The sequence below is a fragment of the Tachyglossus aculeatus genome, chromosome 22 (genome assembly GCF_015852505.1).
Source record: "Tachyglossus aculeatus isolate mTacAcu1 chromosome 22, mTacAcu1.pri, whole genome shotgun sequence".
Taxonomy (NCBI): Eukaryota; Metazoa; Chordata; class Mammalia; order Monotremata; family Tachyglossidae; genus Tachyglossus; species Tachyglossus aculeatus.
In genome coordinates, this window is record NC_052087.1 from 12,298,762 (window position 1) to 12,370,850 (window position 72,089).

General features: G+C 40.7%; 1 protein-coding gene across 1 annotated transcript; it reads right to left on the bottom strand.

Annotated features, from left to right (window-relative positions):
- Positions 1-3,102: 3,102 nt before the first annotated feature.
- BBOX1 (gamma-butyrobetaine hydroxylase 1) lies at positions 3,103-53,475 on the bottom strand. Its single transcript, XM_038764536.1, has 7 exons — positions 53,243-53,475; positions 52,557-52,671; positions 33,945-34,143; positions 18,857-18,962; positions 11,923-12,119; positions 7,088-7,254; positions 3,103-3,453 (listed from the first exon to the last, which is right to left on the bottom strand). Exons 1-7 carry the CDS (start codon positions 53,462-53,464, stop codon positions 3,293-3,295), a joined length of 1,167 nt encoding a protein of 388 aa, XP_038620464.1. The 5' UTR covers positions 53,465-53,475; the 3' UTR covers positions 3,103-3,292.
- Between the last annotated feature and the right edge of the window lie 18,614 nt (positions 53,476-72,089).

Here is a 72,089-nt window from a genome sequence, read left to right on the forward strand (position 1 = left end):
AGAAAACGAAAAGACACATTGCATGCTGATGATTATTAGAGTATTTATTGAGTCCCACTGGTCCCAAAAGCCTGAGTTAAGTCAGCAAAATCTTTACCCTGGAGATACATAAAGTCTAGCAGTGATAGCAATAAAAAGGAGGCACACAGGAAGATGGAGAACTGAACAAATGCTAAGTCTAAAAAAGCATTAAAGGGGTAGATGTATTCTGTTGGAGGAGCAAAGAAAAAAAGGATTCTTGAAGGGATTCTAGACTGTAAGCTCTTGGAGGGCAGGGATCATGTCTACCAACTCTGCATTCTGCTAATAATAATAATAATGGCATTTGTTAAGCACTTACTATGTGCAAAGCACTGTTCTAAGCTCTGGGGAGGATACGAGGTGATCAGGTTGTCCCACGTGGGGCTCATAGTCTTCATCCCCATTTTACGGATGAGGTAACCGAGGCACAGAGAAGCGAAGTGACTTGCCCAAAGTCACACAGCTGACGGGTTAGTGCTTAATACAGTGTTCTGCACACAATAAGTGCTCAATAATAATGATGGTATTTGTTAAGCACTTACTTTGTGCCGAGCACTGTTCAATACATACCATAGTTGGATTGGCAAGGGGAAGTCTGGGGGAAAGAGGAAGTTTCCTCTCCTAGTTAGTGGAGAAAGGAGTTGTGGAGAATGTGGAATTGAAAAGCTGCTTAAATAAAGGAAGGAAAATGCTTCAGTGCCTGGGGCGTCGAGTGGACTATGGCATAATGAATGTCCAGAGAGAGTGTCTGGTGACAAGAGTGGGATGACTGGGAAAGGGAACTGTCTTGGAGGAAGTGCAAAGGGAAGTGAGGGCTGGGGAGAAGGAGGACCAGAGGAAAGTGAGGGTGTTTATATAGTCTGTTGAAGTGCCTGATTCATTGATCATTTTAAAGCCTTAAAGGAAGGGGGAGTTTAGTCAAATCAATATGTGTAATAATACATGCTGGTACAACATTGATGATTGCTGTCTGCACTCTTCACTACTCTAGTGATGATGATGGCATTTGTTAAGCACTTACTATGTGCAAAACACTGTCAACCTCAATCTCTTACCCATGATCTCCCTCAGGCCTGGAGCTCTCTCCCCCTTCATACCCAACAAACCACCACTCTCCCCCGCTCCAGAGTCTTGTTAAAATCACTTCTCCATGAGGCCTTCCACAACTAAGCCTTCACTTCCCCTACTCCTTCTTTCTGTCATTGCCTTTTCATTTGGATCTGAACCATTTAAGCACGATATTCATTCATTCAATCATATTTATTGAGCACTTACTGTGTGCAGAGCACTGTACTAAACGCTTGGGAAAGTACAGTACAACAATAAGCAGACACATTCCCTGCCCACAGTGAGCTTACAGCCTAAAGGATGGGCACCTATCCTCAGCCCCACTGCTCTAATGTACATATCCATAATTTATTTTAATGTCTGTCTCCTCCTCAGATTCATTCATTCATTCATTCATTCAGTCATATTTATTGAGCGCTTACTGTGTGCAGAGCACTGTACTAAGCGCTTGGGAAGTACAAGTTGGCAACATATAGAGACGGTCCCTATCCAACAGTGGGCTCACAGTCTAGAAGGGGGAGACAGAGAACAAAACAAAACATATTAGCAAAATAAAATAAATAGAATACTAGAATAGAATAGAATAGAATATTATTATAATAATATAATATTATCAGATTATAAGCTCCTTGTGGACAGGGAATAATGCTTACTATGTAGTCAAGCACTTAGTACACTGCTCTGTACACAGCTAGGGCTCAATAAATTCCGCTGATCGTTTGATTGCCTGAAGTGTGAGCTTGGTAGAGGGTAGTCCTGATATGGAGAGGAGGTCATTATAGTCCAGACAAGAGATAACCAAACTGTAACTGTAAAAAAGGAAAGGAAGGAGTGGACTGCTCTGTTTATATAAGAACTCAAAAATATCATGGATTGATTAATTTGACTTGGAAATACTGCAAAGTGAAAAACATGGCAATCAGTGCTTACTGTGTGAAAAACATTGTAGTAAGAGCATGGGAGAGTAGAGTACAACATTGTTGGTAGACACATTCCCTGGCATCCCGGTAACTGATTGAGTGCATGGAAATAGACTGGATGCTCTGTTTCACAGAGACTGTAAACTCTGAAACCTTTTTCATTAGGTTTGTAATTTAGGATGATTTCATTTTAACCTTTAAAAAGCTGTGAATTCATAGTCGGCACCCTGAAAACATCATCACAGTGGTATATTTAATTACACCAAATTTGTAAAGTTCCGCCTGTGGCTCTCTTGAGCTGCTTGACTATTTTAAACAGGAATCCTCTGGCTCTTTCTGAACTGGTAAGCAAGCACACATGGAGAAGTTCCTTATTTTCACCCCGAAGCTCTGTCTTTGGCATGAATTCCTCCTTCTAACTAGTGTGGGCAGATGATGGAAGAAGGGAACCATCTGATTGAATTTTTCTGTGGTTTGTAGAGTTTGTTTAGGTTACTAGACTTGGTGTTAAACACAGCAGAGCCGAAAACATTCTCAAAGTGGAAATCAGAAGAGCGGGCAAAGAGCCAGGCCCCTTGGCCAATTCAAGGCCAGAGACTCATCCAACTTACATCAGGCTAGAATGAAGCCTACTATGATTTTGTTGGAAAGTCTTTACTGCGGACTGTGGTATCCAAGGGACCTAATCATCTCTAGAACCGTATTAGCAGCATGACTCCATAATGTCATGTTATATCTAGCACTTCAGAAATTCTTACGATGGACAGAGTTCCCCCGTCCTTCATCCCATTAACGAAAGAGTGGCTTTAATGAATTTTCAACTCTGGGCACACAGAAAGATGGTTTTGTGCAGACTTAGGCTGTAACTATCTTAAGGAATATAATAATCTTGAGTTGGCTTTAAACCACCTGCTTTCAGACTATGATGGTGATAGTATTCTATGAAATCTGTGCTCTGTGTGGAGGAAAAAGTGACAAACTCCTGGGAGTCTAGTTGAAGTGAAATTTTATTTGTAGAGAGGAAAAAGTATTAAGCCATTACTTGTATTTAAGTAACTGACACCATATCTATAATGACAAAGGAAAAGCTACATTGAATGACAGGTCATATTTTAATCACAAAACTCTAATTTGAAAATGAGGTTATCAAGACTTGGATTTTATACTGATTGTGGTATTTGGACAGTACATATATAGGCCTATCTCAAAGTATTGCTGGTCATATCCCAAAGAACTGGCTGTCTTTATTAGTGTTACTGTGATTTAAATTCTGGAGTGAAAATTCAATTTCCGTACTGGATCGTTTGCTTTAAAATACGGAGTCTTGACATTACCACATCCCAGTCAGCATAGGCACCTTCAAGATGGCGTGATATTTCTGTCCCTGCTTCATAGCTGCGTCGACCGTGCAGTAAGCGCCAGTTATCAAATGTTATCACATCACCTGAAAATACATGGTTGTTGAAAGATAATGAATTCTGGATAGAAGTATCGCATGTGCCTTGGAAAGACAACATCCTATTTCTCACTTCCTGGCTGCTCTTGGAAGCCAAATGGATTGGCTAGTTCTGATGGCAGTCAGAGTGCCTGGCTAGTTCTGATGGCAGTCAGAGTGCTAGAGAAACTCCCTCGGGAGGCCTCAAAGCGGGTGAAAAATCTCCTGAAGAAGCTGTCTCAGACTGTGAGATATTTCTTGGAAGCACCTTCAGAAGAGTGAGCCAAGGCCGGCTTCCAGGCTAGGAGACGTCATGAGAACACTGGGAAGCATTTTTAATGTTTCAAGAATCCTGGGCCCACAGGGAGACACAAGGTAACAAAGGACGAACTGACAGCATCACTCTCTGCTGAATATTTCCATTCCCTGTTCTTTTCGATGACCCTTCTCTTTTAGCAACTATTACACAATTTTTTTTGAATTTGGATGTTTCCAATATGGCTTCCCCACAGAGCATAGGAAACTTGAGGGAGGGTCCAGTATTCATACACTACTGGTGACTTCTCTATCAATTAGTATAATATTCAGCACTGCTGAGTGCTCCTGGTAATGACAGGTGCCCCAAAGTGGAAGTGTTTAATAAGAGAATGGTGAACAAAAGAAGGACTCGAGGCATGACTGAAGATAGTGCTTTTTCTTTGGGAGATAAAAGATGAGTTACTGGGCAAAAGTCATTCCCAGGACAACAGTAGGAGGCTAAGTCACTTACTGATTCTAAAATATTCATTCATTCATTCAATCGTATTTATTGAGCACTTACTGTGTGCAGAGCACTGTACTAAGCACTTGGGAAGTACAAGTCGGCAACATATAGAGACAGTCCCTACCCAACAAGGGGCTCACAGTCCAGAAGGGGGGACAGACAACAAAACAGAACATGTAGACAGGGGTCAGAATTGTCAGAACAAATAGAATTAAAGCTATATGCACATCATTAATGAAATAGAATAGTAAATATGTACAAGTAAAATCAATAGAGTAATAAATCTGTACAAATATATGCAAGTGCTGTGGGGAGGGGAAGGAGGTAGGGCAGGGGGGAAGGGGAGGAGGAGAGGAAAAAGGGGGCTCAGTCTGGGAAAGCCTACTGGAGGAGGTGAGCTCTCAGTACGGTCTTGAAGGAAGGAAGAGAGCTAGCTTGGCGGATTTGTGGAGGGAGGGCATTCCAGGCCAGGGGAAGGGCGTGGGCCGGGGGTCGACAGCGGGACAGACGAGAATGAGGTACAGTGAGGAGGTTAGCGGCTGCAGAGGAGTGGAGGGTGCGGGCTGGGCTGGAGAAGGAGAGAAGGGAGGTGAGGTAGGAGGGGGCGAGGGGATGGAGAGCCTTGAAGCCGAGAGTGAGGAGTTTTTGCTTAATTCGTAGGTTGACAGGCAGCCACTGGAGATTTTTGAGGAGGGGAGTAACTTAGTTCACAATACCGAACAAACTATGTTCTTAGCCTCACAGTGTAAGGGGGAGAGAGAACTTGTATTTAATCCCTATTTTACAGATGATGAAACGGTGGCACCGAGAAGTTAAAAGACTTTCCCAAGTTCTCACAACGGGCAAGAAATAGAGTCGTGATTACAATCCAGATCTCCTGACTTCCAGTCCTCCCTTTTTTCCAGGACACCACCCAGCTTCTCAGTTTTCAAATGTGTTCCCAATTTAGGTTTCTTCAGTATCATAAAAGGTGATAAATGGCATTATTAATTCAATTTCCTGTCAAATTTCATCGCAACAGATCAAATCTGAAAGGAGACTAGACAATTGGATTAGTGATATCCAACCACAGGCTGTTTTAAAATGAGTGAGCATAACTGCTAATATCCTACAGATGGTGCTGCCTTTTCACAAATGTCCACAGGAATGCACCATGATTTTTGAAGCCCTTTCTAGGGCAAAAAGACTTAAGATTATAAGCTCCTCTGCAAGGATCAGGTCTACCCACTCAGTTCTGTTGAATTTTCCCAAAAGTTTAATACAGAGTGCTGCATGCAGTGAGTGCTCAATAAATACCATTAACTGATTAACTGATTTACGAGTCAGGGAATTGGGTGGTTTCTATACTTGCCAGCTGGAGGGCTAAGAAGTCGTTCTACTCCTGGATTTTGTGACCTACGGGACCCCTCAGACCACCACTTTTCTTGCAGCTATCAATCAATCATATTTAATCAATCATATTTATTGAGAGCTTACTATGTGCAGAGCACTGTACTAAATGTTTGGGAAAGTATACTATGACAGAGTTGGTAGATGCGACCTCTGCCCACAATGAACTTACAGTCTACATAGGCCACCAGGATGCCAAAGTCAATCACCAGGTCTTTTGGGTAAGGAAGCACCAGGCAGGCAGGGGGTTTAGCCCAGTGTGCCGATCAGTGTCATTTGAAACAATTAGAAACAAGCCCTCCTGCTTTTGGTACTGCAAATATGGGAAGGATCTAGGGGATGTAAAAATGTTCTTTTTATTATTTACTTGTTGGAATAACAACTGGTTATCCTGTGAACAGGATTTAAGGAAGCATTCATTTGCTAGCCACAGTAGTTTCAAATGAAAATATCTATGATTGCTTATGCTAGAGGATTAAGCTCTTTGTGGGCAGGGAATGTGTCTATTATATTGTTATAGTGTATTCTCCCAAGCACTTAGTACAGTGCTCTGCATACAGTAAGCACTCAATGATAATAATTGTCTTACTGAACTCGTACTGTATGCAAAGCACTCTATTAAAGTGCTTGGGAGAGTACAATATAACATCAGACATTCCTTGCCCACAATGAGCTCACAGTCTAGAGACAAGCTCACATAAATATGATTGATTAATTCAAGCAAGAAGGGAAATAATGTGGCTTGATGGAAAGAGTGTGGGCCTGGGAATCAGAGGGCCTGGATTCTAATCCTGGCTCTGCCAATTGTCAGTAGTGGGAACTTGGACAAATCACTTACTTTCTCTGTGCCTCGGTTACCTCATCTGTAAAATGTATTCTCCTACTTAGACTGTGAACCCCATGGGGGACAGAGACTGTATCCAACCAGATTACTTAGTACTTACCCCATTGTTTAGTACAGTGCTTGACAAATAGCATTAAAACAAAACCAATAAAGAAGTCAAAACCAAAATGGGGCTAGGTGAAGAAAACACCAAGCACAACAGCCCAGCAAGGGGTAATTTATGTGTGTGGCCCATTGTGGTGGTAACTGTCAGTCCTTCACTGGGACTTTTTAGATACATTTATATCCCTAGGAAAACTACAGTGTCAATGGTATCATACTTCCCAAGCGCTTAGTACAGTGCTCTGCACACAGTAAGCGCTCAATAAATACGATTGATGATCTTACAATATGAAGGGCCAATTTTAATACAACATGTATGTCTTTGCTTATAGCTGAACATGTGCAAGAAAATTCATTATGAGTTACCATTTATCCTATGGGTCTGTCAGGATTCAGCATGTGATGAAAAAAATGGAATGGAAGGAATTATAATTCCTTAGTAATAGGTCACTGAAAATATATTTAGCCGCTAACATTTCTAGCATTTAATGAAAGCAGAATAAAAATGGATCCTTTAAGCAACTGGGAGCAACTTGCTCACTGACCTGGGTTCATCTTGAAGGTGAATTTGGATTCTTGACTGCTCATAAGGTCAACGAACTCTTTCAAGGCGGCATAAAATGGCTGCACATTTTCCACAGGTATGTCAAACACTGAGTCTCTAGTGGCATTATTGAAGTTAATACGAACCACTTGGCCTCCATCACTGAGCCTGTGAGGAAAAAAAAGAATGGAAATAAAACATTATGATGTGATTACAACTACCCATGGGTTACCTACTTGTTTTTCTATGAAGATTCCTCATTTTAATTTGAACTCCTTCCTTCTCTATTGAAATATGATTGACTAAGCCCTCTTTTTCCTTTTCTTCAGCTCCCTTCTGCATTGCCCTAACTTGCTCCATTATCCATCGCACCTCCTAGCCCCATAGCACTTATGTACATGTCCATAGTTTGTTTATATTAATGTCTGTCTCTCCCTCTAAGCTGTAAGCCCATTGTGGGCAGAGACTGTCTGTTATATTGTTATACTGTACTCTCCCAAGTTCTAGTACAGTGCTCTGCATAGAGTAAGTGCTCAATAAATATGATTGACTGACTGACTGGCTGACTGGTTCTAAGAATCCTAAATGCGCCATACCAAGAATGAGTTCATTTCAGTTTTAGTACTAAGGGTTAGGGTCCCCTAAATCTTTCCTGTAACAAGTTGCCCAAACCAAACGTCCTCTGGCAGCTTCTGCTTTAATACTGAATGGACAACTTGATGAAGTTTTCTAGTATCGGTTCGATCAGATACTATCTGATCTATCTGTACTCCTAATCTTCCCTCCCAAACCTTGCCCTCTCCCTGACTTTCCCATCACTGTTGACGGCACTATCATCCTTCCCGTCTCACAAGCCTGCAACTTTGGTGTCATCCTCGACTCTGCTCTCTCGTTCACCCCTCACATCCAAGCCATCACCAAAAACTGCCACTCTCACCTCCGCAACATCGCCACGATCCGCCCTTTCCTCTCCATCCAAACCACTACCCTACTGGTTCAATCTCTCATCCTATCCCGACTGGATTACTACATCAGCCTCCTCTCTGATCTCCCATCCTCCTGTCTCTCCCCACTTCAGTCTATACTTCACGCTGCTGCCCAGATCATCTTTGTGCAGAAACGCTCTGGGCATGTTACTCCCCTCCTCAAAAATCTCCAGTGGCTACCTGTCAACCTATGCATCAGGCAAAAACTCCTCACTCTCGGCTTCAAGGCTGTCCATCACCTCGCCCCCTCCTACCTCACCTCCCTTCTTTCCTTCTCCAGCCCAGCCCGCACCCTCCACTCCTCTGCCGCCGCTCACCTCCTCACTGTGCCTCATTCTCTCCTGTCCCGCTGTCGACCCCCGGCCCAAGTCCTCCCCCTGGCCTGGAATGCCCTCCCTCCGCACATCCGCCAAGCTAGCTCCCTTCCTCCCTTCCAAGCCCTTCTGAGAGCTCACCTCCTCCAGGAGGCCTTCCCACACTAAGCCCCCTCCTTCCTCTCCCCCCTTCTCATCTCCCCCGCCCTACCTCCTTCCCCTGCCCACAGCACCTGTATATATGTTTGTACAGATTTATTACTCTATTTTACTTGTACATATTTAATATTCTATTGATTTTATTTTGTTAATATGTTTTGTTTTGTTGTCTGTCTCCCCCTTCTAGACTGTGAGCCCGCTGTTAGGTAGGGACCGTCTCTCTATGTTGCCAACTTGTACTTCCCAAGCGCTTAGTACAGTTCTCTGCACACAGTAAGCGCTCAATAAATACGATTGAATGAGTGAATGAATAATCAATCAATCAGTAGAATTTATTGAACTCTTACTGTGTACAGAACATTGCACTAAGCACTTGGGCAAATACAATAGTGTTGATAGATATGATCCCTGCTCCCAAGGATCTTAAATTAGCGTAGATTTTTCATTGGTCTGGAATTTAGCTAGAAGGGAAAACATTAGGTTTCTATGAATGATTACATTCTGATTAGGTGGTGAAAAGGTTGAATCTGACTTTCCAAAGGAGAGGTGAGTGGGCTGAGCTAAAATAGTGAGAACCTCAGTGGCTGTAGTTTTTTGTATAACTCTAAACCTGGTCAGTCATCCAAATTGGAAATGGATAGAGTCATGCTGGGCGGATCCTTTGCCACAAATGACCTCTAATTCTCCCAATGGCCTAAAAATAATTGGCATCCTACTATTGGATAGCAACCAATGTAATCAAAGCTATTTGTACCATGGTAGAAGCATGTTCTTTAGCCAAAAGTCAAAAGAGAGATCACAGTAGGCAAGCAGGAAATGCTCTTAATGATAATAATAGTTTTCATTCATTCATTCCATCACATTTGCTAGGTGCTTACTGTGTGAAGAGCACTGTACTAAGCTCTTGGGAAAGTACAATTCAATGATGAAGAGTGACAATCCCTGCCCACAGTGACCTCACAGTCTAGGGGGGGAATACAGGCATCAATATAAATAAACAGACATCAATACAAATAAACAAAATTATGGATATATACACAAGTGCTGTGGGGCTGGGAGAAGAAGAAAGACCAAAGCAGCATGGCTCAGTGGAAAGAGCATGGGCTTTGGAGTCAGAAGTCATGGGTTCAAATCCTGGCTCCAGCAATTGTCAGCTGTGTGACTTTAGGCAAGTCACTTAACATCTCTGTGCCTCAGTTACCTCATCTGTAAAATGGGAATTAAGACTGTGAGCCCCCGGTGGGACAACCCTATCACCTTGTAACCTCCCCAGTGCTTAGAACAGTGCTTTGCATACAGTAAGCACTTAATAAAGGCCATTATAATTATTACCAAAGGGATCAAGTCAGGGAGACGCAGAAAGTTGTTGAGCACTTACTATGTGCCCAGCACTGTACTGCACTGAGAGACACAAAATAATCAGGTTGGACGATGTCTCTGTCCCACATGGGGCTCCCAATCTAAGCAGGAGGGAGAATTGAATCTCCATTTCACAGATGAGGAAACTGAGGCTCAGAAAAGTTAAGGCATTTGCCCAGGGTCACACAGCAGGCAAGTGACTGATCATAGATTAAAATCCAGGTCCTCTGACTGCCAGGCAGGTACTCTTTCCATTAGACCATACTGTTTCTCTTCCTCCAACTGCTCCTGAAGGGCACAAAACTCACACTATTCGGGCTGGGAAAGGGAGAGCTGAGAGCAGCAATTCCTGTCCTGATTACTTCTACAAAATCGGTGAAATGTTCTTGCGTGTTAATCTGGGAGCATGTTTGCATATATGTGCATGAAGAGGCTTGTGATCTCCAAAACTACTCTATTGCTTGGCCCCAAACACTGATCTAAACAGGGATGGGGAGCCTATTAGAGTAGAGCAAGGTGTGATCCTGATCAGACACCAGATCAGGAGCTTGTGTGTGGAAAACGCCTTCAGTATATCCAAATGCACTGTTTTGAAACTGAACTTCTGATGAATTGCTTTTGTAGTACACTAACTTAAGTTCCCATATTTAGAAGTTGACTTTGTGTTAATGCACATTTGTCAGTTCTTGTCAAAATTCCTTTTTGTTGTGATTCTCTGTTTGAACCAGAGCAGTGCCCGCTTCACACACAGCGGTGGGAAGATGATGGCTGCATGGTGAAGGAGAAGGCAGGAGAAGGGAGCAAGTGTGGATCATTTGGTTCCTCTTCTGTAATCAATCACTCAGTCCTATTTATTGAGCACTTACTGTCTGCGAAGACTGTACTAAGTGCTTGGGAGTGTACAGTTGAGAAGCAGCGTTGCTCAGTGGAAACAGCCCGGGCTTTGGAGTCAGTGGTCAAATCCTGGCTCTGCCAATTGTCAGCTGTGTGACTTTGGGCAAGTCACTTCACTTCTCTGTGCCTCAGTTACCTCATCTGTAAAATGGGGATTGACTGTGAGCCCCCCGAGGGACAACCTAATCACCTTGAATCCCCTCCAGCACTTAGAACAGTGCTTTGCACATAGTAAGCGCTTTTTAACAAATGCCATTATTATTATTATTATTTACAGTATAACAAGAAACAGACTCATTCTCTGACCACACTTCTGAGGATGTGATGAAATGACCTCAGAAGTTCTGGATGCAACACGAGGGCTCAATTTTAGAGAATTGGTGAAATGGCCAGAAACCAACAGGATCAAGTTCACTAGGGTTAAGTGCAGGGTGGTGTACTGGAATACTGAATATTCTGCATGCATCAAAGAAAGAAAATGATTGGCAGTCAACCAGCACAGCAGAAAAAGGTCGGTGGGCCTCACTGAATGCTAGACTGTGAATCAACCGGGTGATCCATTTAAGAAAAAAGCAAAAATAAAGAAAGTTGCAGAATTAGGTGGGTAATGGGTAAGGCAGGTCACCCTCAGCATGGATGATGGAAGGTGTTCATTAAGTTATCTGGAATGGGCGTTGCCCCACTGATGCCAGTGCCCACTGCTTACCAATTCTCTAGTCTCTTATGCTCTTATACTGATGCTGCTGCTACTTCTTGGCTTGGATGCAACTCCTAAAACCTGGTGGCCATCTTGGCCTCTTCGCCCTCCCCTTTTGCCCGGGTTAGTGGCAACAGCGAGGGAGAACTGCATCCATGGTTCACCCTCCAATCTGCATTTTGATGGTGGCAGGTTCCTCATGGCCCTCAGTCTCCCTAGAAGTCTGGAACAGTTGTCCTGACTTCCTTGCTGATTGTCATAGTAACCACTTTGGTTGCCAAGGCCTACCACTGAAACTTGCGCGATGAATTCTCCCCTTCTCAGGAGGCCATTACTGTGTAAACTATAATTCCATCATGGATGAGTGTGTCCTTTGAAAAACAGAAATAAAGCAGTTTTGTTCTAAAATTATTTAAAGACTACTTACTCAATGATTCTGTGCTTGGATTGCACTAAAAAGTCACAGTAATCAATCCCAATGTCTGCAAAATCCACCAGGGTTGAAGAGAGGATTTGAAATGCCTTAGGATTCTGTTCCTTCAGTTTTCTGCACACGTTAAAGCCATCAACAACTTCACTTTCACCACCAGTGGCTGTTTGCTTTATGCAATGAAGAAACTGAACCTGAAACAAAATTAAGGATAATCAGCTAGAATCTTCCTATTCCTGATTTTTTCCATCTTAAAAGCAAATTCAAGAAATATATTTTTTATTGTTTAGTTCTCAAACAATAGTCTGGAGCTGCATTTTTTTTTTTGAGAACAGTTGAAAGGTTAGCTTCCACCTCTTTCTCAATTTGGAAAACAAATTTGCTTTTGTTTAATTGGTTTCCATTACCACCTCTTTGCAGTCACTAAGAATTTATTACAATACTAGAGAAAATGATTTAGTAAATTTATATTAGTCAACCTTGAAAAAAATACGAATCCATCTCTCTAGCTCTGAACAATATTTATCGTTTCTTGAAAGATAACAAAAAGCATAATAATAATAATAATAATAATGGTATTTGTTAAGTGCTTACTATGTGCAAAGCACTGTTCTAAGCGCTAGGGAGGTTACAAGGCAATCAGGTTGTCCCACTGGGGGCTCACATTTTTAATCCCCATTTTAGGGATGAGTTAACTGAGGCACAGAGAAGTTAAGTGACTTGCCCAAAGTCACACAGCTGACAATTCGCAATTCAGAGTTTGAAGCGGCAGATACTAGTAAAATAGAATGAAAAATAAGGAAAGAGCATAGGTATAAAGCCGTTAAAAAGATAATGGATGGATATATTTTAAAAACAGGCAGGAACAGTTCATACTTTACTATGCAGCCCAGATAATTTTTCTACAAAAACGTTCAGGACATGTCACCCCACTCCTCTAAAAACTCCAGTGGTTGCCCATCCACCTCCATATCAAACAAAAATTCCTCACCATTGGCTTTAAAGCACTCCATCACCATACCCCACCCTACCTCACCTGTCTTCTCTCCTACAACCCAGCCTGTACACTTTGCTTCTCTAGTGTTAACCTTTAGACTGTGAGCCCACTGTTGGGTAGGGACTGTCTCTATATGTTGCCAACTTGTACTTCCCAAGCGCTTAGTACAGTGCTCTGCACACAGTAAGCGCTCAATAAATATGATTGATTGATTGATTCTCACGGTGCCTCCATCTTGCCTGTTTGCTGCCAACCCCTAACCCATGTCCTGCCTCTGGCCTGGAATGCCCCTCTCTTCTCAAATCGGACAGACAAATTACTCTCCAACCTTCAAAGCCTTCTTGAAGGCACATCTCCTCCAAAAAGCCTTCCCGGACTAAGCCCCACTTTTCCTCATCTTCTTCATCTTGCCCTTCTGTGTCGCCCTAACTTGCTCCCTTTGTTCCTCCCCCTCCCAGCCCCACAGCACTTATGTACATATCTGTCATTTTATTTATATTTTATTTATTTGCATTGATGTCTGTCTCCCCCTCCCCCATGCCCACCCCCAGATTGTAAACTGGTGAAGGACAGGGAATGTTACTGTTTATTATTGCATTGTACTTTCCCAAGTGCTTAGTACTGTGCTTTGCACACAATAAGTGCCCAGTAAACGTGATTGAGTGAATAAATGAATGAAAAGTGTGCTGGGGTAAGGGAGAGAATGCAACAGGATAAGATGTGAAAAAATAACTCTAGTTAGGTGATTACTTTCTAAATGCTAAGACAAAACCTTTGCTGCTTTTCATGCAGGGAGTATCACAGATGATGGTTAGTCAAAAACTCTGGGTACTCTGGTCTGGTTTGCCCTGGGGAACCACTCTGGTGGAAGCCTTGAAATTTTATTCAGAAGACTAGCAAGTACTGCATAATTAGGAATAAAATCTGATTAGATGTCTAGGAGGTTCACCAGCTGGTTGAATCCCAGCTGTGGACTGTAAAGTCGTTGTAGGCAGGGATCAAGTTTACCAAATAATGATAATAATAATAATAATATTTGTTAAGCACTTACTATGTGCCAAGCACTGTCCTAAGCACTGGGGGGGATACAAGGTAATCAGGTTGTCCCATGTGGGGCTCACAGTCTTAATCCCCATTTTGCAGGTGAGGTAAATGAGACATAAGAAGTTAAGTGACTTGCCCAAAGTCACACAGCTGACAAGTGGTGGGGCCAGGATTAGAACCCATGACCTCTGACTCCCAAGCCCATGCTCTTTCCACTGAGCTATGCTGTTTCATCTGATATATGGTACTCTCCCAAATGGATAAGTGCCTAATGAATATAATTGATTATTAATTTTGTAGGGGCACATCCTCTGGAAATCATATCCTCTTCCATCCCTTGCATTGTTGTTATAGGGACAACTGTTGGCTAATCAAATAGGCAAAACAAACGACCACTTGCCAATCCTGGCTGCCCAAGATGGTTTTTCTCGGATTTCTGGGAAGAATTTTTATGGAAATCTCTAGAAGAACCTGTCATTTTGGCATTTTGCTAAAATCTGCTCTTTCCTCTCCATCCAAACTGCTACCACATTGATCCTGTCCTACCTTGACTACACCAGCCTCCTTGCCTCCTGTCTCTCCCCACTCCAGCCCATATTTCACTCGGCTGCCCAGATCATTTTTCTAAAAACACACTCAATCCATGTTTCTCCACCCCTCCAGTACCTCCAGTAGTTGTTCATCCACCTATGCCTCATGCAGAAACTCCTAACCATTGACGTTAAAGCACTGACTCACCTTACCCCCTCCTATTTTACCTTGATAATTTCTTTTTACAAATCAGGATACTCACTTTGCTCCTCTAATGCCAACCTACTCACTGTACCACCATCTTGTCTATCTCACCATGGATCCCTCAGCCACATCCTGCCTCTAGTCTGGAACTCCCTCCCCCTTCATATCCAAAAGATGATCACTCTTTCCACTTTCAAAGTCTTAATAAAATCATAACTCCTCCAAGAGGCCTTCCCCAATTAAGCCCTCATGTCCCCTCTCCCTCTCTCTTTTGCATCACCCTTTCAATTGCATTTGTACCCTTTAAGCGCTTGATAGTCATCCCGCCCTCCTCTCCACGGTACTTATGTATGTAGCTGTAATTTCTTTTATTATCTGTCTCCCTGTTTGGACTGTAACTTCCATGTGGGCAGGGAACTCATCTACCAAATCTGTTTTATTCTATTCTTGCAAGTCTTCCGCACCCAGTAAATGCTCAGTAGATATGATTGACTGATTCGCATGAGTGCAGGAGAGAAACTTTTGCTCCTTAGCTTTATTTTTCTTAATTTTGCTGAGCATGAGCAGAGTCTAATAGCTAATTTACAAGTGAAAACATTCAAATTTATCTTTGTGGATGTAAATATACATGTTTATATAAATGTGAAAACCTGGTTATATAATGTAACATAACTTACATATTTGTGTGTAAAACATTTTGCAGGTTATAAATACAGGCAGTAGGCACACATAGGCACTTTTCAAACTAATTTTTTCACCTCTTTGGTTTTGTACTCTGGGCTATCACCCCACTTAATTATAACCCTCTTGCCCTAGAAGCATTCAATTCCCATTCACTGTAAACTCCTCTGATGGGAGAAGATATTTTTTCCAAAGGATCAAATAGTCAGGATTGCTATTGTACCAGGAGGTATTATAAATGCCAATTAGTAGTACTTTCTGGTTGGTAAAGGGCCAGATAACTCAACTTTTACTGAATAATGATTATACAGGACCAGGATCAAGAGAGGCAAATTACTGTGTTGCTCTATTCCTTGGAGAAATGGCAATGTCATCCAGTCAATATCTTTCACTTTCACCATCAAGCTTTTTAGAAAAAAATATTTAGAAAATTTAATGACTACTTTTCTAAAGGGAAGAGCCAACAGTCACCTTCTTTGTTTCGGATATCAGATCCATGCATTTATATTTATAAAGCCTGGTCAATTTTACACTTATATTCCTCATCCGAAAGGTAAATATATGCAGGATATACAAGAGACCAAATTTTATTTCCTGCAGGAGGTTCAGAACTGAAAAGCCTTTTTCTGTTACTTCATGACAGCATGTGATTTTTGGCACAAAGAAGACAGTGAGCTAACCAACATCTGTTTCACATTAATGGAGTATTTCTCTATTCCTTCCTTGCAATGGCTATTTTGACCAAAATGCCATTGCAACAGGTAACTCATTTATCTGGATGACTGGATCCTTGTTTCACAAGTTATCAGACTAGCCTGTTAAATTCATTTGAACAATCAGACTTTCTTGAGGACTGAAATTTAAATTCCAAAAAAAAAAAGATATTTTTAAATGGAAAAATAAATTGAACTACAAGTGCCTGTTAGATATTTCAAATACATTATATTACTAAAAATCTTCTGATTTTGCCATCTGTGCTGCAATTAGAAATGATTTAGACTGATTGAGGATATATTTCATTTTTTTTACATGGTACACCGTGCGTGATGTTTGTAGAGAAAAATACATCACAAAATACCTCAGTTATACACTTTGGTTAGAGGTTTTTTTTATTAGTTTTACTTATAATTTTATTAGTTTTACTTGACTGTCAGTAAGCAGTGAAAGTTGAATGGCTGGGCTATGAATTCCTAGAAGATATCCCATGACAGATATCTCTCCTCCAGAAAAAGTCCAATAAATGCTTAACCTCCACAGAACATTAATTCAGTTTTAGAACCTTATCCTTTTGACCTTCTCCATTTACCCTGCTCCTTTGAAAAATTAAGGATTAAACTGATGACATTTAATCCATGACTGGCTCCAAACACAGCCAATGGTTAAAACAAAGTACATTGCTTGTGTCTGCAAGAGATGAATCTGCTCCAGGGTTAATAAAGGATACCCCAAGTCTCCCTGGTAACTAATTAAGCAGTGAATAAATGAAAGATTTGCTACTAGTCTTCTTGTCACAATGCAAGTAGAGAAGGGCTCAATGATAGGTTAAAGTCATGCAGGCAGGACAGGTTTGGAGTTAGGAGAAGCAGCGTGGCTCAGTGGAAAGAGCACGGGCTTGGGCAAGTCACTTAACATCTCTGGGCCTTAGTTACCTCATCTGTAAAATGGGGATTAAGATCGTGAGCTCCACGTGGGACAACCCGATCACCTTGTATCCCCCCCAGTGCTTAGAACAGTGCTTTGCACATAGTAAGTGCTTAACAAATGCCATCATTATTATTATTATATGCATTTTGTGTCATCTATTTTTAAAATATTTATTAAGCACTTACTGTATGCCTTGTACTGGGGTAGATATGAGATAATCAGATTGGATCCAGTCCCATTCCCCACTCTAGACTGTAAGCTTGTTATGGGTAGGGAACGTTTCTGCTAATTCTGTTGTAGCATACTCTCCCAAGTGCTTAGTACAGAGCTCTGCGCATAGTAAGTGCTCTGATTGAATACCATTGATTGATTGATTGATAGGGCTCACAGTCTTAGTTCCCATTTTGCAAGAGATAATTGAGGCGCAGAAAAGCTCGTTGACTTGCCTAACGTTTCTGCTAATTCTGTTGTAGCATACTCTCCCAAGTGCTTAGTACAGAGCTCTGCACATAGTAAGTGCTCAATAAATACCATTGATTGATTGATTGATAGCGTTCACAGTCTTAGTTCCCATTTTGCAAGAGATAATTGAGGCACAGAAAAGCTCGTTGACTTGCCTAAGGTCACACAGCAGACAAGTGGTGAAGCCAGGATTAGAATCCAGGTCCTTTGGTTCCCAGGGTCCCAAGCCTCTCATTCTCCCACTTTACTTGACCCTGACCACATTCAAGCAGCTGCAGGGATGGAGAACACTCTGTCAGTGAGGGAGGAGGAATTCTGGTGTATTGGTAGCAAGGGCAGGTTGAACATGGGATTAGTGAAACATGACCGTTCTGATGTTCAGTTTGCACAGATCAGTCTAATGTTTGGGAATCTCAGAGTGGCTGGCTTATTCCCTGCAGATTTGGGCTAGTGTGGAATTTTCTTAAGGAAACCTTTACAAATAGGTGTTCTTGCCCCATGCAGCCATGCTCCAAATGCATTTCTGGCTACATTCTCTGGACCAAGTGTACCATTTGGTTGGCACAATTTAGGTAAAGGAACTGTGGACATGTAAAAAATAGCACTTAATGCTGTATGATGCCTGTATTGAGTCTACCTGAGCAAAATAAGGTTGAAAATTCTAACAAATCCAGTCTGTCGGGATGATTCAGGGATGTGAGGGGAACCCTCTTTTTTTTTTTTTTAAATCAAAACAAGGTTTTTGGAATTTGGGAGGTTGGGGTGGTTAACCACATAGTACACTAGATTTTCAATTTACCTAAAAAGATGATAATGCTAGAAGAATAAGTGCAGATACTTTTATGTAGGTAGACTGGGCATAGTATTTGCTTAGCAGTTCTTCGTGGAGATTTTGCACATCTTCACAGTTGCCATCACTGCACCGGAAAAACACTAGAGCTGCTTGATGAGTTCATCACCACACAAAAAGAGATTCCCTCACATTCCTCTGGCTGACAGAGAAGTCTTCTGTGTGGAAATACCCCGAGATTTAATGTAACGTGCTGCAGTACTGCTGTATGCCTGCCTGCTGCTGGGATGGACCATGGCTGGGCTGTGTGGAAAGCAGGAACGGTAATTTTTGGGAGAAAAAATAAAGTGGAAAAAGTCTGCTTTTTCTCACGTAAATAGTGTCTATTTAGCTTACTGAATATGCCATTTTATCCTGACAGTGAACAAACAGTCTTTGAGCTTTGCAGATTGAAATATTATTAGAAAAATGAGACCCACTCATTAAAGGGAAAAATCAGCAGTCTGGCTGTTTCCTCACAAGGCTGGAAGAAGAAATTTTCCTGCTTCTGCAAGGGAAAGCAAGCAGGTTCATCTTACCCCAGGTGGATGATGCAGAGCTGGGTAGTCAGTGTGAAAGCTCAGCTTTCCAGTTGTGTAAGCCACATTGTTAGCATCTATTTTGTCCTGTACTTGCCAAGTATGCCTGTACAATGAGAGAAATATATGTTTAAAGAGACTGCTGCTCTGCAAGACAGGCGGCATGTGAAATCTATAACTTGATACATGATTCCTATTAAAAACATTACAAATTTGAAATAATAATCACACTTACAAGGGGTCAGGGAACAGCGTCTCACCACTTCTGAAGCTCCACAGCTTAAGCAGACTTGAATGTGGATTAGAAGGGATACCCTGGAAGCTAAACTCCTGGTTTTTCTTATCCCTTAGTAATAATAATTATAATAATGTAGTAATGGTAATATCTTGTGGAAAGAATACAGGCCTTGAAGTCAGATTGCCTGGGTTTTAAGCCTGGCTTTGCCACTTGCCTGCTGTTGGTGACTTTGGGCAAGTCGCTTAACTTGACTGTGGCTCAAATTCCTCAGCTGTAAAATGGGGATTCAATATTTGCTCTTTCTCCTACTGAGACTGTGAGCCCTCTATGGGACAGGGATGACACATAGTAAGTATTTAATATATGTCACCACTATTATCACTATTCATAATTGCATTTATTAAATGCCAACTGTGTACAAAGCACTGTACTCTGAGGGAAAAAATGCTGCACAGGTGAGAATTAAACATGTCCTTGGCCTTTCAAGGGCTCAAAAACCTAAGAACAAAGTGGCTTGGCAACAGACACAATAGGAAAGATGAAATAATATGATGCAAAAACAACACAAAAGATAAAGTCCAACAAGTCTGGTGGTAAAGGAGACCGGGGGGGTTTTCAGGGTGCAACCATCCAAGTCATATCTAGAGACCAGTTACAACCAAAGCCTTTCCAAAATAGATCCATCAGTCAATCAGTGTTTATTGAATACTTACTATGAATACTTACTATACTTACACGAGAAGCAGCGTGGCTCAGTGGAAAGAGCACGGGCTTTGGAGTCAGAGGTCATGGGTTCAAATCCCGGCTCCGCCCACTGTCGGCTGTGTGACTTTGGTCAAGTCACTTAGCTTCTCTGTGCCTCAGTTACCTCATCTGTAAAATGGGGATTAAAACTGTGAGCCCCCTGTGGGACAACCTGATCACCTTGTAACCTCCCCAGCGCTTAGAACAGTGCTTTGCACATAGCAAGCGCTTAACAAATACCATTATTATTGTTACTATTATGTGCAGGGCACTGTACTAAGCACTTGGGAAAGTATAATGGAATTGTAGACATGATCCTTGCCCTCGAGGAGCTCACAATCTTAAATTTGCGGAGGCTGAAAGCTGTTGATGCTTAAATATTTTGTGGTCCCATATGCCCAAGGCGTGTTGGGACCAGGTCTCTTGGGTGGCATGGTGGGAAGATGGCAGGAGTTGTTATATTGTACTCTCCCAAGCACTTATGGTACAGTGCTCTTCACACAGTAAGTATTCAATAAACACTGATTGACTGATGGATTAATGTTGGAAAGGCTTTGGTTGTAACTGGTCTCTAGATGTGACTTGGACTAGATTTGACTCCATAAATATGATTAAATGAATGAATAAATGAATCCCAGTAGTTTTGCTCATCAGCCCGGTGGGATGAGAAGTTATGAGATAATGGCTATAAATTCTAGTGCTCAGCTTTAAGCACTTAATGTGTTTTTTGAGATTATTTAAAAAAAATATTTTTGAAATTCCTGTTATAGCTCCTTCCACTCCACCTCCCAAACTCTGGTTTTGTGAGATTTTTCTGATGGCAGTTATTACTTCATTCATTCATTCATTCATTCAATCATATTTATTGAGTGCTTACTGTGTGCAAAGCACTGTACTAAGTGCTTGGGAGAGTACAATTCAACATGCAACCCTGCACACTTGCATTCATGAACACTTTCATCTTTCAAAAAAAATCAACCCAGGCCAATCTTCACATGTCAGGAGAAAGAATATTTATTAGAAGGAAATATTTTATGGATAGAGCAGGGGATTGGGAGTCATAAGGACCTGGGTTATAATCCTGGCTCTGCCATCTGTCTGCTCTGTGAGCTTGGGCAAGTCACTAACTTTTCTGTGCCTCAGTTACTTCATCTGTAAAATGGGTAAAATTAGGATTGTGAGCCCCAAGTGGGGCAAGGACTGTGTCCAACCTGATTAGCTTGTATATTCCCCTGTGCTTAGTACAGTGCCTGACACATAGTAAGTGCTTAACAGATACTACAATTATTATTATTATTATTTGGAAGTGATCAAAACATGTTAAAATATTTCCCTCTAATAGTATTCTTTCTTGGGAAATGAAAAAACCTTAAAAGAAAAAGGAAACATTTGCTAACACTTAAAATGGAGAAAACTGTCATTCAGATAAATCTAAACTCGATGTTATTAAAGGGAGAACCAGGTACTACAAAAATAATTGTTAACATATGGAATGAAGTGGTGACTTGCTCATGTATAACCACTAATACGATGTTAAAGGGATTTAATGACAAAATTTTAAATTATGGAAAAACTTGGCAAAGCAGGGTTCACCTCTTCTGGTAATATTTATTTCTTTTGAATTGAGAATGTTTCATTATTTTGTTCTGTTCTCATTTGCATTTAAGTTAGAAGAACTAGTATGTATCTTTCACTGAAAGTCATACCAGCTGGAAGTAGCAGTGAATTGAAAAGTTATTGAGTGAAATGACAAACCATATAGATAACATTTCAAACATGTACTGAACAATTCATTATATTGCAGCAACTGAGGCCAACCAAGAAATACGGTATTCAGAATTGAGTTGATATTGCTGTATGCCCACCATACCAATGCATAACATGGATCCTGATTATTCTGAACATATGCAATCCAAGAATAATTTAAATGATTTAGGGAGGAAAAGAGCTGACAATAGAATTAAGGAACAGAATTGTGAAGGAATTTGGAGGTCAGCTAATCTCCTTCCAGGCACCTACCCATTCAGTCAATCAATCGTATTTATTGAGTCCTCTCTCTGTACAGAGCACTGTACTGAGTGCTAGGAAAAGTACAAGATAATAGAGTTGGTTAGACATGTTCTCAGCCCGCAAGGAAGATTTTTTTTATTAATTGCCGTAGTAGCAAATATTCATGAAAATATGTGACGATGTTTTCACAATTAATATTCATTCAATTGTATTTATTGAGAGCTTAATATGAGGAGGGAATCCTACTTGGCCCTTGGAAAAAATACTTTTTAACTCCAAAATCCTTGACAAGTTTCTTATTCCTGCCTTCATGCCAATCAATTAATCAATGATATTTGTCAAGCGTTTACTGTGTGTTGAGCACTGTACTAAGTATTTGGGGAAATAGAATCGGTAAACACTATCCCTGTCCTCAAGTTTACAAGTAACAATGTGCTCAAGTTCATTCATACTCGGTGTAATTTGTGGTTGAGTGCTTCCTCCGTGGGAGATATTTATTGGATATGTCTGACCTGATAACTTGTATTTACCTCAATGCTTAGTACAGTGCTTTTCACAGTGCTTAACAAACACCACTATTATTATGATGATGATGATGCTTGATTCTCTGCTCATATCTTTCCTCTCTTCATTGTTTATGTCAAAACACAATAGTGCCACAACATCAAGAAGAAATGTTTTATTTTGTTTTCAGAGAATAATTTTCAACTTGGGCACATAATCCAGCCAAAGTTAATACATATGTCTAAGTGTAGTCAATTAACCCAAGGGAAAGCAGATGTCATTTTTCTGAGTATGAGCAGATTCTAAAACATGGCCATTTCAGCCACTATACTGCAAGCCAGGTCATCTCTGTCATTAGTGTGGATTGTGGGTTTGTTCAAGTATCTGTTCAAGCTAAGTGTCCTAAGAAGTTTCATTTTCCTAAATAATTTAACCATTAGTATCACCAATCGCCTTGCTTCTGGGAAAATACAAAACAAGAATGATCCTTTTTAGAGTTACTGTAGCTGTCTCACCTGCACATGCCTTTTAAGTTACTGAATCTGCTATTTTGCCATGACAGGGACAGACTACAAATAGTCTTAGTGATACAAATTTGAAATGTTCTGAGAAAAATAAAAAATCACCTTATTTACTGGAAGAATGTATTTTCTGGCCTTTTCCATAGCATGCCAGCTTTTCTTTTTCCATTATATAGGAAAATAAGCAGGCTCACCTTACCCCAAGGGATATCTTGCAGGGTAAGAAGCACATATTTTATGCAGAGCTATAGCAAATACCTAAACGTAAGCAGCATGCCCTACTGGAAAAGGCCCAGGCTGGTGAATTAGAGGACTTGGTTCTAATCCCAGCTCTGCCAGTTGCCTGCTGTACGACCTTGGCTAAATCATTTAACTTCTTGGTGTCTCAGTTTCCTCATCTGCAAATTGGGGAGTAAATATCTGTTTTTCCCTCTGTCCAACCTGGTTAACTTTTATGTACCCCAGTGCTTAGAATAGTGCTTGACACATAGTAAATGCTCAACATAAATAATAGTAATAATACTATTGTTGGGGCATGTTCTCATATTTGCAACTTCCTTGTTGCTGATTATACATAAGCAATTGTTAAGCAATGCTTTTAAGTGCTTTAGTATTTTGCTGCAGAATAAGGAGAGCATGCATCCCACACTTAGAAAAAAAATGCTTTTCATATTATGAAATCCCGTGTTATGCCTCATCTTACCACTGAATTTTAAAGAAGCATGCTGGAAATTAGATTTATCTGCCACCAGGTGATCCTGAATGACTTTCATTGTGTCCTTTAAGTTAGGAGGAAAACGGTCCAATGCTAATGGGCCCTTCTCTTGAAATTGTTCCCCGTAAGCAAGTTAGCTGCCATGAAACTGTTACGGGACTGCATCTGAAGCTGAATATCACATGTAATCATTTAAAAAGAGGGAAAAAAACAGTCAGGAAATGGGAGCAAGCATTTTTGCTTTTTACCCCAAAAATGTATTGCTGGGGATAACGCAGATGTCAGTTCAGCCTATTCAGTGAGCTCTATAGGTGAAGGGAAAGTGGCTAGACACCGGCAGTGCTCAGCAACAGACTTGTTGGAATACCTCATAAATTTCGCAAAATGATTGCTGGAGGAGCAAGAGTCTCACAGATGACTTTTCCTTTCATTCATGAGATGACTTCATACTCAAGTGGCTTGGCTGGCCACAATGTTAATTACTGAGAAAGCTAATACTGAAAAAGGAACTCCAGGGAATAACTACTGGCCAATAACCCAAACTGGAAACTCACAATTGCCTGAAAAGAACAGCTTTAACTTTCCTCAAAAAAACCCCCAAAACATGTGTACATCTTGTTAGCAATACTGCCGACTCTAAAGTTCCTTTTTTTATTTTATGTTTTCATAAATAGCATATCAAGTAGTTTGGAAAAATCTCAAAATTAATTGATATAAAATGCAGAAAGAGATTTAATATAGGCGGACCCAATAAGTAGCAAAGATCGTTTTTCTTTTCTTCTAAAGCAGAAAGGTCTGTTTGCAGAAACAGAGCTGACATTTTTTATCCAAAATGAGCAGCATGTTCTTTCAATCCATTTACTGGAGGAAGTCTGAAGGAGAGAGATAAACACGTCTCTTTTCCTTCTGAGATTTTATCCCTGCAACTCAGAATGTTTTCCTTTAGCGCATGTCAAGCCAGTCAGTAGCTGTTTCAAAGTCAACAGTGTTTTCTGGTTGATCAAGAGGGAGTGCTGGCTCTTGGTGGTTTGTGTGCGTGTGCTTCTCCTGGGCCAGATGCCAAGGAATAATAATATTTGCTCAGACATATAACCCCAAATCCATAATACGACCTAATGTGTGAAATGCCACTGGGCTGGCTTACAAGCACCAACAAAACAATGAGTATTGGAAAGGCTGAAGAACTACCTCCCAGTGGCTAACTGTACTTTTTGTTCATTTTTAACCAGTCTGGTGTGTTTTATCTGTAAAAGATTCCAACAGGCATAATTTAAGGATAAACTTAATTTATCAATTTATGGGTCTTAAATGCAAAAAAATACATTGCCAGGAGTGTCATTTGCAATTTTCTAGAAGCTTGAAACCAGAGTTATGGGGTTGATGAATATGAACTCATGCCTTTGCTTAAATGTGAGCTGAGCTTTCCATTCTACTGCACACACCAGAAAATGGGCAAGGAAAGGTTAAATGTGATTTCTCCTACACATAAAATCTGTGATAGAGTATGATAAAAGTCCTAAACTCAACTCTCTAGGAGATTTCATGTTCCACAAAGGTGGGATAAATATCTCTTCTAGGGACTCTGTCCAGAGAGGGCAAATTATCTTCTTCAACTGATAAAAAGTATTTATCACTACAACTGGTGATCTTGCAAGTTTGACAATTGTTTGTACACATTCCAAGCATATCTTCATATGCCAGACTTTTACAACTGAAGCACACAAAGTCTTCTTTCAACCTTTCCCCTTTCTAGCTTCACAGATTAAGATTTCTGATCAACGCATTTTCCCCATTATCAACATGTTGTGCTTATTGGTTTTACTAACCCTACATATACTAACACAATTTTTATGTGGCCCCACACAGAACATTATTACAAGAAAGTGAATTTTAACTTCTGTGCTCTAACCTGGAAAGAATGCAGCCTGGCCAGCCAAGTTTGAAAAGCTTCTTTTTTTTCCTACTTGGTGTGGTTTTTTTTTTTTTTCACATGAAGGAAGAGACATTCACAGCAAAACACATTTTTTACTTTAAGGTGCTTAGCTGCTTAGGCAGAAGGCATATCTTGTTAATGGTGGGAACTTTGTGGGTGTCCTGTCTTTAACAGCTTTTCAGACTAAAGAATAGAAGCACTAGGTGGTATATTCAAGGGAATACATTAATGTTTCTTTTCTAAATGACAGTGGTGGGGGAGCAACAAGTGGTCTAAAATCAAATGATCAAAAAATTTAAACATTTACTTCCCCAAACCAAAATCAGCCTATCTCTAATTTCACTCACTGTATTCCAGTAATCCAGTTTTCCATCAGGTTATATGGTCAGAGCTGCACTGGCCCCTGAAATGACTGTGCTTGGTTGCAAATGCCCTGCTCTTGCTGTTCTCCAGTTGCAGGCTGTCTAGTTGCGCAGACAATAATAATGGTATTTGATAAATGATGATGATGATGATGATGATGGCATTTGTTAAGCACTTACTATGTGTCAAACACTGTTCTAAGCACTGGGGGAGATACAAGGTAATCAGGTTGTCCCATGTGGGGCTCACAGTCTTCACTCCCATTTTACAGTTGAGGTAACTGAGGGCCAGAGAAGTGAAGTGACTTGTCCAAAATCACAAGCTGACAAGTGGCGGATCTGGGATTAGAACCCATGACCTCTGACTCACAAGCCCGTGCGCTTTCCACTAAGCCATGCTGCCTTTTACTATGTATCAAACACTGTTCTAAGCACTGGGGTAAATACAAACTAATCAGGTTGGACACAGTCACTGTCCCTCATGGGCTCACAGTCTTAATCCCCACTTTACAGATGAGGTCACTGAGGATCAGAGAAGATAAATGACTTGCCCAAGATCACACAGCAGACAAGTGGTGGAGCTGGGATTACTCTCCAGCTTCTTTCTACTCCCAGGCCAATTCTTTATCCTCTAAGCCATACTGCTTCACACTTAATATTTTTTTAATATTGTAGTTCTTTGTGTTTTTTTTTCTTTTTCACACTTTCTGATGAATTGGAAAAGAGTCCCAACCTTGCACCTCAGTATATTTTCCTGCATATATCAAGCCAGTCAGTAGCTGGCTCATAGTCAACTGTTTCCTGGTTAATCTAGGCAATTTGAGTATTGTTTTCAGTAATGGTTTTCCAAATAGGTAAGGGCACAGTGATTGCTGCTGATGAAGTCTCAGGAGATATTCTGTTTTGTGCTCTCAGGCTGCATCTGTTCTCTCTACCAGCCGTAGCGCAATGTGGGGCATGAAGGACATGTGTGGGGAAAGGGGAAAAGCTGAGCAAGCGAGTGTGGGTGGTTCAGCACAAACCATCATCCCTTCAAGGCCCTGCTGAGAGCTCACCTCCTCCAGGAGGCCTTCCCAGACTGAGCCCCTTCCTTCCTCTCCCCCTTGTCTCCCTCTCCATCCCCCCCATCTTACCTCCTTCCCTTCCCCACAGCACCTGTATATATGTATATATGCTTGTACATATTTATTACTCTATTTATTTATTTATTTATTTATTTTACTTGTACATATCTATTCTATTTATTTTATTTTGTTAGTCTGTTTGGTTTTGTTCTCCGTCTCCCCCTTTTAGACTGTGAGCCCACTGTTGGGTAGGGACTGTCTCTATATGTTGCCAATTTGTACTTCCCAAGTGCTTAGTACAGTGCTCTGCACATAGTAAGCGCTCAATAAATACGATTGATGATGATGATGATACTGCAAAAATCAACTCAAGTTCATGTTCTGCTGATGACAGGACATACCTTGTCCTTTTAACTTTGTGTTTAAGCAATACTCGCCTGAATAGCAAGGGGCCAGAACACATGGACCATCATATTTCCATGCTAAAAGTGTGCAAGAGATTCTCTGTCAAAGACTCGCCCATGCATGGATACGGTTCCATCATCGGCACTGCTTCCTTCGAATGGAAGAAAAACTATCATTGGTCAGAGCGAAAGAGGTGACTCTGGAATAGCTCTTTCCCATTTAATTGGGAAAATCAAGAGGGGTATTTGGAAGCCTAACAGAAGAGTGGGATCCATAATAATAATAATAATGATAATAATGGTATTTGTTAAGCACTTACTTTGTGCCAAGCACTGTTCTAAGTGCTGGGTAGATACAAGGTAATCAGGTAGTCCCACATGGGGCTCACAATCTTAATCCCCATTTTACAGATGAGGTAACCGAGGCACAGAGAAGTTAAGTGACTTGCCCAAAGTCACACAGCCGACAAGCGGCGGAGCCAGGATTAGAACCCACGACCTCTGACTCCCAAGCCCATGCTTTTTCTGCTAAGTCACGCTGCTTGCACTACTGTTATTTGTCCCTTCCTCTCCACAGTACGACTGGGGAAGCAGCATGGCATAATGGATAGAGCACGGGCCTAGGCATCAGAAGCTAATGGGTTCTAATCCTGGCTCTGCCACTGGTCTGCTGCGTGGCCTTGGGTAAATCATTTCACTTTTCTGTACTTCAGTTTCCCTCATCGGTAAAATGGGGATTAAGACTGTGAGCAAACCTGATTTGCTTGTATCCACCCCAGCATTTAATACAGTGCCTGGCACATAGTAAGTGCTTAATAAATACCACAATTATTATAAGTATTATTATTATTATTATTAGGCATCCAGGATCCACTCAGGAATGGCATTCAGGATTCAGATGAATGGAACGGATGGTTCATACCACAGTGGGTCCCACCCTCCTTCAGAAGGAGGGATTGATTGATTGATTGATAGATGGTTGCTTGAACTGGGTGGTATCATGATAGTAGAGCCAATTTTTGTTTAAAGGACTGGTAAGAAAGACTAATTTTCACATGTTAATCCCTTCCCAATGGTTTTAGCCACACAATTATCATCTTAAAAAAGGCTTTTAAATTTTAGTTGAATGTAATCGACTAAGATAAAGACCAGGGAGTGGGGGGAGGAGGCTGAAAGGAAAAACTCACTAAAACCAGGAGGATGGAGGTAGGGGCACGGCAGGGAAGGGCAGAGTAGGGCATGTCCTGACAGGACGGGGCACCTTGGGTGCAGATGGGTGAGGGGATCCATTCTCTCCCATTGTCTTCAGTCTTGTTGAGAGTAATCACTGATTTATGTCCCTTGAACAAAGCTTGAAATCAACAAAATTGTCTTTCAGAATTCCTCCAGCTGAACTCCAAAATTACAAAAGAAATTTTGTAATTTCTTTTGTGATTTTGTAATTTAGAGAAGCAGCATGGCTCAGTGGAAAGAGCCCGGGCTTTAGAGTCAGAGGTCATGGGTTCAAATCCCAGCTCTGCCACTTGTCAGCTGTGTGACTTTGGGCAAGTCACTTCACTTCTCTGAGCCTCAGTTTCCTCATCTGTAAAATGGGGATGAAGACTGTGAGCCCCACGTGGGACAACCTGATCACCTTGTAACCTCCCCAGCACTTACAACAGTGCTTTGCACATAATAAGCGCTTAATAAATGCCATAAAAAAAGAAATGGGCAAAGCTCTGAAAAAAGTACGCGGTAGTAACTTCAGCTGGGTGAGATGGCACATTGCCAAACCGTTTTTAGTTTGAATTTGGCTGAAAAAGTTTTGGCCTTATTATCCAGACTGGGACATTTATATGTACCCCCCCGCAAAATATCAACCAAGAAAATTGGTAGTGTGGCTCAGTGGAAAGAGCATGGGCTTTGGAGTCAGAGGTCATGGGTTCAAATCCCAGCTTTGCCAGTTGCCAGCTGTGTGTCTTTGGGCAAGTCACTTAACTTCTCTGTGCCTCAGTTCCCTCATCTGTAAAATGGGGATTAAGACTGTGAGCCCCACGTGGAACGACCTGATCACCGTGTAACCTCCCCAGTGCTTAGAACAGTGCTTTGCACATAGTAAGTGCTTAATAAATGCTATCATTATTATTATTAATAAGGTCAGATGAATAATAGAATGATGAAAGACAAAAAATAAAATCAAATACCTAAGGGCCCTATTCACTTAATACTTGAAACAACAGTACTTTTAGAGTGGAAAGTTCTTTTGAACAGCTGATTCACATTCAATTTGCTCTTTAGTTTGCAATGGAGAGGGGGAGTTGGGGTTGGAGGAAGCATGTTACTTAGCTTAGAGGAGAGGGAGACAGGAAACTTTGGAACCTACTAGTGAACTGACGAAAGGAAAGCTTTATCGTCATCATCATCATCATCAATCGTATTTATTGAGCGCTTACTATGTGCAGAGCACTGTACTAAGCGCTTGGGAAGTACAAATTGGCAACATATAGAGACAGTCCCTACCCAACAGTGGGCTCACAGTCTAAAAGGCGGGGGGGGGATCATTTGAAAGGGGATCATTTCATTTAAAATGCACATAGCTATTGGGTTTCTTCAGGACTGATTCGATTCCTGCCAACTGCTGCAGAGGAGCTTATTTGGTCTATAGCGCTTTTGAGAGACAGAGCACAAGCATTCTGGTTACCCCTCCATTTGTCAATAATTGGTTGCATTTATGAGTAGTTTCATCAATTAGTGAGTGGCTGATCTCTGCTCATTTTCTAGCAAGGGGATCGCCCTTAGCTTCAACTCCTATGCTCCATTGCCATTAGGGAAAAAAAAACAACAACAACTAAATCTATTGGAATCTTCTTTAAATTACTCTAAAGGAAGGCCCCTATGGTTTCATAAAGAATCTAAAGTGAGATGTGACAGCTAAAAATGAAATGTTCCCAAGCAGCTAGCATAAACTGGTTGGAATACTGGACCAGCCTCCTTGCAGGCCTCCCTGTCTCCAGTCTGTCCCCTCACCAGTCTATACTTCTCTCTGCTGCCCAGATCATTTTTGAGGAAATTGTTTTGTGCACCTATCCCCACTCCTCAAAAATCTCCAATGGTTGCCCATTCATAGCATCAAGCAGAACTCCTGTCCACCAGCTTTAAGGCACTCAGTCAACTTCCTCGCTCTCACTTAAACCTCTCTTAGAGAAACAGCATGGCCTAGTGGAAAGAGCCCAGGCCTGGGAGTGAGAGGACCTGGGTTCTAATCCCGACTTCTCCACTTGTCTGCTGTGTGACCTTGGGCAAGCCACTTACCTTCTCTCTCATCTGCAAAATGCAGATTCAATAACTGTTCTCCCTCCTACTTAGACTGTGAGCCCCGTGTGGGACCTGATGATCTTGTATCTACTCCAGAGCTTAGTACAGTGGCTCAGTGGAAAGAGCACGGGCTTGGGAGTCAGAGGAAATGGGTTCTAATCCCGGCTCCGGTGCTTGTCAGTTGTGTGAACTTGGGCAAGTCACTTAACTTCTCTGGGCCTCAGTTACCTCATCTGTAAAATGGGGATTAAGACTGTGAGCCCCACGTGGGACAACCTGATCACCTTGTATCCTCCCCGTCACTTAGAACAGTGCTTTGTACATAATAAGCACTTAATAAATGCCATCATTATTATTATTATTACAGTGTTTGACACATAGTAAGTGCTTGATTATTATTATCCCATTATACGTCATTTCACACATTGCATTCCTTTCAATCCAACCTATTCTCTCTGTGTCTTTCTCCTCTATTCAGCTGATGATGTTTTGCTCATAGCCTCCCTTCTTCCTGGAATCCCCTCCCCTTCACATATGGCAGACCATCAGCCACTCCATCTTCAAAGCCTTCTGAAATCACACCTCTTCTAGGAGACCTTAATCCCCATTTTACAGCTGAGGTGCCTGAGGCACGGAGAATAATAATAATAATGATGGTATTTGTTAAGGGCTTACTATGTGCCAGGCACTGTACTAAGCGCTGGGGTGGATACAAGCAAATCAAGTTGGACACAGTCCCTGTCCCATCTGGGGCTCACAGTCTCAATCCCCATTTTACAGATGAGGTAACTGTGTTGTCCGTCTCCCCCTTCTAGACTGTGAGCCCGTTGTTGGGTAGGGACCGCCTCTATATATGTTGCTGACTTGTACTTCCCAAGCGCTTAGTACAGTGCTCTGCACACAGTAAGCGCTCAATAAATACGATTGAATGAAAAAAAAAAAGAATGAGACCTTCCCTGATTAGGCTCTTATCCTGCCACCCTATATTCCTGCTAACTGCCACTTCAGCATTTCTGCATTACCTAAGCACTCGAGTAAGAGTGATCCAACTTTCCCCACTTCCCCCAACATAGCACTTAAGTACATGTCTTTGTACTCTACTGCATCCTCATACCTGTAATTTCTTTCAGTGGCTGCCTCCTCTGCTAGATTATAAACTCTTTAAGGGCAAGTTTAATGACTACTGATTCTATTTTACTCTCCCAAGCACTTTTACAGTGCTCTTTCTATAGTGACAAATGTGTTGATCCTTAACAATAGTTCATTTAAAAGAGTTTAAATATATTATTTCTTTATAAAGGAGGTGGAGTTATACTTAGGTTTAAAGGTTGTTAAGAGAAAGCGAACTCATAAAACTCCTAGACTTTGTCTTTATAGGTTGTAAAATTCATTAGAAATCAATCGTATTTATTGAGTGCTTACTGTGTGCAGAGCACTGTATTGTTATTATTATTATTATGTTATTTGTTAAACACTTACTATGTGCTGAAATACATACTATGTGCTAGGGCATGTCACCCTCCTCGTCAGAAATCTCCAGTGGTTGCTTATCAGCCTTCGCGTGAAGCAAAAACTCCTCACTATTGGCTTCAAAGCTCTCCATCTCCTTGCCCTCTTCTATCTCACTGCCTTTCTTTTCTTCTCCAGCCCAGCCCGCACCCTCCACTCCTCTGCCGCTAACCTCCTCACTGTGCCTCATTCTCACCTGCCCACCGTCGACTCCTGGCCCTCGTCCTACCTCTGGCCTGGAATGCCCTCCCTCTTCACATCCACCAAACTAGCTCTCTTCACCCCTTCAAAGCCCTACTGAGAGCTCACCTCCTCCAGGAATCCTTCCCAGACTGAGCCCCCTTTTTCTCTGCTCCTCCTCCCCTCCCCATCGCCCCTAATCCCTCCCTCTGCTTCACCCTCTTCCATGCCCCACAGCACTTGTGTATGTTTGTACATATTTATAATTCTATTCGTTTTATTAATGATGTATATTTATCTATAATTCTATTTATCTATTTTGATGCTATTGATGCCTGTCTACTTGTTTTGTTTTGTTGTCTGTCTCTCCCTTTTAGACTGTGAGCCCATTGTTGGGTAGGGATAGTCTCTATCTGTTACTGAATTGTACTTTCCAAGCACTTAGTACAGTGCTCTGCACACAGTAAGCGTTCAATAAATGCGATTGAATGAATGAATGAATGGATACAAGCAGATGGGTTTGGACACAGTCCCTGTCCCATGTGGGGTTCACAGTCTCAGTCTCCATTTTATGGATGAGGGAGCTGAGGCACAGAGAAGTGAAGGGACTTACTGAAGGTCACACAGCAGACAAGTGGCAGAGCAGGATTAGAACCCGTGACCTGAATCCTACTAAGTGCTTGGAAGAATACAACATTATGAAGTTGGTAGACACATTCCCTTCCCACAGTGATCTTCCAGTCTGGAGCTTACAGTCTACACTGTATCTACCTATTCTATTGTACTCTTCCATGCACTTTAATACAGTTCTCTGCACACAGTATGGTTAGCTCAACAAATAGAATTGATTGACTAATTTAAAAAATACGCACAATTAATCTAGAAGACCATACTAATATGACAGTGTACTGTGAGCCCACTCTTTTAGACTGTGAGCCCACTGTTGGGTAGGGACTGTCTCTATATGTTGCCAATTTGTACTTCCCAAGCGCTTAGTACAGTGCTCTGCACATAGTAAGCGCTCAATAAATACAATTGATGATGACAAACGATAACCAACCAAAGATTTTGTGTTCTTCAGTATCAATAACTAATGTGATTCAATGGATGATATCCTGGATGAAAGCGTCTAAATATGTCCGGCTGCATGCTAGTCAGCAAATACTTTGTTTTTCCATCTCATCTAAAAACTCATTTAGTTCTATCCTTTTTATATTACATTAGTTTCCTCTTTTTAGCAAATCCTGTGGTTGCTTTCTATTCCACAAGGGCCAGTTTCATTGAACTTTTAATTCTCAGAATTTTTAAATAACTAATATTGATCAAACTGGGTATTCAAAATTCTGGTCAATTCAGTGTTCTAAATCAGAATAATCTGAATATCTCCTAACAGTTATATTTAACCTAATTTTCATCTGACATTCTCTTTCTAAAGCCATTTTTTTATCCCTTCTTGTTGTAAATCTTCTTGTTTGATATGCTGTGAAATGATGTATTTACGTATCTGTATTCAATTCTGAATTAATTTCATCAGAGAGATTCACCTCCATGTAAGGTATGTCAACGTTTATCTTCTGGAGGAACTGGAACATATATAAATGGCTACTCACCCATAAAATGTGAGGTACAGGAAGCCGATCCTTTTACCAAGTTTAGCCACTTCTCCTTGCTTGGAAGAAGCTCCCGTTAGCCGCACAATGCCTACTTTCTTCAGGGTGGACAGCCAATTATACGCATGTTCATCACTGCTTAAAATGTCTTTAAAACCCATGGTAGGAAGCTGCAGGTCTGAGCCCCAATACTGGCATTCTGCGAATCAAGGAAATGATGAATGAGACTTTGCTTCTTCTCTATTAAATTCATTCAGCTACCGTGAGGTCCTGGTTACAGTCTCAAACAGCACAGAACTACTTCACACTCTGGTTTCAGCTTGAAGATAGTCTGATTGTAAAAGAGGAGCCGGGGAAACACCAATAGTAATTCTCACTGTCCCCCGCCCCACCCCTTTTCTCCTTATGTCTCTGTCTTCTGTCTCAGGAATCTTGCTTTCAGATGCTGTGGATAGATGAAAGTCAGGCATGAGTGAATCACTGTGCCTCAGATTTGACCCCAGTTCTGAATTTGTAATGCTGGGGTAAAGTGGGGTAAGGTAGAGCAAAGTTTTTCAGGGAAGAAGGTGGCCTTGGGAACAGAGGGGGAGAAGTTAGCAAGGTGGAATTCCAGGGAACTTGTATTTACCTGAATAAGGCCCATAGTTATGGCAACAATAAGACCTCAAGATTGCTGTCCGCTCTGTCTGCCCACAACCTGGCCCTTATTAACTCCCTGATACACAGATAGCCTGAGGTCATGTGTTCAGAGGCTTGGTATATTCTCTGAAAATATTTTCATTCTTAATATCTATTTTAGGCCCCAATCTTCCCAATGGAAAAATCCCAATATTTGGCACCCAATTAGCACTCCTAGAGGTTGATGTTTAGGAGCCAGGTACTGCCAGTCCAGTGTCTGACTCTACCTCAGGAACTACTCCCTCACCAGACTGTCCATCTAATGGCTATCCTGTATTTCATGGTCTTCCATATTCAGTCCCTCTCCCAGGACCAGTTGGCAGCCATGGGAGGGCAGGGGAAGGCTGTCCCAACCTTTTGGGCAGCAGCTGTGAATTGGAAGGTCCCTGTGCCAGCCAAAGACACTCTCCAACAGGGCCAACTTCAGACATTTGGCTGCCCTGAGAAACAGAAAAATTTTCCTCCTCTACCTGTTCCATATGCCATTTTTACATTACTATGTATACACATAGAGCTTTCCATTTGACAGCATTGTGTTATGCTGCCTGCACCTTCAGAGAGCGCACGGGCTTGGGAGTCAGAGGTCATGGGTTCTAATCCATGCTCTGCCACGTGTTTGCTGTGTGACCTTGGGCAAGTCACTTAACTTCTCTATGCCTCAGTTACCTTATCTGTAAAATGGGGATTAAGACTGTGAGCCCCATGTGGGACAGCCTGATTACCTTGTATCTACCCCAGCACTTAGAACAGTGCCTGGCACATAGTAAGTGCTTAATGAATACCATTATTATTATTATTATTATTATATCCTTCAGCTTAGAATCATTTTTCTGGCCCAAGAGCTGTTGTCCCTTTGCTCCAGGAGCCACTGCATTTCCCTTCTAATTCCCTATTTACACAGGCATTACTTCCAACAGAGGGACATTTTCAGACGTTTAATAGCCACTACCCTGCAGCCATCCCCCTATCAACCTGCTATTGCCTGCCACCCTACACCCTTCACCTCCCACCTCACCCCCAATTTCCTGATCATGCGCTCTGAGATTTTCCCCCACCCTTGGTGATGGGGCCGAAGGCTCCTCCCACCCTTGATGGTGTGCTCTGAGGCCCTTCCCCAAGACTCTGTGCTCTCTGAGATCCCCCACTTCCCCTGATTGTGTACTCCAAGGTCCCTCCTACTGCACTGTGTGTTCTGAGGCTCCTCTTCCCTCCCCAGTTGGTGCTGTGAGGCTCCCCCAACCCTTTATTGTATGTCTTGAGAGCCTCCCCACCACCTTCATGCCAGCCCAGATAGCATGGTATAGATAGAGCTTGGGGCTGGGAGTCATAAGATCATGGGTTCTAATCCCGGCTCCTCCACATGTGACACTTAACTTCTCTGTGCCTCAGTTCCCTCATCTGTAAAATGGGGATTGGGACTGTGAGCCCCACATGGGGATTGAGTTTGTGAGACCCACGTGGGACAAGGGACTGTGTCCAACCCGATTGGCTAGTATCCGTCCCAATGCTTAGTATAGTGCCTGGCACATAGTAAGTGTTTAGCAAATACTGTTATTATTATTATATTATTGGAGGTACCCTTCCCCTTCATGGTGTGCCCTGAGATAAGTGTCTTACTTGATTGCTCTCTGAAGTTGGCCCTGCTCTCTAAAGAAAATTACCCTGTCTTCATCATCTCGGTCCAACCCTTTTGTGTCGTACTATGATTAATTGTGATAAAACCTTTTAATGCACTTAACCCTGACGTTAGTTGCCTAATGAGTCATGACATTATTAAATGGCCATCCTTAATGTGCAAATACATAATGATCTGCACACGATAATAATAACTGTGGTATTTGTCGCTTGCCTACTGTTACTTAAGTACTGGATTAAATGCTGGAGTAGGTAGAAGATAATTAAGTCAGACACAGTCCCGGTCCCTCATCAGGCTCAAATTCTTAGTAGGAGGGAGAACATGTATTTATTTCCCATTTTGTAGATGACACGCAGAGAAGTTAGGTGACTTGCCCAAGGTCACGTGGCAGGCAAGTAGCTGAGCTGGCATTAGAACCCAGAACTTCTGATTTCCAGTCCTGGGTTCTTTCTGCTAGACCACGTTGCTTCTCGTGCTGCTTCTTCCACCCCACTTACTGATCTCTCCTTATTCTTGCTGTTGCTGGCTATATTGTTTTCTCCACTCTGTCAAAATACTTATGTCCCCCTGGTTTCCAGTTAAGTTCCTTGAGGGCAGGGACTGTAGCTTTCATATTCACTGTACTTTCCTAAGTGCTTAGTTCACTTTTCTCCTCATAATAGGCATTCTGTAAGTATGAATCTGCTGTCAAGGAAGAAATGGCTCTTTCTGAGCAAATGCTACATAAAGAATTAAACACAAGTAGTCAAAAGAGAAAACAAGTATCTGGTGCTGTAAACATCAGTTATCCCACAACACAAGAGACAACACAATGTAGCCAAGACTGTCGAGCTCATATTGGCCTTTTAACAATGCATGTACTCAGAGGTGAATTTAATTGCCAGGGTTGTTTTCTCTAAATACAAGACTGGTTTGACTGTTGAATTGTTTACTTTCCAAAGAGCAGATGTCAACCAAGTAAATTGAAAATCAGGGCATGGTTGAAGCCTAGTCCAAGAGACAGGAGATTTCATGTGGTGTGGACATCAAAGAGTCTTACAACATCTGACCTCTGTCCAGAAACGTGCCTGAATCTTTGCGTGATTTATTGGCTAGCTTAGCCCTGCCACAGCAAAGGGAATGATACAAACAAGATGGGAACAGCCAATCGAGAAGCAACTGTGGCTAAATTCAAACCAGAACACCTACCACAAAGGAAACAGTCTCGTCATTTTCCTTTCTTATTTCTTAAGCACATAAGCTCCCTTAGAAGTCAATAGGAGTCTCATGCTGTAATGCCAGAATGAGAATTAGGTTTAATTCCCATCTTGGTCTATATTTTCAGGCCAGGTAAAGGAGTTCTTTTTTGTCATTGCCATCTGGAGAAGATAAGCGGATGAATCAGACATACCGATGGTAATCTATTTCTTTTTCCAATAATCCCACACGAATAACTTATTCTTCAAACGTTACTTTCTAAAAACAGGAGAAAATCTGATTTTAACAGAAATTTCTCTGGCATAGAAACAGGTCCCTTCCAGAGGAGGTGGAACAGAGAGGAAATCACATTTTGCCAAGAGAAACAACCAGAATATTAACAACTGAACTCCAGAAGCATTTCACTCTACTTAATCAGTTTTGATATCCCACTGTTATCGTTCACATCTTATTGCAAAATCAAACTCAACCCTTAACTGGGAGGATAAGTGTTTAAAATTGAAATCACTCTGTTTAAACTGTGTTCTTCAGAATAGACGCCACAAGCACAACACTTGCCCGATTCAAGTCAATCAATAGTATTTAATGAGTATTTACTGTGAGTAGAGCACCATATACAGGGCTTGAGAGAGTACAATATAACAGAGTTGATAGGAATGTTCCCTGCCCACAAAGAGCTTACAGTCTAGATCATCAATCATATTTATTGAGCGCTTACTGTGTGCAGAGCACTGTACTAAGCGCTTATGACTTAAAGTGGATAATACTTATAAGAAATGTGCCCTAATATACCCTATTCCTCTCTTCCAACTCTAAAATTCTTTCTGCCAGATTTACTGGGTTAACTGGAAACTGCCCAGTTAATAACCCCCGGGATAATAACTAGTCCCATTTTGTAGAGATCATAGGAAAATTACAACACTGTGTATGTGCAATGCATGGTCAACTTAAGGGTCAAAGGGCAGAATAACTGTTGTCAACATACAGTAGGTAGAACTGAGGTACCTTCCTCCAAAACAGTACTCCTGTTCACAGTTGTATTCCCTCCTCAAGTTATGTTTCCATCTAAAGATGTGTTTGCAGGCTTAGGCAAAAACCTGGAATTTACTATGTGAAAATTCCTTTCAAAAATACTCCTGTGTGAAACAGACATAGTCAGGGGCAATAAATAAATGTTGCTGATGGAAGATGGCTGGTTCCCTAAATTAGAAGAAAATGCACTGGGCAAAATTTCAATCAAAATGCACACATAACTCAACATTGGTTTCTTCCAAGAGTTACAATTCATATCCACAATCTTAGTTCAAATACAAATAATGGTTTCAAGATTTTCAAGCCTAAAATGAAGTCTTTCCTTTTTTCCATTTACTGAGGTTAGAGAAGACTAATTCCCTTTACCCTTCCCCTCCATTACAGTACTCTGCTTTTGCTAGAAAGTGGGGTGAATTTTGTAAGATTTTGTGTTTTGCCATACGGATTGGAAAATTGGCATAGCTGAATCTGTTAATATTGATTTTTCCCAGAGAGTACTACTAAAATTCTGTGTCACTGCCATTCCTACTGCATCACATGTGCACTGAGTCCATCTGTGTTGCTTCTAATCCCAGTGTTTTATCTGTTAGGGTTCTTTCTATGGTTCCCATCAATGAATCATTTTCAAAGAATTCAGAACTTCTCCTTAAACATTTCCTAAATAACTGGAAAAAAAAATTTTAGATGGATGGGAGCATTATTGAAATATGCCTGAATGTGGGTTTTTAAAGAAATTCAGTATTTGGTGGGTCTTAAATGAAAAGTATTGCAAGTGGGTTTTACTGCACAATATGCCATGATTTGCTCAAAACCAAAGCATATTTAGTGATGAAATCATTTTCCTTCAATTAATGGATGCCAGTTTTAATGTTGGGACTCCATCTGGTTAGAACAATTAAATTAGTAACCCATTTTCTTTTTTGCCTACTGTTAGTGACTAGAAATGCCACTTTCCAGTTCTAATGCTATTTAAAAAAAAAGTCAGTTTCCAAATATATATCTGTAGTTTGCCCTAAGGGATACATGAAGGAACAGCAATCCTGCTATTTGGAGAATCCTTTAAAGTTTGGCAGCCATGAGGCTGGAGTAATGGAATGACAACACTTTCCCAAGTTCTTGCTCTCCACAACCATGTTCCCGTCCCAAATCCAGCTGGGCTCCAAAGTTTTCACTATGTAGGTTTTAAGACAAAAACTGGATATTGTTTTCTTCAGGAATTCCAGGGCATTTTAATGTGTGCATAATGAAATCCCTGCCAAAGACTGCAGCTACTGTTGCCATTTTCTAAAGATTGATTGATCAGTGGTGTCCACTAATAAGATACTGTTTGGAAGACCTAATCAGAAGAAGCAATCCACAAAGACCCCCACAAAGCAGTGCTTTTTCTGGTGGAATACAATCTAAAAAGCTCTCCTGGTAACCAATCATTTTGTAGTCCTTCATACCTTAGCAAGGCACATCTATCTCTTGCACAGTCCTGAGAATTTGAAGTTAATAAATATTTGCAGAGTCACTGTAAATGTGTGCTAAATGCAATGATACTGGATTTTTCAAAAGATGAGTTCTTTTGGTATGGATGGAAAGAGCAGAAAGAGTAGGGGCCTGGGAGTTAGAGGACCTGGGATTTTAATCCTAACTCTGCCACTTGTTTGCAGTGGGACCTTGGGCAAGTAATAATTTCTCTCGTCTTCAGTTCCCTCATCTGCAACATGGGTATTCAATAGCTGTTATTACATTTATTCATTCATTCATTCATTCATTCATTCAATCATATTTATTGAGTGTGCAGAGCACTGTACTAAGTGCTTGGGAAGTAAAAGTCGGCAACATATAGAGACGGTCCCTACCCAACAACAGACTCACAGTCTAGGAGGGGCAGACAGACAACAAAAAAAGCCACGTAGACAGGTGTCAAAATTGTCAGAATAAATAGAATTATAGCTATATGCACATCATTAACAAAATAGAATAGTAAATATGTACAAGTAAAATAGAGTAATAAATCTGTACAATCTACTTAGACCTTGACCTCCATATGGGACCTGTCTAGCTTGTATCTACCACAGTGATGAGAACAGTGCTTGATGCATAGTAAGCGCTTAGTAAACACCAAATTGTTATTAAAATTAAATAATTAGTTCTGGCAAGCCTTAAAATTATTCTGAATATTCTAAGAGAATAAAGAACTGCAAAAACAAAATATTCACTGAGAATTTATCAATTATTGTACACAGTTTTTCAGACCCTCTTCTCATTAATAGACCTCTCTTACAAGCACAGATTATTCCATAAGAGAAATGAGACTTTTCTAGGGGCTGGCAACAGTGATTCTTCTAGACTTCTCTTTGAGTGAAAATCTTTCATTTAGAAGTTGCTTGTCTATTACATTCTTGTTTTGAAAATTTCCCCACCATGTTTTTAATTCTTAATATGTGAAAAATGGATTGTAATTTATTTTTGAGTTTTTTTATTTAATAATGACTGTGGTATTTGTTCAGGCACTGTACTAAATGCTGGGGTAGATATAAGCTAATCAGGTTGGACACAGTCCAAGCCCCACATTGGGCCCCACAGTCTTAATCCCCATTCAACAGATGAGGTAACTGAGGCACAGAGAAGTGAAGTGACTTGTCCAAGGTCACACACACACACAGCATTTTCTTTACATTACATAGGTAAAGCAAGAAAATACCCTTGTTTAAAAATGATGTGAAAAAGATCTGAACTGTTTATTGCAACTTAATATTGCACATTGACACGGTACTAGAATGGCCACAGTGTTTGGCACATAGTAAGTGCTTAACAAATACCATCATTATTATTCAGTGAAAACCAACCAGGGTTGAGACACAAATTCTTCAGTCACATAGAACTTTCCATTCTCATTCCTTCTTACTCTTATTCCTGCTTTCAACTACAGAAGTTTGGGTGTTTTTTTTTTTTTTAAAAGAAGTACTTCTAGTCCTTAGCTGTATTTGAAAAACATAAAATTTCCTTATTTATACTTTTCTTTTGTGTTCCATGCCAACGACACCTTGTTGGGAATAGAAACTATCTGGGAGTTGGGATCATTTTCAGTTTTTAGGCACACCCATAAAATTGATCAAGAATAAATCAATGCTAGTGATACATGACTTTAGTATGAAGTATAAATAAGATGGATAAAGTGCATCAAACTGAAAAGTTGCAGTTTGTAGTTACAACAATTTCCAAATTCTGCAACGTTTTCAAATTTCCAACCACAACCACGAATTTCAAGCCCCCTGGCACAAGTTCTATTAAAATAGAATCCAAGAAACATAAGACATAGATTTTAATGTAAACCATTCAAACAGACCATCTTTCATTCTAACCTCAGTTTCTAGAGAACTGTGGTTTAGGTAGCGTCATCAGATTGATCAAAATAGTCACAATATGAAAACTAGAAAAACCTTTGAGATGAAACTGCATCTCCTTAAATTCATTGTAAAATTATTCGATAAATATTATTCACCACTCCATGATATAATTTAATATTAGCCTAGATGGAAGCTCTGAAACTACAAGTAATTAAAACAGTGAATTTCTTGCCCTTTGCACACTAATCCCTGCCCCACCTCTCCAAATGACACCTAAAACCTGAGGTCCTCAAAAAAAAATGCATTTTCCTATAATAACATGCATCTGAGAGTACTTCATAATGCACACACATAGAAATTAGTGTGGAAAGTGTGTAATATTTAAAGTATGAATTATTTTAATTTTAATTGTGATCTTCCTGAATATACATTTTGAACACGCAAAATGTATAGCTGCATTGGATGTGATCAGAAACTTCCTTAAAGTCAGCATCAAATAACTTGTTTTTGTCTTTTTACTTCAAAAAGAGAAAAGATAAGGGTCATAGTTAATGAATAAAAAGTCCATCATAACATGTTGCAATCTGTTTTTTAAAAGTCTAGGACTTTCTGTCCACTGGCAGTGAACAGTGCTTTTTGGCTCCAGATTTGATTCACTGAATGTGATGAACCATCAGTCAATCTGCCAGTATCATTTTTTTTAATATCTTCTGTGGGCCACAAAAAATAAATTTACCAGAGGAATGAAGACCATAATAAGGGAAAGGACTTTAACCCAATAAGATTCCAAATGCAAACCTTTTCATTCATCATTTCCAAAACAAGTAAATATTCAAATAGTGCTTCACTGGACATCATCTCTTATCTCTTGGCTTAATCAAATAATCATATTTACTGAGTGCTTACTGTGTGCAGAGCACTGTACTAAGTGCTTTGGAGAGTACCGTACAACAGAGTTGGTAGAAATGTTCCCTGCCCACAGGAAGCCAGAGGGAGAGATAGTCTTTAACATAAATTATGGATATACACATAAGTGTTGTGGGGCTAATGATGGGGTGAATATCTAGTGCTTAAAGGGTACAGATCCAAGTACATAGGTGACACAAAAGGGAGAAGGAATAGGGGAATTGAAGCTTAGTTGAAGAAGGCTTCTTGGAGAAGATATTATTTTAATAAGGCTTTGAAGATCAGGAGAGCAGCGGTCTGTCACACGTGAAGGGGGAGGAAGTTCCAAGACAGAAGGAGGATGTGAGTTGGGGTTCGATGGCAAAATAGATATCGAGGTACCATGTGTAGGTTGGCATTAGAGAAGTGAAATGGGCAGGCTGAGTTCTAATAGGAAATCCATGAGGCAAGATTAGGAGGGGTGAAGCTAATTGAGTGCTTTAAAGCTGGTGGTAAGGAATTTCTGTTTGTTGGAGGAGAGGTGGGCAGGCGTGGATTGAACCGGGTTTTTAGAAAGATGATCTATGCAGCAGAGTGTATGTGGAATGGGGAGAGAAAGGAGGTGGGAAGGTCAGCAAGGAGCTGATGCAGTAATCAAAGAGAGATATGATGAGTGCTTGGATCAACATAGGATTCTTTGTTTTTTCTTAAAAAAAATCATCAAAAACGTTTATCCATTCACAATTAGAATCAGTAAGATCTGGGAGTATAGCTGGGATATAATGCTAATAAGCAACAATAAAGAATACAGTCCTGGGAGTCAAGAGGATCTTAGTTCTAATCTAGACTCTTCCAGTTGCCTGCTGTTTGACCTTGGGCAAGTCATATAATTTCTATGTGCCTCAGTTTCCTTACCTTTAAAATGTGGATTCAATACCCGTTCTCCCTCCTTCTTAGATTGTGAACCTCTTGTGGGACAGGGACTGTGTCCCACCTGATTAACTTGTATTTTACCCCAGTGTTTAGGACAGTGCTTGACACGTATAAGTGCTCAACGAATACCATAATGATAATATATTAATAATATAAACACTCCTCAAGAACACTTTTAAAATGGAAGTAGAGAAATACTTGGAAGTATGAAGAGTTTGTGATTTTAGAAAGTTAAATATTGCCTTCCTAGTGATCAGAGCCCAAATTTCACTAGAATAAATCAATTGTATTTATCAAAAAATATATCCTTGCCCTATTTAAAAAAAGACCCAAAACATCACGGCCAACTCATCCAGCTGATCACAATCCAGGAAATTGCATTATTTCCCTAGCTGAGAAAACAAGTTGCAAGAAAATCTAAATCCAAAAAGTCCATGATGACTCTGTTGGCATGTAGGAAGTTTCTGCCAGGTGGAGTGATAGGAGAAGTGGAAAAATGAACTGTATTTCTGTGGTTATATGAGGAGCCTGAATATTGCAGGATGAGGGAAAGTTGGAACAACAAGAGGAAGAGCAGTTGTCTCTTTGGCATGGTTGAGTGGGGAGAGAGAAGTATATGCATTTTGGAGAACGGATTCTGTTGTAAGTGGAAGCATGACAAAGCTGAGCTAGTGTGGAAGAAGCAGAAATATTTACCATCAAGATTCCTGGTCTTCCCACTGGAAGTGTTCTTCAGTAGGGCAAGTCTATAAAATGTCCTTGAAAAGGATTTGGACAGGAATCAGATTTAAGTGATAGAGACGTCTTAAATTCTATGTACATAGTTAGTGGCTTTTCTGATGTTATGAACTCTGGGAGGCAAAAAGTTCCCCTTTAGTTCAAAACATCTGATAAAGCAGGAGGAAACCTGTACAATAATCCAGGTTTACATAATGTTAGTGCCATAGAGTATAATTTTGCTAAATTTGAGAGTTCCTCTCGTTCATTCGTTCATTCAATCCTATTTATTGAATGCTTAATGTGTGCAGACCACTGTACTAAGTGCTTGGGAGAGTACATTACAACAATAAATAGTCACATTCCCTGCCTTCAATGGATTTACAGTCCAGAGTGGGGGAGACAGACATCTATACAAATAAATAAAACCCGATATGTACATAAGTGCTGTGGGGCTGGAAGGGGGGAAAGAGCAAAGGGAGCAGGACAGAGTTAGTGTCAATCATAAAAGAAACTAATTCCTGGGTGGAGAAAAAAAGCCCATCTTCTAAGTTTGTTCTATTCATTTATCTAAAAATAAATGATCATGTTTTGTCCCTCTTGAAAAATACAGCAACTCACTGTGGTGAAACACTGAAAATTGCTCTTTCAAGCCTACAAAAATCAGGCAACACCTTACCTTTAACTCTTGATACAACCATTACCCTGGGTAGAGTAAAGAAGTGTGGCAGTAGATCTTTAAATTTCAGGCTTTAGGGATCTTGGAAAATGAATGCAGCATTTCTGCTCTAATTTAGGATTTATAAAAAAATGAAGCTACATTAGGAAGTAAAGCTAAAATTATAAATACAAAGGCATCCAAAATTTATAATAAAAGTCTTGAGTCCTTGCCCATTCTGCCTGCTTCTTTCTCTACCATTTCCTCCACTTCTACTTTTGAAGTATGTCTGAATCTCCTGAAAAATGGAGGGTTGCATTCTTGCAAAACTCTGCATTAAAAAAAACTCACTGTATTTGTCATATGTTCTGATGGCCTGCATATAGGTATATGTGAATATATACATCTACATATATTTTATATCTTATAAATAAGATTTCATCTGCAAAGATATCATCTGAAGAATGTTAAATCACTTATTATTATTATTATTAATAATGATAGTATTTAAGTTAATCAATAGTGTTTAATTGAGCACTTATCCTGTGTAGAGCACTCTACCAAGTGCTTGGAAGAGCAGAATATAATGGCATTTATTAAGCGCTTACTATGTGCAAAGCACTGTTCTAAGCGCTGGGGAGGTTACAAGGTGATCAGGTTGTCCCACGGGCGGGCTCACAGTCTTAATCCCCATTTTCCAGATGAAGTAACTGAGGCCCAGAGAAGTGACTTGCCCAAAGTCACACAGCTAACAATTGGCGGAGCTGGGATTTGAACCCATGACCACTTACTCCAAAGCCCATGCTCTTTTCCACTGAGCCACGCAGAATAGAGCTAATAGATATCATCCCTGCCTTTAGATAGCATATAATCTAGTGGGGAGACAGAAAATAAAATAACTGACTGGGAGGAAGTAATTGAGGACAAAGATGCGTACATACGTGTCACAGGGATTTGTGAGTTTCCAAATAGGCAATGCAGAAGTGCTGCAGTGGCATTTGGGACTGCAGTAAGGTGATGGGAGCTGATAAGAGAGAGTAATGAAGGAAGGCTTCTTGAAAGAGATGTGATTTCAGAGGGGCTTGAAGATTGGGAAAGCGGTGGACTGCCAGATGTGAAGCGGGAAGGAGTTCTAGGGAGAAGCTAGGGCTTGAGCAGTGGTTTGATTTTAAGAGAAAGGAGAACGAGGCCCAGAGAGCAGGTTGTCTTGAGAGGAATGAATCTCTTGGGCTGGGTTGTAGTGGGAGAGGAGCAAGGCTAATCACTATGTGCAGAGCACTGTATTAAACATTCGGGAGAGTACAGTATAACAGAGTTGTAGATATGTTCCCTGCTCACAAGACGTTTACAGTCTAGAGGATAAGTAGGGGAGAGAGGGCTGATTGAGTGGCTAGCCAATGATCTGCAGTTTCTGCTTGATGAGAAGAGGAATGGACAACAAATGGAAGTTGTGGATGAGTGGGGAGATGTATGAGGAACCGTGTTTTAGAAAAATGATCTTGGCAGCAGAGTGAAGTCTACAATGGTGGGGGAGGTCAGCAAGGACGTACACTTAGTAGTCAAGTCAAGTTGTGACAAGTGCTTGGACTAGAGCGAGGCAGTTTAGATAAAGGAAAGGGTGTATTCTGGAGGTGCTGCGGAGGAAGAACTGGCAGGATTCAGTGATTAGCACCACAAACACATCAGGGAGGTGGCAGACAATCGTTACATAATAATAATAATAATGGTATTTGTTAAGCGCTTACTATGTGTAAAGCACTGTCCTAAGCACTGAAGCACTGTTTGCATCCAGTGTTGATATATTAATCTTTTCAGTGATGCCAATAATAATAATAATGATAATTTTGGTATTTGTTAAATGCTTCCTACGCATCAGGCACTGTTCCAAGCGCTGGGTTAGATACAAGATAATCTGGTTGGACACAATCCCAAACAGTCTTAATCCCCATTTTACTGATGAGGGAACTGAGGCCCAGAGAAGTGAAGTGACTTGCCCAAGGTCACACAGCTGACAAGTGGCGGAGCTGTTATTAGAACCCATGACCTTCTGACTCCCAGTCTCAGGTTCTATCCACTAAGAGAAGCAGCATGGCCTATTGGGAGTCAGGGGATGTGGGTTCTAATCCCAGCTCTGCCATTCATCTGCTGTGTGACCCTGGACAAGTCACTTAACATCTCTGTGCCCCAGTTACTTCATCTGTAAAATGGGGTTTAAGACTGTGAGCCCCACATGAGACAACCTGATTACTTTGTATCTGCCCCAGTGCTTAGAACATTGTTTGCCACATAGTAAGTGCTTAACAAATAACTTCATCATTATTTTTACTAGGCCAGGCTGCTTCTCTAAGGCCTCAGAAGGTAGGTATCTATACAGTTATTTCAGCTATTCATCTGTTTTCATTCCAACTTGTACTTCCCAAGCACTTAGTACAGTGCTCTGCACACAGTAAGCGCTCAATAAATACAATTGAATGAATGAATGAATCTGTTTTCATTAAACAATTTATATTAAGGAAAACGGAATTATCCGGGATTATTAATCAATCAGTGATATTGATTGAATTCTTACTATGTTCAGAGCACTGTACTATCTCACATTACGACTGTGTTCTGGGCAGAACACAATCTACGGGTTGGTGGGAATAGATCAGTGCAGGCAAGAGCAGTTGTGCATATGGATGTGGCATTGGTCATATGGATGTGGCGATGTGACTTTGGGAAAGTCACCTAACTTCTCTGTGCTTCAGTTACCTCATCTGTAAAATGGGGATTAAGACAGTGAGCCCCCTGTGGGACAACCTGATCACCTTGTAACCTCCCCAACACTTAGAACAGTGCTTTGCACATAGTAAGCACTTCATAAATGCCATTATCATTATTATTATTATTATTCAGTACCTATTCACACCTCCCTTTTAAACTATGAGCTTAGTACAGTGTTTAGCCCATACTAAGCACTTAACTAATTCCATAATAATTATTATTATTATCCAAAGTGCCAAGTATAGTGCTCTGCACACAGTAGGCATTCAATAAAGGCTGCTTCTGCTGATTCCCAAACGTGGACAATTGGAATAGATTGAAAGCAATTGAACTTACTGCAAAGACTTTCTAGATTCTGATGGTGATCCAGAGAAGATCACAATAGGCATTTCAACTCCGAGTAGCCCTTAGGATCATGGTGAACTTCTTAAGGCATCAAAATTGGATAAGTGGTTGCCAATAATCCATGTCTGCTAGTCGTGTTAAATGCTTTTGCAAGGGCTACAGATACAGAGGTTTTGGTGTTTTCTTTCTTAGTTGGCATTCAGAGATCCTATCTGCTGTGGTATATTGTGGAATAATAATTTTACTGTTGATTTTATATTTCTTTGGAATTTCTGGGCAACTTGATTCTTTGTAGAATTAAAATGTGCTTGTGTGTTTACAGAAATATATATATATACATATACATATATTTTAGTTTCTAAATCTATAGCCTCTCCTCATACATGCATGGCAGCTGGGAAAGGTCCAAACTAGAACCCTCATTCTATACTGACAATTTTTTTTTTAACATAGGGCCTTTAAGTATGTTTACTTTTCTTGTTTCTAGGACTGTGAACTAGCTGAGGCAGCCGTAATTTTAACTGCCTGATAGAGATCTTACATTTATACACAACATGCAAAACTGAGTCTGGTTTTTTCAATATTAAATTAGATAGTGTAGCACAGAATGAAAACTCTGTACTTGTCTCCTGCTTCAAATAGCCAGTTTATATTAGCTTCTGGATAGACAGTATCTCATTTATGCCCAGAAGAGACAAGGCAGTCATTTTTAAATATTAAAAAATAAACTTTGTAAATGTATTTAATCTTTTTCCTGGGAAAATGCATAAAAGGGAGTAGCATTAAGGTTATAAAAAAAGCTGTTCTATGCCATGCACTAAAAAGAGGATCTTATTCATTCTATATCCAGAAAATTTATAGTTTATAATGATGGTATTTGTCAAGCGCTTACTATGTGCCAAACACTGTTCTAAGTGCTGGGATAGATACAAGGTTATCAGATTGTCCCACATGGAGCTCACAGTCTTAGTCCCCATTTTACTGATGAGGCAACTGAGGCAACTGTGGCACAGAGAAGCTAAGTAACTTGCCCAAAGTCACACAGCTGACAAATGGCAGTATTTTAAAAGCCCTAAAACTGTTGTGAATCATTAAAAAAATCATTTACAGTATCTTGGTGGGGGGAGGGGGTGGCAGCAGCGTTGCTCAATGGAAAGAGCACAGGGTTTGGAGTCAGAGGTCATGGGTTCAAATCCCGCTCTGCCAAATGTCAGCTGTGTGACTTTGGGCAAGTCACTTAACTTCTCTGGGCCTCAGTTACCTAATCTGTAAAATGGGGATTAAGACTGTGAGGCCCCTGTGGGGCAACTTGATCACCTTGTAACCTCCCCAGCATTTAGAACAGTGCTTTGCACATAGTAAGTGCTTAATAAATGCCATCATTATTATAATCCTCTTTCTGTTCATTATTAATTTCTGTCATGTGAAGTAAGTACTTAGTTTACTACTGCAGCATTTCCATTCTCCTACCTTGTTATTGTACTGAAATGTGGGAGCTACAAGTCTTCGGTTCTCAAGAATTGATAGTAATATATTATGAGTTAAATTGAAAATTCTGGCTTTCAGTTTTTAAACTCATTTTTCCTCCAATTAATGTGTAAAAGCCTAAACAGCGTGGCTCAGTGGAAAGAGCCTGGGCTTTGGAGTCAGAGGTCATGGGTTCGAATCCTGGCTCCGCCACATGTCTGCTGTGTGACCTTGGGCAAGTCACTTAGCTTCTCTGAGCCTCAGTTACCTTATCTGTAAAATGGGGATTAAGACTGTGAGCCCCCATCTGGGACAACCTGATCACCTTGTATCCCCCCCCCCCCAGCACTTAGAACAGTGCTTTGCATATAGTAAGTGCTTAACAAATGCCATCATTATTATTATTAAACAAAAGACAGCTCTGTAGCTCTATCATAACCACATTCCTACACCTTTTTTAATCAAAGCTGTGTCTCTCACCTATACTAAGGGTTCTTAGAGAAGCAGTGTGGCTCGGTGGAAAGAGCATGGGCTTTGGAGTCAGAGGTCATGGGTTCAAAGCCTGGCTCCCCTAATTATCAGCTGTGTGACTTTGGGCAAGTCAGTTCACTTCTCTGTGCCTCAGTTACCTCATCTGTAAAATGGGCATTAAGACTGTGAGCCCCCTGTGGGACAACCTGATCATCTTGGAACCTCCCCATTGCTTAGAACAGTGCTTTGTACATAGTAAGTACTTAATAAATGCCATAATTATTATTATTATTATTGTTTATAAGTTCTAAAAAACGAAAACCACTTTTTCAGTTGAGGTTGAAGAATCCACCCTCTTCTACAGTAAAATCTACCATACATTATTTTTTCTACTAATTTCTATCTACTCTCACATCTCCATTTTCTATTTTTTTTTTAGTTTTCCAATACGATGTATGGAAAACATTTATTTATTCTCACTTGTTCCATTGTATTGTATGTTAAAACATGGTCTTGAAAATATGGTGACTGAAGGGAAACTTAAGAAAGAACTATGTGAATCCATTTTTGGAATTACTTGAGTGACTTAAATTACAATTATGGTAGCAACTGAGTATTTTAAAGTTGGGCAAAACGTAGGGTATCTAGACACTGTTTCCTCTCTATACTGTAAGCTCATTGTGGACAGGAAACACCATTTGCCAACTCTCGCTCTGTACTCTCCCAATCAGTATAGTGCTCTGCACACACTAAGTGCCCAATAAATACCATTGATTGATTAATATAAAATGTTATTTGCCCTTCAGGTACACTGTTACTAATTAAATATGTGAACATCACTTTACTGAGACTTATTTTAACAGTTTTTACAGAGATACCAAACACTTCTTTCCCTCAGCTGTCTACCTACAAAGGGGACACACAACGCATTTTCTCTCACTCTCTCCCTCTGTCTCTCTGTCTCTCTCTGTCTCTGTCTCTCTGTCTCTCTCTGTCTCTGTCTCTGTCTCTCTATCTCTGTCTCTGTCTCTCTCTCTCTCTCTCTCTCTCCTCCTTGCTTTTTTAGAAATAGGTATATTACAGGACTACAGGAGGACCTGATCAGCGATGCCTTGAGAGGCCTCAGACTAATTTCTCTCCCTCCTAAACTCTCAGGCCCAGGATGTGTACTTAGTCAAACCTCCCCACTTCCCAAATTCTTTTTAGTTCGGCAGCTATCACGCCAGAGGAAAAAGGAGGTAGGGAGACCCCTGAGGGGAAAATGTCCTTTCCAGTGATGTTCATTAGGTAGAACAACCCAGATAAGGCTCTGTCCCTCGTAGAAATGTGATTTTGATGTCAGTAACCTATTGTATTTCTTTCTATTCCTTCACTTTTAATGAAAGTGAGACTCTGTACTTTGCAGGTCCTGATTAGATGTGATTAGCTTCCAATTTGGAGCAATATGGGATTGGAGGACTAGAATTAGTTGAAAGAGACTATGGCTGAGATGATGGGAAGAATCAAGGGAAAAGTGGGGTACTGTACTAGGGTGTGGCAGGGGTACTGTACTAGATGCTTGCCTGACTCACACTTTCCTAATAACTCCTCTCTTTCACCATATCTCCTTCCTTAACCCCTCAGCTTTGTCTTTTATGTTGTAGGTTTTTTTCTAATGTTTTCTCACACTTTCCTAATAACTCCTCTCTTTCCCCATATCTCCTTCCTTAACCCCTCAGCTTTGTCTTTTATGTTGTAGGTTTTTTTCTAATGTTTTCATCTTTCCTTCTGTGCCTGTTACCAAACCCTGCTAGGCCAGGGATCATGTCTAATTCTCTCCCATATTTTTTCCCAGCACTTTGCAAATCCATGCTCTTAATAAATACTATTACTAGTACTACTACTTATTAGGTGTTTCATGAATACATTACAACCCAAATATCTTTGATAATTCCTTAAAGAAAATGTATACATTTGGTCAGAGATCCTTCATGATTCATGCCTTTAATGTCTTCAGAGGCAGCTGTATAGATTTAAGAATGATATATAACTGCAAACTCCAATATTTAATTTCAGTTAAGTCTTTCATTTTCTGAAGAGAAGTGTAATTGAACTTCTCCACTTCTCCACTTCCAAGGGCCTCTTGGAGCTCAATTCTCCCATATTTTGAAGAATATGTAAAATTTCACTCAAAATAGTTAGGCAAAGACATTACATATCCTCACAAATCACCATTTCCTTCTAGATTATGATAATTTGGCCTCATGTAACCCTCATATACCTTTACTTGTATGGCTTTCAAAATGAGGAAAATGGGGACTAGGGACTATTTTGCCATTTAATAATGAAGTTTTAGAAAAAGTGGTATTTTAATTTCACTATTTTGTGTAAAATTTGCACAAAATTTATTTTGTGAAAAGAACAGAGGTCAGTATTGCTTCCACGATAATCTCCAGTTATAGGAAATACGAATCAGTGTACTGTGAAAATTGATACATTCATCCAAAGCCTACCTGGAAAGAATAATTCTTGTTGGAATTTTGCTCTAGATTTTTGAGAAAAACACCTTTTCTTCAGCCAGGCAGCTTCAAATTCACTGGAATGTTCATCAGGCCATATAATGTGGACCTTGTAACATTAAAAAAATAGCATGATTGTAATAAATATTAGCAATTTCCTAACTTTGTCATTTGATGCATTCTAGTTTCTCACATAAAATCCCAAAGATTTTGTAGATTGAAACAATTTCAAAATAGCTTTAATTAGTAAACCACTTTAAACATGACAGCAATTATGTACATATAAATTATAGATTATAAATTATTTATATCTATGTCTGTCTCCCCCTCTAGACTGTAAGTTCACTGTGGGCAGGAAACTTTGCCAATTCTGCTGTACTATACCCTCCCAGGTGCTTAGTATGTGCTCTGAACATGGTAAGCATTCAGTAAATACCAGGGAACAGATAGCATTATTCCTGTTTTTAAACTTTTCAAGCCAAGAAGTCATAGGAATGAGCAACTGAGATTGACATAGAGCTCCAGCTGCTTTAGGACTAGTTAACTATGTTTTCCAAACACCTTTGGTTAATATTCTCATCACATTTCACATATCCTACATCCCAAACGATCAGAACCGACCCATGAGATAAATCATAATCCAAATTATTGTTAGATAATGCTTTTTAAAAAAGAGGTACCTTTTTTTTTTCTGTCAAAGTCAGGCTCTTTACACCAGTGTTAATGTCCAGGGCTTCGATAAGAAGTTTCCGAGCCTTTGCGGAACTGAGGTAGCAATCACAGCACTGGCAATTATCTCTCAACCAAACGGCAGGGTACAATGATTCACCACCATCTTCCCAATGAACTCGGACCATCCGCTGAGTATCCAGAGCCTCCACCTTCTGGATAGCTGAACTCATGTTGCTGGTTTGCAATGTGAATCACCTCCGTGTGCTGTAATCTTTCTGGGTTAAAGGGGAGGACCGTGATCACTTTAAACTCTCTGCAAATGAGAGAACAGTCAGAATGGACTTTGGTCATTACCATTCATTTAATCCCTCCAAATAGCTTTTTGATTCTCAAATCTCCAAAGAAGCGGACTTTGTTCAGGTAAAAATTCCCCAGAGACTGTAAATAGAAACCCAATAAGTTGCTGATAAATTCAAGTACAATATAGATACTGTGGGTCAAAGACCCAGAGTTAAAAACAAATAAACACAAAAACCAGGAAAAGGAGAGAGGCAAATACCTGCTTCTCCCACATGGATAGGCATTAGATACAATTATTTGAAAAATAATAAGAACTTATATCATGAACCTATTTTACCATATCTAAAGGAACATTCACATTTCTTGTTCCACAATCAGACTTCTGAAGATGGTAGCATTTAGATCTGTGCTATAATAATCAGCATCATCATAAGAATGGCATTTATTAAGTGCTTACTATGTGCAAAGCACTGTTCTAAGCGCTGGGGATGTTGCAAGGCGATCATGTTGTCCCACAGGAGGCTCACAGTCTTCATCCCCATTGTACAGATGAGGGAACTGAGGCTCAGAGAAGACAAGTGACTTGCCCAAAGTCACTCAGCTGACAATTGGCAGAGCTGGGATTCGAACCCATGACCTCTGACTCCAAAGCCCATGTCCTTTCCATTGAGCCACACTGCCACTATCTAAGGGCACATATACTAATAAAAAAGAATTAATTGTTATGTCCTGTATCTTAAATGGAAGGTACATGGGGGTTCACTGCAGCTGTACTACATATATATATATATATATATATATATATATATATATATATCTCTATGGCAAGTGAATAACAGGTCAGAACATGTAATTGAATATGTGCTTAACTGAAATCTGTTTATACCACAAAGGTGCCAAACAGTACCTGAAGGCAAATGGAGATATAATTCAATCTCTCATTCGTGCATTCAAGCTTGAGTTGGTTTCTCCTTTGACAATTCTTTATTTTAAAAAATGTTCATCAGCAGTTACCAGGGAGGTGTTAATGTGACAGATATATTAAGGGGTATCCAAAAGAAACACCTAGAGCCAGCATGGAGAAGGTTTTCGTCATTATTCTCCCTCCTTTGCAATTGCATTTTCCTTCACATGTAATCCTACTGTGGTGTGTAGGTAATGCAATTTTTTCCGCATTGTGAGAGCCTCCTTTCAGGCTCTGTTCTCCTGGGAGATTTATATTGCAGTCTTTGTTTTCATTATGAGGGCAGTGTATGTTTAAAACTATTTTGTACCTATTAAAAATGATGATTACAAAAGAATAAAATGAGAAATTACTATAATCCACATGTAATTTGAAAAAGGTGACCTCAAAATGCAATATAAGTGAATAGGTTACCTACACATGCACAGCAATATACATACATAGCTATCCTTTGTTTTCCAAGATGAAGCTACTGACTGTGAGATCCTGTTCATGCATGTGAGTGTGAGAGTGTGAGTGAAAAGACAGCTAAAAGGACAACACACTCAGCTGCACTGTTTGCTTTTAGGAATAAAATCTTGAGGCACTGATACAAGTAAATCTTAGGGATAAAATCTTGTGGCACCACAGAGCGGGGTCTGTCCCCTTTTTTATATGGTATTTGTAAAACACTTACCTTATACCATTTATTCATTCCATCATTTATTGAACACATACTGTGTGCAGAGTACTGTACTAAGCGCTTGGGAAGTACAAGTCAGCAACATTTAGAGACGGTCCCTACCCAACAACAGGCTCACAGTCTAGAAGAGGGAGACAGACGACAAGACAAAACATGTAGACATGTGTAAAAACTGTCAGAATAAATAGAATTACAGCTATATGCACAGCATTAATAACAGAGTAGTAAATATGTACAAGTAAAACAAATAAAGTAATAAATATGTACAAATCTATACAAGTGCTTTGGGGAAGGGAAGGAGGTAGGGCAGGGCAGTTGGGGGGGGCAATGGGGAGGAGGACAGGAAGGCCTGCTGGAGGAATTGAGCTCTCAGTAGGGCTTTGAAGGGAGGAAGAGAGCTAGTTTGGTGGATATTCCGCTGTTGGGTAGGGACCGTCTCTATATGTTGCCAACTTGTACTTCCCAAGTGCTTAGTACAGTGCTCTGCACACAGTAAGCACTCAATAAATACGATTGAATGAATGAATGAATGAATGTGTGTTGGGAGGGCATTCCAGGCCCAGATGCAGAGGACAAAAAATGAATAAAAATCTACAGTACTGTATCCACTGAAATGGATACAAGCAAATTGGGTTGGACACAGTCCCTGTCCCATATAGGGCTCACCGTCTTAATCCCCATTTACAGATGAGGTAACTGAGGCCCAGAGAAATGAAGTGATATGTCCAAGGTCACACAGCAGACAAGTGGCGGAGATTGGATTAGAACCCTTGACCTTCTGACTCTCAGGCCTGTGCTCAATCCACTATGTTTGTGCTACCAGCAGGCCAACCCAATTCTCAAAAAGAGCAGCCTCTCTCCTGATTAGTGCCCATCAGGCTGGTCTGTCCCTGCAGTGATTTCCCAAATCCACTCTATCACTACTACTTTTGGTATTTGTTAATCAATCAATCAATCAATCAATGGTATTTATTGAGCACTTACTGTGTGCAGAGTACTGTACTAAGCACTTGGGAAGTACAAGTTGGCAACATATAGAGACAGTCCCTACCCAACAGTGGGCTCACAGTCTAGAAGGGGGAGACAGAGAACTAAACAAAACATATTAACAAAATAAATTAACTCTCTGCCAAGAGGTGTACTAAGGGCTGGAATAAGTACAAGGTAATCAGGTCAGACAACAGTCCCTATCTAGCCAAGGACTCACAGTCTAAATAGATTGGAGAACCATATTTAATCCCCATTTTACAGATGAGAAAACTGAAGCACAGAGAAGTTAAGTGGCTTGCCTGAGGTCATGAAGTGGGCAAATGGCAGAGCCAGGGTGAGAGCCCAAGTGTCCTGACTCCCAGGCTCATATTTCCCCACTGTAATTTAATAATAATAATGGCATTTGTTAAGCGCTTACTATGTGCAAAGCACTGTTCTAAGCGCTGGGGGGGGGGGTACAAGGTGATCAAGTTGTCCCACGTGGGACTCACAGTTTTAATCCCCATTTTACAAATGAGGTAACTGAGGCTCAGAGAAGTCAAGTGGCTTGCCTAAGGTCACACAGCTGACGTGGCAGAGCCGGGATTTGAACCCATGACCTCTGACTCCAAAGCCCGTGCTCTTTCTACTGAGCCGTGCTGAATTTCACACTAAGATTGTACATCATTATGTCTAAATAATTTATTTTGCCTTCTTGGAAGCACTGTGGCCTGGTGGATAGAGCACAGGCCTGGAAATCAAAAGGTCATGAGTTCTAATCCTAGCTCCACCACTTATCTGCTTTGTGACTCTCTCCTGGACCCCCTTCAATCTGGCTTCCATCCCCTCCAATCCATGGAAACTGCCCTCTCAAAGGTCACCAATGACCTCCTTCTTGCCAAATCCAATGGCTCCTACTCTACCCTAATCCTCCTCGACCTCTCAGCCGCCTTTGACACTGTTGACCATCCCCTTCTCCACAACACATTATCCAATCTTGTTTTCACAGACTCTGTCCTCTCCTGGTTCTCCTCATATCTCTCTGGCCATTCATTCTCAGTCTCCTCCATGGGCTCCTCCTTCCCCTCCCATCACCTAACTGTAGGGGTTCCTTAAGGGTCAGTTATTGGTCCCCATCAATTCTCCATCTATACTCACTCCCTTGGTGAACTCATTCACTCCCACGGCCTCAACTATCATCTCTACGCCGGTGACACCCAAATCTACATCTCCTCCCCTGTTCTCTCTTCCTCCCTCCAGGCTCATAACTCCTCCTGCCTTCAGGACATCTCCACCTGGATGTCCACTGGCCACCTAAAACTCAACATGTCTAAGACTGAGCTCCTTATCTTCCCTCCCAAACCCTGTCCTCTCCCTGACTTTCCCGTCACTGTGGACGGAACTACCATCCTTCCCATCTCACAAGCCCACAACCTTGGTGTCATCCTTGACTCCGCTCTCTCATTCACCCCACGTATCCAATCCGTCACCAAAACCTGCCAGTCTCACTTTCACAGCATTGCCAAGATCCGTCCTTTCCTCTCCATCCAAACCGCTACCTTGTTGGTACAATCTCTCGTCCTATCCCGACTGGATTACTGCTTCTGATCTCCTAACCCCCTGTCTCTCCACACTTCAGTCTATACTTCACTCTGCTGCTTGGATTATCATTCTACAGGAATGCTCTGGGCATGTCACCCCTCTCCTCTAAAATCTCCAGTGGTTGCCTGTCAACCTTCTCATGAAGCAAAAACTCCTCATTATTGGCTTCAAAGCTCTCCATCACCTTGACCCCTTCTACCTCACCTCCCTTCTCTAAAAGAGACATGAAACATAGAAATGCAAAAAATGGCATAAAGATAGGGATAATGATAAATAGAAAAGAACACTAAGTTTTGTGTCAAGAGAGCAGAGTTTTGAGCTCAGAACCCAACAGTCTCATCATGCTCTTGCTTTTGCTTCTCCCTACTATGGTGGAGGAGAGCAGGGGCTGGCAGGATATTTCTGTGGCATAGGGGAAGGCCAGCTTCTCTCTTCAGTAATGTGTGCAGAAGGACTCTGACTACATCTTGACAGAAAGTGGGACTTTCCCGTGTAGAGTTCTCCCCTGACTGCTTGAAAATCAAGGTTTTAGTGACATCTTTAAGCTTCTACGGCATCTGCTGAGGAAACCTCATTCAGATGTCCCAGACTTAGGTCCTCTCATATGTGTAGATTTATTTTGGATCCAGTTGCTTTTCCAGTTTTCAGAGCTCTGAGTGCAGAGGTTATTTCCTCAAAAGTAGAAACTAAGGTCATGTCTCTAAATTGTGGCCAGTTCTTGACGGCCAGGAGGCCCTCCTCCTCGATGGGGGAAAGCATGTTTAGGAATCAATTATAAACATTCCCACATATGTGTATCTGGGTACAATTCCCTACATGCATACACACACAAACACACACACACTCACATCTATAGAAACGATTAACATGTACTCTGTTGCCAAATGTTCTACTTCTTGCTGGGTGTTTATGGTCCATAATGCTCCACCACAGAGAAACACCTATGTCTAGGCATTAAGCATTTGTCTTTCACAGCAAATAAATACGGTAGCAGGGATGATGGATGAACCACAATGAAAACACAAGCAGCAGGAAAATATCCAGGAGCAGCCTTTTGGCTAGCTTACTATGTTCCTATGGTATTTGTTACTTAATCAGTGTCTATTTCCAGACTAATGGATAATTCAGTCACTTAAGGTGCATGCCAAGCAGAAACTGGTCAGTAACAGAAGGCAACAATCTCCCAAATGAATTACAATCGAGCATTAATTTACAAAAAGAGGCAACAGAGCAAATCAGGGAGATACATTAGGCATTTGGGGCTGTTCTCATGAAATCAAAATTCATGCAAACCCTTTTTTTAAGTCTCTAAATGGAAAAACACAAACTTGTTTGGATGCAAGACAACAAGATATTGCCTACTCTCAGGTGACAAGCGGAGAGAAGCAGGCTTGGCCTAGTGGAAAGAGTGTGGGCACGGGAGTCAGAGGACCGTGGTTCTAATCCCGGCTTCACCACTTTCTTCCTGTGTGGCCTTGGACGAGTCACTTAACTTCTCTGTGTTTTAGTTTCCTGATCTGTAAAATGGGGATTAAATATGTTCTGCACACAGTAAGCGCTCAATAAATGTGATTGAATGAATGTTCTCCCTGCACCTAGAAGCAGCATGCCTCAGTGGAAAGAGCACAGGCTTGGGAATCAGAGGTCATGGGTTCTAATGCCGGCTCCCCCCCATGTCTGCTGTGTGACCTTGGGCAAATCACTTAACTTCTCTGAGCTTCAGTTATCTCATCTGTACAATGGGGATTAAGATTGTGAGCCCCACGTGGGACAACCTGATCACCTTGTATCCTCCCCAGCACTTAGAACAGTGCTTTGCATGGAGGTAGCACTTAACAAATACCATCATTATTATTATGAGCTCTGTGGGACAGGGACCATGCCCGACCTGATTTTCTTTTATCTACTGCAGTGTTTAGTACAGAGCTTCAGAAACGGTATTATTCATTCATTCATTCAATCATATTTATTGAGCGCTTACTGTGTGTGCAGAGCACTGTACTAAGAGCTTGAAAAGTACAAGTTGGCAACATAAGTTGGCAACTTGTTGGCAACAAGTTGGCAACATAAGGGGGCAACATTCCCCCGTTTAGACTGTGAGCCCACTGTTGGGTAGGGACTGTCTCTATATGTTGCCAACTTGTACTTCCCAAGCGCTTAGTACAGTGCTCTGCACACAGCGCTCAATAAATACAATTGATTGATTGATTGATATAGAGATGGTCCCTACTCAACAGTGGGCTACTGTTTCTAGGCCTTCTACTGGTGTTGTTATTTCTGCAATCCAGGAGCAACAAAGTTTACAGTGCTATTACACACACTGCTTCTGTTTCTGGGCTAAGGGAGCCAATCGCTAGAATTGATCTGACTGTTCATGCATTCTCTGAATGATATTTTGTTTTTGATAATTTTCTAACTTCCAGGATCAAATACGGGCAACCAACATTTTCAGACTTACGAATTTCACATTACTTAAAAATAATATAAAACATGGCACCTGAAATCTGAAGGTCGCTACTGCAGTAAACATAGAATAGAAAATAAAACTGGGCAGGGGATTACAAGGCAAATGAAGGTAAGTATATACATATGCTACACGGCCTCACCTAATAAAAGGAAGCTCAATAATACCCCAGAAACCTATAAAAAAATCAGTCGAGGTGGGCATAGGGCAAAGTGGATTGACACTCATTTTACGGGGCCTGGGCTGGCTTTTTTCATGGTATTTGTTAAGTGGTTCCTATGTCCCAGACACTGTAATAATTGTGGTATTTTTAAAGCGCTTACTATGTTCAATCGTATTTATGGAGCACTTACTATGTGCAGAGCAGTGCACTAAGCACTTGGGAAAGTACAGTATAACAATAAGCAGACACATTCCTTGCCCACAACAAGTTTACAGTCTAGAGGTACTTAGTACAGTGCCTGGCACATGGTAAGTGCTTAATAACTATAACTACTATTATTATTATTATTATTACAAGCTAATCAGGCTGGTCACAGTCCCTGTCCCACATAGGGCTCACAGTCTCAATCCCCATTTTACAGATGAGGTAACTGAGGCAGAGAGAAGTGAAGAGACTTGCCCAAGGTCACACAGGTGACTTCTTTCCTGGCTTCTTTCCTGGTGGCTTTTTCTTCAGGTCAGAAATGCCCCAGGTTGGACTAATTGTCATTTGAAGAACTGTCTCCACCACCTACTTTTTGTTTGAGTGAGAAAGACCATTGTCAGTTTCCCTCCAGCCCGGAATAACTTTTGACCCAGACCTGGAGTCATCAGGGGCCTTCAGCAGGCCAGTCTGCCAGCTGCTCTGGACACTCTCACTGAACTTCTGATTAGTTCCCTGCTGCTGCTCTAGACAACTAGACAGAAAGTGACAGCCTGAGTCATTTTGTTCATTTTAAAAGATTAAACAGATATTTATTCTAGTATTCAACTGCTCTAGGGAGTAAACACATATGTGTAGCACTTTGAATGTTTGAATTCTAGGGGTCAAGATCAGTGAGAGATAATCAATCCCTTCTGGAAGTAAACTTAGAGGGCTATTTCTGTTTCATTCATATAATCTAATTGCAAAGAAAGACAATTTTTTTCCTTCTTATTCTTTTCTTAGTGATTTACCATAAGCATGGTTGTGCTATTATGGTTGGTCTCTTGTAACCATTCAGGAATCAGTGACAACCCAGGAGACCATTGCATGTTGACATGGACTAAACCCTGTAAACCTTTTAGGTTCCAATGAGTCCAGCTCCAAATAAATGCATGGGATGTGCACATTTCAGGAAGGAAGCTAATGCCGTCTGCATTTTAACTTAAAGCTCCAGCATCCGTTAGTTTATATTGGTCAATTTTCCACATGTAAGTAAGTTTTAAAGTTTAATTCAATATACCCAGTTTGGGACACAGATGAACAGCTGAAACCAGCCAAAACATATCCCCTGTTAGTGAAAAGAGCTGTTTGTTTTTCAACTTAGCTTCTTATTTTTTTAATTGCTCAGGCTCATTGCTTCCAAATGACTTTTCCTTATTCCCTGCTACAGATGGGCTAAAATACAGTACATCTAAAAATGTTGCCATTTTGGTCAATACAATTTTCTTCTTTTTGGAGCTGAAACTGAAAAAAAAAAATCATAGCCCTGATCTTAACCCCCACCTCTCTATTGGCAGAAAGACAAGGAGTGAAACAGAGTGAGAGAGAAGGAAAGTTTGGGGGGTGGGCGGGGAGTGAGTGAGATGGAAAGAGAGAGGAAGAGGAAAAGAAAAAGGTCAAAAGACAGTGATAGAGAGAAAGGGAGAGGGAGAGATGAAGGGAAAAAAGTGAGTGAGAGAAAAAAGAAGGCAGAGAAAAAGGAGGAAAGTGAGTGAGAGATAGATTGAGAGAAAGACAGGGAGAGAGACAGAGAGGGGGAGTGGGAAAATAGAAGGGAGAAAATAAGAGAGGGAAAAGGGAGGAAAATGAGTGAGATAGAGGGAGGGAGAGAAAGAGAAAACTGGTTTTGTCTCCATAGAGACGCAGCATAGGCTAGTGGAAAGAGCATGGGTCTGGGCATCAGAGGACCTGGGTTCTAATCCTTGTTCTGTCACTTGCCTACTGTGGGACCTTGGGCAAGTCACTTAACTTCATGGTGCCTCAGTTTCCTCATCTGTGAAATGGGGAGTCAATGACTGTTCTCCCTCCTACTTAGACTCTGAGCTTCATAGAGGACAAGGACTGGGCCCAACCTGATTATCTTGTAACTACTCCAGTGTTTAGTACAGTGCTTGAAACATAGTAAGTGTTTAAAAAATATCACTATTATAATAGGGAAGCCTAATTATGTGGATCTAAGGAATGGGGTGAGGGGAGTGGAAAGAGGGGGTTGGGATGAAGGTGCTCTTTCTGAGCACAACACAAATATATCCTATAGTGTCCTCAGAGGGGCTTACAACCAATGATGCATCTAGAGCCATTTGGTGGGGAAAGGCAGGGAGGTTCTGCTGAAAAAACATTCCTCTTTTGACATCATCTCAATGAACCTCCAAAAAGGCCTCAGATGGAGAAAATGGAATGGTGTGGATGGGAGTTATTTTCCCTTTTGCCACTTCTGCAGATGTGCTGTGCTCCCAAATATTCCAGCTAAGAGAAAATGAATCATTATCACTAAATAAAATAACATTCAAAAGCCATTCAGTAGATAAATTGTTCTGGGAATATAATCCTGGAATTTGTGGGTGGCATAAATATTTTAAATACAAAACTGCAGCTTTAACACTTCCCAATGGTCATTAAAGAGACAAGTATTCATACCTTCCAAAAATATATTTCTCTATTACGATATATTTTCATAATATAGGTCTAGATCATGTTTAGTAAACTATGAAACTCATCTATTTTTCTTATTTTGACACAAGCCTAAAATATTTTATGCTCTGGTATATCTTTCACACCAAATGATGCATATTACAAATGTAAAGGGAATATTCAAGAGCTTTTATTTGAGCTAGATTTTTATATGGAACAAACACACAATGTGGTCCCTATCCCTAGATGGTATGATGACCATACTGCATATAATGCATATGCATCAGACATACATATTTTCTACAAACAAATTGAACTATTTTAAAAACAAGATTTTTGATTTTGCTTGCTTGATTTTTCTACCTGCCTTTTCCAGATTTTTGCAGGTTAGGTAGACTTTTAGTGAATACTTTGGGAAAGGGCTAGGTAGAGGTTTTCTCTACCACATACAAACCATCCTGATGGCTGAATATCAAAAATATACTTTGGCAGGAGTTATCCAACTATTTCAGTGAATCTGTTGGGAAAGAGAAAGAAGCTAAAATATGCAAAATTTATATTTTCTGGGTAACTTGTTAATGTGTACCTCCTGAGGAAATGAATCTTCTAACCAAAGTGATCTGACCTCAGAATATGCTCTGCATGCATGGAGTTTTGAGGAGAGTCTTTGAATATAGGGAGGCAGGAGGCTTGGGGAATGGCAAAATGGAGATCATTCCTGACATATGGGACAGTGTGGAAATTTTTGGTTTACAGTGTTTCTACTGCAGAAGTTTAATTTCCTGGGAAATCTAGGAAGGACATTTTCAGTTTAAGATAGTGAAGTATATTCTTTAATATATAACTAGTGCAAACGCCAAGTAGGAGGCGAAAATCACTTTTTCCGAACCAACTCTGACTGGTGCCTTAACATTTTCTGGCTGAACTGAAGTCTATTTTGGAGGGCTAAGGATGGGATCAGATTTAGAAAATGAAATATCTATTAATGAGAATTAGGATTCATAGTTAACCTCTAAAATGTCTAATGATTTGAATCAGTATGATTCATTTTGCAGCTGCTCTCTGAAGTAAGGTAATTTAGCACACTTGCCTTAGCTAGAGTTAAGTTTTTGTCTGTGAGAATGTGACTCTGGCAGAAACATATGTGTAGTCACGGCTACTCTATGGTTAGGTATTTGAAAAGCTGTTGACATCCCGTGAAGAAAGAGAGACGTCGGTGGAAAAACCTCTAAAAATACTTCTGGTTCCACATGGACTTTCAGTGTTGCACTCCCCCCCAGTTGACTAACTAAAGAAATTTCCATAAGAGGAGGATGATTACTTCTTTCAAACTCATCTGGTTCAGCTGGCTTATTCCCCAAACAGAATCATAATTCACTCTGTGCAATATCAGATTTGGTTGCTGGGGAAATGATTGTTTTAGGTTGCAGGTGATTACTATCTTATGTGATAGCTTTTTCCTTAACTCTACTCTTTTTCTGATTTTTTTCTCTCCTTCCCACCCCAGCCACCCCTTTTCCCTTAACTCTACTGTTTATCTGATTTTTTTCTCTCCTTCCCATCCCAGCCACCCCCAACTTCCACCAACACCCTCACAAACACCTTGAGCTTTAAAAGACCCTAGAACAGATGGGTGCCAATACTTTTCTCCAGCAGATTACTTTATGGTAGGGAATTTTCCACTGCAATGATAGATGAGATTTTTTTTCTGGTTTTCTTTATCTTTCAGATACTTCTGGATAAAAGTAGGTTGAATTATCCATCCTGATTTGCCAGAATGGGAGGCAGTACAGAAAACCATTGTCCTATACCAGTTGCCTAGAGGTGATGCTAAAATTCCAAATGAATTAAAATAGCTGGAATTTAAGCAGTGTGGGAAGCAGTGTGGATTTAAGCAGTGGGAAGCGTAGGTGACTTGGGTTCTAAGTCCAGCTTTGCCACTTGCCTGTTTGTGGCACATCATTTAACTTCTTTGTACCTCAGCTTCCTCATCTGTTAAATGGGTATTAAATGCCTGTCTTCTCTCTTCTTTAGATTGAGTTCAATGGGGTTCAAGGACTGTGTCTGATGTGATTCTATTGTATCTACCCCAGTGCTTGGCACAGTATAAGCACTTAACAAAGACTATTATTTTTATTAAAGTCCACTTGAATGATGAACATATTCATCAAAGACAGGCCTATTTGGATTTTAGTATTTTGCCCAAATTTACAGCTGAATTGGGGAAGAAGGACAGTTTCAAAAAAGGAATGTTCTAAATATTCAAAATAAGATATGACATTTGAACATGCCTAGTACAAACATGTTTCAGATGCTGGTTATATACAGTACAAATACTGGGCTTGGAAATGGATTCCTTGAGAAGGACTTCAGCTGTTTGTTTCAGCTGTGGTATGCACAACTAAACTGAGGCAAGACCAGATTTGGCTAGCCTAAACAGTAGCTGTCTATGAATACATAGCTGCATTAATCAGTCAAACAATGGTATTTATTGAGCACTTACTGTGTTCACAGCACTGTACTAAGAGCTTGGGAGAGTATTGTGGACATGTTCTTTGCCTACAAGTAGCTTACACTCTTAAAGGGGAGACTGACATTAAAGTAATTATGGATCTGTAGTGTTGTGAGGTTGAGGGTAAAGTGACTATCAAGTGCTCAAAGGGTACAGGTCCAAGTGTATAGATGACACACAAGGGAGAGGGAGTAGGGGAAATGAGGGTTTAGTTGAGGAAGAGCTCTTGGAAGAGATGTGATTTTAATAAGGCTTTGAAGATGGGGAAAGTGGTGGCCTGTCACAGACAAAAGAGGGAGGAGGAGAAAGGAGAACCCTGGCCAGAAAGAGGGCCTGGTCAAGGGGTTGGCAGAGAGTTAGAAAAGATCAAAGTATGGTGAATAGGCTGCTGTTAGAAGAGTGAGGTGTGCGGGCAAATGCAGTCAAGTCAATGCATGCATGGTAAATAGAGACAGGAAAGCATTAATAATGGAAATGCTGTATAATTAAAAAATACTCATTTTATCAATTAATACTCTCTTCCACAAAGGCTTTTTCACCAGAACCACTAAAATATAGCAGAACTGACAGATTTGAGTTTCACTTTTCCCTGCCCCTGCCAAAGTGGTTAAAAGCAAGCGATGGAGAGGAAGAGGACTAGCAGGTTGGAGTCTGGAAACTCAATGGACTGAAGGATAAGTGTTTTCTTAGCTTGCTTTCAAAGATGATTGCATAATGATAGCTGTAATTAATTAATCAACTTCCTCTATAGGTGTCCAGAAAGAAGCCTTTTTGAAATATCACATATCTCAAATGTTTATTTGAACAGATTTTTCTATCTCCTGAACTGGAGATCTCGTCCACTCATTCATGAGGAGGTCCTAAATTTGAAATCAATTAAAAATACTCAAGAAATGTCTTCCTGTTCAACTCAAATAAGAGGAAGCCTAGTAATGTCCCATTTCGAATCAAAATAACCCCACATCTGATGAAATCATGCAAAAGATTACTGAAGACGACAAAGAAAAGTTACCTCCTGTTTTTAATGTACAGCGATTGTCCTTCGAGGGTTCCCTTTGAAAATTCTTGTTGGCTAATCACATCATGAGAAACAGAAAGCTCCAACTTTCCACACAAGTCTTTCTGTTGTGGCAGTCCTTCTTCGCAGCTGTGGTTTTCAAGTTTTGGAAGAACCTTCACAACACTTCCCTCAGATTGCAGCACCTCTCTGACTGCTAATGAGAAAGGGTATTCTCCTTTGAAGAAGGTGCCAGCCAAGCATGGACCGGTTATGATAAATAATGTTCGAAGCTTGCACAGCCTAAGGGCTTGTGCTAGAGAAGCTGCCATTGGCTGTAGCTTGTTCTCAGTACCACAATTACCCAACTGAGCATCTCAGCAAAGGCAGTGTTACTTCCTTAGGTGGCAAAGGAAAAATCCCCTCTCTCCTGGGGAATACTGGCTTCTTTTCTGGGGTTCAATTTTTTCCCTACCTGCCTGCATTACTTCTGGCAAAACAAAAACAGAATAAGCACCCTGATCTCTTCAGGGAAATGCCGAATATAATCATTAGACATATGTCTTCCCTTTCTGTTTCCCCAGTTTGTCGGTACTCAACTGAAGTAACTGAATTTCCTTAATGTATAGAAAGCTGCCTATTTCTAGCTGAGTGGGCCATGGGAAAAGAGACAGAAAGGCAGAACCCCAGTGGAGATCTCCAGACAATTTAAAACAAATCTTCTACAATAAAATACAATGCCTCCTCCTCTCCCTCCTGCTCACCTCTTTCCTCTGAATGCACAATCTAGGTGATAAAGTGAAGATACAGGAGGGAAACCTAGATGGGGAATTTACTGGCCAAAGGTGTTATGGCAAACTAATGTCACTGAATTTCTTGACCTACACATTCATTGTAGACACGAAAGCAAACCAAAAAGGAAATACTCTTGGCTATGCACCAAAATCTAGGCTGCAGTGAGGAACTAATTAGGTCAGCACCTGGTTTGAATGACAGATCTCCCTGCTGTTAATATAGTGTCTTGCCATAAGAGAGGAAAATGGAAAATAAATCATTAGTCCAGACACTCACCCAACTGTCTATCCTTTCCCCCGCCCACCCTTCCTGTTCTCCCACTACGAATGTCTGAAAAATACCATCTGCTGCTTCAACTGGGAGCCAGTTGCTTCTTGTCTGACTCTCTTTCTCAGCTGGATGACTCTGACAAGTCGGAAAAAGAATAAACCATAGAGTGATAGCGAGAAGTCATGCTGAGAGCTCTCTGACCAGCTCATCTCGATGGTTGCTATCGCTGAAGTGCACCTGTTCCCAAGAATTCCTTCCTCAGGCTCTGGGCTGCAGGGACAGATTAATTTTTGAAAGCAAAATGCATCTCGCTTTTTGTGTTGTCCCCCCGCACCTTTAAATAACACCACACACCATAATCTCCCTAAAATTGAAACATTATAGGGGCCCATTTTCCAAGATCAGGAAAGGAAATTTGCTCGTTCTTAGGTAATCACTAATGTAGAGGTAGAAGAGTTACATATGGCAGGTCTACAAATCGGTAAAAATGAATAATAGAGCCTAAAAGTCTCATCCTCAGAATGCATGCATAGATATTAATTCACTCACAGAAACTAGTGGGGTCCAAGGAGAGGGAAGATAATTACAAGTTCTCTCCTCTTAGCTGAGTTGTGGAGAGAGAGAAAATTGCTGCTGCAATTGTGGTACATCTTGTGATTCTCTAGTCATATTTATTCCTAGTCATATTTCCTTCTCTTCAGGATTTTTGCAGCTCTCTGACCAAATACCTATTCCTGGCCTCAGTGCAAACTTTTTTCCTATTTATTTTACTCTGCAATTCTGCTCTTTGGGTTAACTGTGTGCGAGAGACATCTCATTTTCATGACATCCCCAAGGGAACAGTATTCAACAACATTACTCCTTTTAGAAAGCTTGGTTAAAATTCCACTTGGCTCTAAGTCAGTTATCTGAGACTGAGGAAGGAAAACCTCTTTTTCAAGCTTTAAAATTTTTTTTCAGATGCATTCAGTGTGCTGGAATAATTGAAAAAATGAAGGTTTTGTTTGAATACTTCAAATTTGGCGTGTTCCTTGTGTCGTTCTCTGTGAGGAATGTGTTGAGTTTTAAAATGAGTATTTGAAAAACAAAGATGCGATGACCAATTGCCAATTGGAATGTCAAATTTTCCTTGTCAATTAAGGTAGATCACAACAGTATGCAGGCTGGCAGGCCGCTTCATATGCTAACACTTTGGGATGTCCCTCTGTTTATTAGTTCTGTGATAGATCACCATTATTAAGTTTAAACTTTCATTTTAGTTGCTATTAGTGATATGCTTCTCCTTTTCTCAGCAGGGAAGTTTCGATTTCCAAAAAGTTTAGAAGGGTCAAAGTATTTTCAGGAGGTCCCACTCCCAAATTAAATTATTTTTCTTCCTTCTCTGTCACTTTTTGACAAAACAAGATGAACTTTTGGTGCATCAGTGCATTTAGGTGGACACTGAAAACCATCCCGTTTTGAAGCCTCATTGACTGAAAACTAGGCCTATGATATAAGCTGCATAGGCTTAGTTTTGAAGCAACAATGGAATGAGTTCAAAACACAGATTTACTGGAAAGAGAAGTTACTTATACAACTAAAGCCCTCACCTTAATCTAATCCATCTATTTCTCTTTGAACAGATCTCTAAATAATATTTATATTAAGTCCTTGAAAATGTCTAACCTCCAATTTTCCCTGAAACACAGACACCAAATTCCTGGAGTAAATGGCAAACAGTTTTTGTCTCCGGAGGTAAAGTAAAAAATGAAACTGACTGATACTAGTGATTTTCATATGTGTAGAAACTGTGTCAACAGGATCCATTGAAAGTTCCAAATGGATGGAAAACTGAACCTTTCTCTCCTCCATGCTGTTCATAACAAAATACTTTCAGCTACAAAGGCCATTATCCCTTAAGGCATATGGTAAAGAAAAGGTAACAGCCTTTCAAAAGATTAATTGGAGCCTGGGGATCAGCATGATGTAAGGCATACGTTATTTTGGACAGCTGTATTCTTTTTGCTGGAGTTCACAGGCATTCAGCTATTTACTGTTGGAATAAAATGTGTGCCCCAAACTATGTTTGTTTAAAATTCTGGACGGATTGAGAAACTGTATAGTACTGGAGAGAATTTGTCCTCCACTTGAGTTTCAAAGTCAAAAATGATTGCTGTGGAATGGTTGTTGAGTAGTGTTGAAAATGAGTGAAGGTGACATGTTTCAGTTTCTACTGCTCACTGTTGGAACCACTGGCTTTTTCAAAATCAAGCTTTGTCCAAATAATAGAACAAGTTCAAAAGTTCCCCAAAATGCTTACTCTAGAGGGAAATTCCCAGAGATAGGGGTAGTCTTGAGGGTTTACAGAGAATTTTCCTTCTGGGACATCAATCCTGCATCTTGGTCAAAGATACCTTTAAACTATATGCTTTCTGAAACATTTTCATCACTAACTCAGTAATAATAGTGGTCTATGTTAAGCGCTTATTATGTGCAAGCACTGGGGTTAGACATAAGATATTTAGGTTTTTTGTGGTATTTGTTAAGTGCATACTTTGTGTCAAACACTGTTCTAAGTGCTGGTGCAGGTACAAGTTAACTAGGTCGGATACAGTCCCTGTCCTGTATGGTGTCCACAGTAAACAAGAACAAGTATTTGTTTAATCCCCATTTTGCAGTTGGGGAAACTGAGGCAAGGAGAAGTTAAATGATTTGCCCAAAGTCACACAGTAAGCAATTGGCAGAGCTGGGATAAGGACCCAGATCCTTTGATTCCCAGTCCCACTCTCTTTACAATATGCCACACTGCTCCTCACAGCATGGACACGGTCCCTGTATCACATGGGGCTCAAAGGACATCCAGAAAGATTGAGGGACTTGTCCCTGGCTGAACAAGGTGGATTGTGGATTTGTGATTTAGGAAATATTTCTTTGAATGTCTGTCTCTCCCTGTAGAGAAGCAGCATGGCACAGTGGATAGACTGTGGGCTGGGCAGTCGGGAGGTCATGGGTTCTAATCCCAGCTCCACCACTTGTCTGCTGTGTGACCTTGGGCAAGTCACTTCACTTCTCTGACCTCACTTACCTCATCTGTAAAATGGGGATTAAGACTGTGAGCCCCATGTGGGACACGGACTGTGATTACTTTGTAACTACCCCAGCACTTAGAACAGTGCCCAGCACATAAGGTAAGTCCACAACAAATACCATCATTATTATTATTATTGTAGACTATAAACTCCTTTTTCTATGTGATTTGTTAATTGCTTACTATGTGCCTGGCACTCTTCTAAGAGCTTGGGTCTTGTCTTTCATTCAATCGTATTTATTGAGCACTTACTGTGTGCAGAGCACTGTACTAAGCGCTTGTCTTGTCTTATGCTGTTGGGTCATCTCCGACCCTTAGCGACTCCATGGACACATCTCTCCCAGAACATCCCGCTTCCATCTGCAGTCGTATTGGTAGTGTATCCACAGAGTTTTCTTGAAAAAAAAAATGGAAGTGGTTTACCATTGCCTTCTTCTGCACAGGAAAAACTTGAGTCTCTCCCCTTGACTTTTCCCCGTGCCACTGCTGCCCATCACAGGTGAGTTTTGACTAGTAGCAGACCTTCCACTCGCTAACCACTGCCGAAGCTAAAAATGGAATGGGTAGGCCTCTGCTGGATGCTCCCTCCCATAGCCGAGACTGGTAGACTACTGGAAGCTCTCCAAGTGTGATCTTGAGTGGGGAAGAGCTGGGGTAGAATCAAGTTAATCAGATTAGACACAGTTTCTGTCCTACGTGGGACTCAAAGTCTAAGTAAGAGGTAGAACAGGCAATGAATCCCCATTTTTTAGGTGAGGGAACTGAGGCACAGAGAAATTAAATGAATTCTCTGTGGACAGGGATCCCTGTGGGCAGGGATCATATCTACCCAGTGCTTAGAACAGTGCTTGGCACATAGTAAGTGCTCAACAAAGGCTTCCTCCAGGAGGCCGTCCCAGACTGAGCCCCCTTTTTCCTCTCCTCCTCCCCATCCCCACCTCTGCTCTACCTCCTTCCCCTCCCCACAACACTTGTATATATTTATACAGATTTATTACTCTATTTATTTTATTTGTATATATTTACTATTCTATTTAGTTTGTTAATGATGTGCATATAGCTATAATTCTATTTCTTCTGACGATTTTGATACCTGTCTACCTGTTTTGTTTTGTTGTCTGTCTCCCCCTTTTAGACTGTGAGCCTGTTGTTAGGTAGGGAACGTCTCTGTGTTGCCGACTTGTACTTCCCAAGCGCTTAGTACAGTGCTCTGCACACAGTAAGCGCTCAATAAATACGATTGAATGAATGCCATCATTGTTATTACCAACTCTCTTATATTGTACTTTCATAAGCACTTCGCATAGTGCTCTGCGCATAGTAAGCCCTCAATAAATACCACTGATTGACTGATTATGCATTTTCTGATACATCGTAATAGATAGGAGAGACTTGCTGTGGGTCCAGTGGAATTA

Coding starts and splice junctions, on each gene's coding strand:
- BBOX1 (XM_038764536.1), bottom strand. CDS start 53,464: ATGAGTTCAGCTATCCAGAAGGTGGAGGCTCTGGATACTCAGCGGATG. Junction 34,144..52,556: donor ACAAGAATTATTCTTTCCAG/GTAGGCTTTGGA, acceptor CTTGATTCGCAG/AATGCCAGTATTGGGGCTCA. Junction 3,454..7,087: donor CACCTTCAAGATGAACCCAG/GTCAGTGAGCAA, acceptor ATGTATTTTCAG/GTGATGTGATAACATTTGAT.